Source organism: Herpailurus yagouaroundi, unplaced genomic scaffold, assembly GCF_014898765.1.
Source record: "Herpailurus yagouaroundi ecotype Mexico unplaced genomic scaffold, PumYag 140, whole genome shotgun sequence".
Taxonomy (NCBI): domain Eukaryota; kingdom Metazoa; phylum Chordata; class Mammalia; order Carnivora; family Felidae; genus Herpailurus; species Herpailurus yagouaroundi.
Genome location: NW_024412395.1, coordinates 86,092,294 through 86,163,533, shown reverse-complemented (window position 1 = coordinate 86,163,533; position 71,240 = coordinate 86,092,294). Strand labels below are relative to the sequence as shown.

General features: G+C 46.0%; 2 protein-coding genes and 2 long non-coding RNA genes across 4 annotated transcripts in view; 1 reads left to right on the top strand and 3 right to left on the bottom strand.

Moving 5' to 3' along the window:
* Positions 1 to 14,135: 14,135 nt before the first annotated feature.
* Positions 14,136 to 42,566, bottom strand: LOC121030982 (uncharacterized). The gene is made up of 3 exons (XR_005790494.1): positions 42,250 to 42,566; positions 25,663 to 25,763; positions 14,136 to 14,705 (listed from the first exon to the last, which is right to left on the bottom strand). It is a non-coding gene; the product is annotated as an uncharacterized LOC121030982 (long non-coding RNA).
* Positions 42,567 to 42,735: 169 nt separating this feature from the next.
* FZD5 (frizzled class receptor 5) lies at positions 42,736 to 50,516 on the top strand. Its single transcript, XM_040476028.1, has 2 exons — positions 42,736 to 43,372; positions 43,651 to 50,516. Exon 2 carries the CDS (start codon positions 43,915 to 43,917, stop codon positions 45,685 to 45,687), a length of 1,773 nt encoding a protein of 590 aa, XP_040331962.1. The 5' UTR covers positions 42,736 to 43,372; positions 43,651 to 43,914; the 3' UTR covers positions 45,688 to 50,516.
* Positions 50,517 to 51,922: 1,406 nt separating this feature from the next.
* Positions 51,923 to 53,966, bottom strand: LOC121030980 (uncharacterized). The gene is made up of 2 exons (XR_005790493.1): positions 53,407 to 53,966; positions 51,923 to 52,229 (listed from the first exon to the last, which is right to left on the bottom strand). It is a non-coding gene; the product is annotated as an uncharacterized LOC121030980 (long non-coding RNA).
* A 3,157-nt stretch (positions 53,967 to 57,123) lies between these two features.
* CCNYL1 (cyclin Y like 1) overlaps positions 57,124 to 71,240 on the bottom strand; it is a 36,023-nt gene continuing 21,906 nt past the window's right edge. The window contains exons 7-12 of the mRNA XM_040474681.1: positions 69,960 to 69,995; positions 67,416 to 67,467; positions 66,456 to 66,575; positions 62,582 to 62,748; positions 59,180 to 59,342; positions 57,124 to 58,001 (exon numbers count right to left, since the gene is read on the bottom strand). Coding sequence (XP_040330615.1) covers positions 57,885 to 58,001; positions 59,180 to 59,342; positions 62,582 to 62,748; positions 66,456 to 66,575; positions 67,416 to 67,467; positions 69,960 to 69,995 — 655 coding nt within the window. The 3' untranslated portion in view covers positions 57,124 to 57,884. The remainder of the gene's footprint in view (positions 58,002 to 59,179; positions 59,343 to 62,581; positions 62,749 to 66,455; positions 66,576 to 67,415; positions 67,468 to 69,959; positions 69,996 to 71,240) is intronic.

Sequence of the window (71,240 nt, the reverse complement as noted above, 5' to 3'; positions counted from 1 at the left end):
CCTGTCTACAATCCTGCCCAGCTCCACTTATGGACCAGCGTAAAGGTGGTCCTTCTACAGCTCCTGGACTTTGTGAGAGTCTGCTGCACCCCACGGCAAGGGATTCAGCCTTCTCCCTTTCCGGCTGCACCCCCCCCCCCCCGGCCTCACTGAGAAACGTGGTGGAAATGGGGACACCACCACGCACCAGCCTCAGCGCCCGCCTTTCCACCCTCCTGTGGAGAGTTTTCCTCAGAGCCTTTCCTCACCAGGGTCTCCCACTTTTCTATCAATTAGCAGAAACACCAGAAGGGTGGATGTAGAGGTCAGCGGGCGTCACTCAGGTTCCCGTCCCACAGGGTCAACCGGAGGGGCCCTCACCTCCTCCCACCCCCCGCCACTGCCACCATCACCAGGACCCTGAAGTTGTCTGAGGCAAAGTCAGCTTTTTTTTTTTTTCCCAAAACTATTTTTTTTTCTCCTTCATTTTTATTATTAATTTAGAAAGCCCCACACAAGCCCCAGTCCTGTGCCCCCTCTGCGGATCTGTCCCCCTCTCCTCAGGAACCTGGGCCTCCCATCCTCCTCCTCCTCCTCCTCCTCCTCCTCTCCTTTTATTCCGGTGGCCGGTGATTGGAACAGAGCGCCCCCCTCTTCCTCCCAACCCCACAATTGTCACCACCAATTAGTGCATTGTTAGGACACACAATGGCGTTACTGTAGCCAGTGGAATTGGAGGTCTTTGTGCTTCCCCAGTCGGCCGTGGGGGCAGTCAAGTCTCATTTAGAGACTTAAAACACAACGCCAGAAGAAAAATGCTATCAGAAAAGCAAAAAGAAAAAAAAAGGGGGGGGGGGCTGAAGAAAGGGAGAAAAGCACCAAAGAGATAAAAGAAAAAGAAAGAATGAGAAACAAGAGGAAAAGAAGAAGGTGAAGTTGAAGATGAAGGGAAAGAAGGACGGGAAGCAAGCAAGTGTTGAAAAGAGAAGGAGGGAAAAAAAGTGCTATTCAGGAGTTGGCCCGAACTCATGAAAAGACCCGAGTGGTTGCTACATACTGAAGTCCCCCTCAGAACACAAAAAGGGGCTCGGGCTTAACAGTAATTAGTGGCCTGATTGTGCTTAGAACACTGTGCGTCTTTAGAGGGTTTTTCCAACTTTCCTATTTTTTTTTTTTTTTTCAGTTCTCACAAATAAAGGGGGTGGGAAGAGAAAAGTAGGGGCTGGGGGAGGGGAGGGCCTGCAGGCCACGCTCTCCCCCCCCCCACCCCACCCCCAGCCTGGGGGTGGGGGTAGCTCAGCCTTTCTCTTTGACAGGTAAATTGGATTTTATTCTCTGAAGCTTGTAACTAATTACAGAGGGTATTTTTCTGTAAGAACGCGACATATGGGTACGTTTTAGAGTCACTATTTTGTTTGTTTCAAGTACCTTTCGAGCAGCCTGGCCCTTTTCGCAGCCCGCAAGATGCCCCCAGAGGCCCGGCCCTTCTTCCATCCAGGACCCACCGGTGGTGGACTTTTCCTATCAGCCAGACTTTTACGTCCAGAGCCTTTTCTGCTCGTGAAATTCATGTCCCAGTTTAAACACAGGACCAATCTGAGGAAGCAGCCTCACTCCTGAGGACTTGTCCAACAGCTCTTGGGCTGATAACAGGACCTCCCCTGTGTCTTTCCTCTCTCTTCCTCCTCGCTGATCCCTAAAACAATCGGAAATGCTCCGTGCCTCTTAGAGCTAAGGCACAAGGAAAGTTCTTTGAGGGAAAGAAGCCACCCTGAACTTAGGCTGGTCTCTTGGATGCCCAAGTTCATTCTCCATATTCATATTCCCTCTCTCCCTCCCTCTTCCCTCCCACCTGGCCCACACCACACTTTCTAGAAAGTGCAAAGACGCACCAAGTCCAGTTTGCCACAGAACAAAGGTATTCTCGGGGTGCCTGGGTGGCTGAGTCAGTTAAGCATCTGACTTCAGCTCAGGCCATGATCTCATGGTTCGTGAGCTTGAGCCCTTCTCTCTCTCTCTCTCCGTCGCTCTCATGGACTCTCCCTCTCTTTCTCTGCCTCTCACTCACTTGCTCCCTCTCTCTCTCTCAAATTAAAAAAAAAAAAAATCTACCTACAATAAAGCAAGAATATTCTTGTGTTGCTATTTTTTAACAGTTTTCTTGGAACAATGTAGCCCAATGCAGTCAATTCCTAACTTGTACCAGTTTTTTATTTCCCTTCAAGGGCACAAAACACGCCTCCCCTTTTCCTCTGTCTAGCTCAGACCAGACTCCTATTAATGTGTTTCACAGATAAGCTAATGGAGGCATCATCTGCTCCTTGCAAGGTTTCCATAAAATCGCTGCCGCCCCCCCCCCGCCCCCTCCGTCTTAGAAACAAAGCCGTCAGAATTTGCCTGGGACTGTCTAACCATTGTGTCTCTTTTTGCTTTTCCATGTGTGAAGTGGAAGCGAAAAAAATGGGGGTGGGGGGCTGTTCCCAAGCATTTACTTGGGAGGGAGGGATATAGGGGGACACCCAGGAAGGCACAGACCAGAGTTCTCCTCTCCATCCCCAACCGGCGGCCAAGGCAGGTGGCTCTACACTTGGGTGAGCTCACTGCAGTCACTATGCTCACTCCAAGGCCCAGGAGGAGGATGAGAAGAGAGATCGGATCGGAAGGGAGGAGTCCTGGCGCACAGCTGTGCTGGCACTGCGCACGCCCGCTTCTCTCCCTGCCGGCCGCCCGCTCTTTTCATCCCTCCTTGTGTGTTGGGGGGACTGTTCCAGGCTCCCTCACCCCCACTCCACCTCAGGGTCACTCAGTCAGGAAATGAAAAGTGAAGCTCTCTGATGGTGGCCATGCCATGTCACCAGTACCCAAGTCGGGAGATGCTGGAAACAAGGATGACCGAGCCTCCTAGGGGCGGCGCCTCCAGGGCACAGACGGGTTGGCTCGGTTGCCCCAGATCCGGCGTAGGGCAAACAGAGTGAGGTGCGCCCTGAAAGGGTCCTTGGCGAGTGGCCTGTGGCACCGACTCAGCACCTCCCACTTGCCCCCCACCCGCCCTCGGCCTCTTGCTCTGGGAGGGGTAACGGGAGCCCCAGGACGCCGGGACCTGCAGGCGACGTGGGTGGAGGTCAGCCAACTAGGACGTGGAGCCTGAAGACCCCGAGTCCGGCAGTTCAGGTGCGCAGCGCACGCCCCAAGGGCTGTTCGAGGAGTGTCCGTCCCCAAGTTACCACGGCCGCCGCCTACGCATCCCTCGGGCCCGGTCCCCTCACTGTACCGCTCGCCCTGCTCCTGTCCTGATCCTCTGTCCAGGCCGCCTCAGTCAAGTTCTGAATGACGAGCTCCAAGGCAACGGAAGTGCGTCAGGGCTCCCGGTGCTTCTTTGAGTGACACTTAATGAAGTGCTACGTTAAGGAAACACATGCTACGTTAAGGTCACTCCAGCGGCCGTTCTGGCGCCGTGCGTGCAGGTTTATTGTGACTGTCCTCGCTTGGGGCCATCAGGGCCACAGCGCAGGTCACCACTGTGTGGGGCCGCTGAAGCAGCCTCTGTCCAGTGGCGCGTGCCTTAGAGTACGGTCCGAAAGAACTTTCTGCGGTGAGGGAAGCGTCCCCGGGGCTGGGCTGTCCAGTATGGAAGCCACCGGCCCCATGTGTGTAAAGCACTTGAAATGTCAGGGGCGCCTGGGTGGCTCGGTCGGTTGAGCGTCCAGCTTCGGCTCAGGTCACGATCTCGCGGCTCGTGAGTTCGAGCCCCGCGTCGGGCTCTGGGCTGATGGCTCAGAGCCTGGAGCCTGCTCCCGATTCTGTGTCTCCCTCTCTCTCTGCTCCTCCCCCGTTCATGCTCTGTCTCTCTCTGTCCCAAAAATAAATAAACGTTAAAAAAAAAATTTTTTAAGACATGTCATAGCTAGTGCAACTACGAATATGAACGCTCAATTTTATTGCATTTTAAATAGCATAAATCAGCCCCTTATGGCTAGGAGCTCCCACATTGGACAGCACAGCCTTCTGTGACGTTACTGAACCCTGCTACAGCCAGGGAGCAAGTCGGCTCCCAAATCTTTTTGCTTCAGAAAGACAACTGCCCAAATCACAAGCCCTTGAGCACCTCCTGAGGAGAAAAAATTTTAATTAAAGGCAAAAACAGTCTTTTCTGTCTCCCTTGACTGACACCAGCAACTTCTCTCTACTCACATTCTGCTGACAACCACAATTTGGGGCTCCCCGGTGTAGACACACATGGCCTTACCTTGAAGTGAGAAAAAGAAGCCTTCCACACCTAGGTGTCGGGGTGGCGGGGGCGGGGGGGGGGGGTATACCCCGGGGAGTCAAGGGATTCTGTTATGGTTTCCAAGGGCAATAAGTCTAGTCTACATTCCTTTCCTCCAAAGTTGTCAAAGGATTCCCATTAACCTTAGTGATGGCTCTCCACAGGGCCTGCGAGGCCGGGGCCACAGTTCTGGGTGCGAACCAGTGGAGGGTCATCTGGCTGCTGGCTCGTTAAAGACTTTGAGTGAAGCAGAGAGAGAAAGAGAATGAGAGAGAGAGAGGTTTCCATTTTCAAGGTACATTGTTTCTTTCAGTGAAGACTTCTGTAACTGATACAGGTAACCATAGATCACCTGGGGACGATTTCAAAGACGAGAGGCTGGGTGAGTAAAAATCACAGCGGATCTCGATGGCCAGGAACCAGGACGGCACAGGCACATCACAGACAAGCCCCTGAGCTTCTTGGTATTTAAAATGATCCACACGCTTGCAGAAAAGACAAAACCCCTAAAGGATTTGAATTATAATTCCAAGTGCTATTTTAAATTATCATCAAAAGGACAGATTAATTTTTTCATACCTCCCAGTAAAATGGGGGTCCGTTTCTCACCTTTGCTGCCACCCCCCCCCCCCAAAGCTACCCCCACCAGGTTCCTTAGGGGCCTTTCCTATTTAATAGGCCCTGCAGCAGGCAATTCTAGAAAATGAGTTACACTAAAGACTGGAAGTTAGGATGGGCACGGGGCAAATGAGAGCTGGAACTTGGGGGAGGGGGGTCTCCCTTTAAAGTTCTGCTGATCGCATTTAAAAACAGGCACATGGCATGCTTTCCAGAAATACAAAATTCAATTTAAAGAGTTCTTCCTCATCTTTCTTCTCTGAGGATAGGTGTTCATACTACTTATCGTCAGCTGACTCTGAGGTTTCAGAGGCTCTGAAATGATTGTCCACTGCAAATAGACTTTATCAGTCAATGCCTGGGTCCACTATTTAAGAAGAGCTGTGTACAAAAAAATAAATGTACCGCAAGCCTCTGGCCCTGGAGACGTCACTGTTTATCTGGCGTGACAAGAAACAAAGTTCAGAGAGCAATACAGGAACAAATATGAGCCCGTATTAAGCTGTGAGTTGCAAACCCCCTGTGTGGTCAGGGTTCAAAAGGCAGAGATCTCTGTGGGCTCTAGTCAGAAGACCAGCAGAGCCATTCCCGAGGGGGGACAGGTTGGAGTGTTCGTGCTGGACCTTGGAGGCCCCTCCAGCGCCTCAGGGAAGCGGTCCCAGGAGGAGGCGGGGCTTGGCCACTGAAGCTGTGGGCCTGTGAGGCTCATGGGGTCGCTCAAACCTGCGTCCCGCACCCAGCCACGGGGCAGGAGCAGACCTTCCTGCCCCCCTTCCATGCACATACCCAAAGTCAGCCACTCTCGGCCACGGTTCCGGGTAGTAACCTCGATCCAATACTGGGGTACCAGGGACACGGATGAGAAAATAGTTTAAAGCTCAGTGTCTGCCACCAAAGTGACAGGGACGAATTCCCAGCCCTACTATCTACCATGAGTCGTGTCAACTTATGAATTCCAGCCAGTGACCTAGCCTTCCGGAGCCCCCCACATCTGTCAAAGGTGGATGATAATGGTTCCCCTGCAGGACTGCTGTGAGGACTAAGTAAGATTAAATAACAAATGTACAATGTCCAGCAAATCATTTATATAATTTATATTTATGATATGAACCCTATACCAATGTTTTGTAGAAGAGGCAGGAAGGCTAAGTGAAGAACTACTCTCTTTTCTGCGCTTTTCTTTTCTAATTTGTGGGTTGTTTGATCACAAACTATTCTCATTTTGACCAAGCTCACTGCAGTACGGTTTCCCTGCAGTGCCTTTCAAAGGACAGAAACTTGAATGATCTACTATTTTCATAGCAATTTGGCTTAATTTTTTTTCCCCCTGAGACTGGCAGAATAGGTTAAACTTAAGGAAAACGGTGCTGTGAGGCTAGCAAGAAAAATTTACTTTAGTTTCTGGATCGGACTGACCACGGTGAATCCTAAACAAGAAACTAAAGAAACCATGTGCTGTCGAAAAGCACTTCGGTCACTGAGAGAGCACCTACCAGGAGGCAGGCCCTATGCTGCATCCAGATGGCCGCCTGTGCCCTCGTAAGTAAAAGTTCTCATCAATAAATATTTCTTAAATACTCAAAGAGATAAGGACAAGTGCTTAGATCTGGAATGATGGAGAAACCGGTTTTGAAATGTGAATTGTGTGCAACCGATAAAAGAATGAACATCCAGATTGGATGAAGATTGTCTAAAACCCCATTAAAAAATCATACCAGACAACGGGCAATTTACAGAAAAGAGAACTTAAATGGCCACTGAGCCCATAAAAGATATAATGGGAGATGATTAAAAGGCACGAGTTAGCATAGGATTACATATGATCCCGCAAAGAAATGATAGCAATGACTCGAATAAATCTCTGCATACCCTGTTCATAGCAGCATTAGTGTCCATAGTCAAAAGGTAGACACAATTGATGGAATGGATAAACACAACATGGTACATATATACAAGGGATTATTACTCAGCCTTAAAAAGGAAGGAAATTCTGACACAGGCTATAACATGGATGAACCTTGAAGGCACAACGCTAAGTGCAATAAGTCAGATATAGGAAGATAAATGCCGTATGATTCCACTTTTATGAGGACCCATAGGGGTCAGACTCATGAGGACAAAGTAGAAGAGACAAAAAAGGGGGTGGGGCAGAGGGGGAAAGGGGGAGCTGGTGTTTTGTGAGCACAGAGTTCAGGGAGGGAAAATGAAAATGTTCTGGAGATGGAGGGGTGGTGATTGAATGTGAATGTGCTTAATGTCACTGAACTGTACCCCTAAAGATGGTTAAAATGGTCCATTTTATGTTATGACTATTTAACCACAATTTAAAACATGTATTTCCAAACTTGGATTCAAAAACGCTGTTATCCTAGGGGCACCTGGCTGGCTCAGTCAGTGGAGTATGTGACTCCTGATCTCAGGTTTGTAGGTTCAAATCCCATGTTGGGTATAGAGATTACTTAAAACATAAAACAAAATCTTAAAAAAAAATCACTATCACCCTTTCAAAAAAAAATCCCTTAAATATATCCTTCTTTCTTCTCCCATCATTGAACTTCTTTAGTGTGCCTTTACTATTAAAAATGCAAAAACTGGGGTGGCTGGGTGGTTCAGTCGGTTAAGTGGCCAACTGCTGATTTTGGCTCAGGTCACGATCTCACGGTTCGTGAGCTCGAGCCTTGCATCCGGCTCTGCACTGACAGCATAGAGCCTGCTTGGGATTCTCTCTCTCTACCTCTCTCTCTGTCTTTCTCTACCCACCCCACCCCCCATGTGCATGCTCTCTCTCTCTCTCTTTCAATAAATAAACTTAAAGAAATGAAAAAAAAATTTTTTAAGAATGAGGTAGGCAATGAAAGAAGTCTAAGGCAAACCATAATGTGAAAAAGCTGATATACACAATACTTTCCATTTATGTTAAGAAAAAGAAATACATTGTATGTGTACAACACAGAGGAAGGTCTCCCAGGAAACACCCCAAACTGGTCACAAAACTTGCTTCTGAGGAGAACGGGGTGGGGGGAGTAAATGGAAACTTGGATTTACTTTTACTGTGGAATAATTTTTTTTTATTTTTTTTTCAACGTTTATTTATTTTTGGGACAGAGAGAGACAGAGCATGAACGGGGGAGGGGCAGAGAGAGAGGGACACACAGAATCGGAAACAGGCTCCAGGCTCCGAGCCATCAGCCCAGAGCCTGACGCGGGGCTCGAACTCACGGACCGCGAGATCATGACCTGAGCCGAGGTCGGCCGCTCAACCGACTGAGCCACCCAGGCGCCCCTGGAATAATTTTAAAAGAGATCCATAATTCCCCAGTATCAGGGGAGGAAGGCTGGAGTCTCCTGCCCAGTGGGCTTGGCAAACTGGGTCCAGGACTGCCATCTCTGACTCGGACAACCTACTACAAAGTGGAAAACAGGCTAACGCATGTGGAGGGGGAAGGAGACCTTTCGGACTGCGAATATTATGAACAGTTGTCTGTAAAAATAAAACGTATCTGTGAAATCACGAGTTTCAGTTTTCAGTGTGGAAAATATGGCCAGCGCATTTCTGCTTGGGAGGGAACAGCTCCGCCTTGAGCCAGAAATAGAGGAGTCTAGATACACCACATGTTATTGGTGCGAGGTAGACAGACTATTTAACTCCTTCCAGGATCTGTTTTCCCATCTGCAAAATAGGTATAACAAGAATACAGATGGTGGGGGGCGGTTATGAGGATTATAAAGCATCTGGCATGTACCAAATGCACAGGAAATACCATTAACATACACATCAAAGTCTCATTTTTTAACAGGGTGCATGGAGTCTCAAAAGCCAAAGCCAAAGCCAGTTCTCTCCCTTGTGCAGAACCCAGCATCTAAAGAAGCATTCAGTAAATAGGACCCTGGGCCTTACCCACCGGATCCGCGGTCCTCCAACCTCAGCCAACATCCAAATGGTCTGAGGGGCTTGTTAGAAATACAGATTCCCAGAGTCCATCCCAGCAACTGTGACTCAGTGGGGCTGGCGTGTGGCCCTGGAACCTGCTGTCTACCTCCAGTGCTGGACAGAGTGCACTTAAGAACTCCTGTTCTACGAGAACTATTTGGAAAAGATGAGGCAGAGCTCAAATGCCCTCCTTTGCCCCCGCCAAGTCTGCTTTCCCCTATTCTGCTTCCTCTTCCCTCTCTGCAAGAAAATGACCCCTCTTTTTCTTCTTCCTTCTCCAGGGTTTTGGGAAGTGCAGTTTCTAGAAAAAAAATGTGCTTGCTGTTTCTTGACAAAGCCTCCACAGGACTGTTTTTAAAAACAGAAAGCGGTGGCGGGGTGGGGGTGGGGGGGCACCTGGGTGACTCAGTGGGTTAAGCACACGACCCTCCATTTTGGCCCAGGTCATGATCTCCCGGTTTCCTGGGTTCGAGCCCCGTGACAGGCTCTACACTGACATGTCAGAGCCTGCTTGGGATTCTCTCTCTCTCCCTCTCTCTCTGTCCCTCCCCCGCTCACTCTGTTTCTCTCTCAAAATAAATAAACTTAAAAAGAAGAAGAAGAAGAAGAAGAAGAAGAGAGGGGGGGGAAGGGAAGTGGGGAAGGAAGGAAGAAAGAAACGGCGGCTTCCTGGAGGTGGGCAGGAGAATGCCAGGAAGCAGGGGGCTCTGAGGAAGCCCTTCACATTTGTCCCAGAAAGACGAAAAATCCTTCGAGATCCCATCTCATGGACAGACAGACCTTTTCCATCCCCTGTGACAACATCCAAAGAGTCTGTCTTCCAGTTGGAGAAGTAGCAGAAATCAGAGACAGAGTAAAAACTGGGCTGGAGGAAAAAGAGGGGTGCAGAGCGGGCACGGGGCGGGCTGCAAACGGACAAGCGCCGGACATAACAACGTGACGTGGATGTACGTTCAGGCCAAGTCTAAGTGTCCCTTTCTCAGTACCTTGTAAACAAAAAAATATATAAAAATAAAGACTCACCTAAAATGCTGCTTGCTTGCTTTGTGCGTGTGTGTGTGTGTGTGTGTGTGTTTCTTGCAGCTTTGCAAACACCAACTAATGAATCCGTCTGGCCAGGACAGCCGCTCCGGAGGGAGGTAAACAGTCACAGGCTCTCAGAGCCTATCTGCTAAGTAAACCACAACCACAATGGGCGAGAAGTTAAGCAGCTCGTGCGGTGAGAGGCTGCCTAAAGTTAATTAATTGCCTCACGTCTGTTGCTGATAAAGCAGGTCTTAAAGGGTGGCTGTTTTCAAGTTGTGCAGCCTTAGGTGGAAGTTGAAAACTAAAAGAGTTGCTCCTCTAAGAGATTCGTGACTTCAGGATCAAACCTTATTAACTTTAGTGGCGCGGGGTGGATGGGAGAGATTTGAGGAGGAAGAGTGGCCCCGTTCAAGTCAGGAGCCCACGCTGCCATTACCCTGGAGTTTTACTTCAAAAGACAGTAGAGACGCGTTTCCCAGTTCGGGGTGGTGACGGGCATCCAAGAGGGTCCATCCGTCTCGTCCAGCCGTGACCCCTCCCTGTCATACCTGCACTCCCTTTGTCTAGTGTGTTATTACTTCCGTAAACTTTCTATGATAGAACATTCCACCGTAAACCCGAAGCTCCACCCCAGCCACGCGTTGCCCAGCCTCAATGACCATCAGCTCAAGGTGAATCTCATTTCATCTAAACCAGCTGTTCTCAGACTTGAGTTTGAATCGGAATCACCTCAGTGGGGGCTGGGGCGGGGAGGGCTTGTTTCAAGAAGTCTGAAGGGAGACCTGAGAATTTGCATTTTCCCAGGGGCTGCTGGTGCTGCTGGTTAGGAAATCACATTCTGAGAACCACTGATCGATATTCTCACTCCCTTTTTTTTTATTATTATAAAACCAATCTCCCATAGCTTGTCACTTCACTTGAAATATTCAGTGCTCTAAAAAATAATGCCATTATCACACCTGAAAAATACGGATAATTCATGAATGTCATCAAACACCTCGTAAGGGCTCAAATTTCCAAATGCCTCATAAATGTCATCATTTTTTTTTTTACAGTGTATTCTAATCAGAATCCAAATAAGGTCCATATTAGGATTATGTGATGTGTCTTAATGTCTTTTCGTCTTGAACCATTAATCCTCCTTTAACTCTTATTTCCTTGCAATTAACTTGTTGAAGAATGTTTATGGCTTTTTAAGAGGTAGAATAGCATAGTGGTGAGCTCCCTGGGGTCCAGCTGCGAGCTCGTGACCTTGCTTAGTTAGTCACCCTCTCTTAGCACCGGGCTACTGGTAAATGTTTAACAAGCAGCTCTCAAGGGAGGAGGGGAAGTGGGGGAAATCCAAGCCCCGATTTGTACTTTTGCCAATGTCTCTGGTGTCTGCACCGTACCATGGCCGATTTCAAGTTACCAACATGCTGTCACAAAACACAGAGCCTGGAGGTGTGTGGGGTGGCACATTGTCACACAAAATGTCCACGGTCCCGACACGAGAGACCTGCATACTCCCAAGCGCAGACACGAACAACTCATAAGAAAATAATTGGAAAGTGATGACTTTTGAGTACTTATCACCTTTGTTTTTAATATGATTTATGTGTTATGGGTCTATTTAATTTTTATTAATGGCCATGTTTAACCACTAGCTTGCCAAATTCCTGTAAGTTTAATGGTCAGTGCCGGCTGCCGTATACAGCTGTCCCTCCGTCTCGCAGCCATGAATGGGAGGCATCACAGCTCTAACGCTTAGCCGCGAGGCTGAAGGAAGACCGTGCACTGGGGCGTGCGGTGGGACCCACTGCGTGCACTTGACCTAGAGGACATCAGATAGAGTTACTTGCTCCCGGGGCTGGGCTGGGAAGGCGGCCATGTGGGGGCTTGTGTCAGATCACCACCTACAGGGGGAGCCACTTTCAGAGTTCCAGGGGAAGAAGCAACCAAAAGGGCGAGAGCGGCAGAGGTGGCCCTTGGGCCTGGCTCGATCACCACACAAATTCCAACCCGCCAGAAGAAATGCTGTGTAGAAGAACTGACTCAGGCCTGTGCCCCTCCCCTCCACTTCACGAGGCCACTTGATCTGTTTGCTAAAACCGAGACCCTTCTTTTGAGGTAGATCAGGTTACTGGCAAGGTGATTATTGTTTCTAATGGTCTGCAAACAGGTTCTCAGCTGTTAACCCCTCCAGCCTCCGGGGACACAGGGACAAGCCAGACTGGGCAGAGGCAAACCTCCCTGGGAGCCCAGGGGGTTGAGGGATGCTAAAAGAAGGAGTCTGAGCAGGGGTGGGGGAGGGTGCGCAGCGCCTGGGTGGCTCAGGTCATGATCTCTCCGTTTGTGAGTTCAAGCCCCACATCTGGCTCTGTGCTGACAACTCAGAGCCTGGAGCCTGGTTTGGATTCTGTGTCTGCCTCTCTCTCTGTCCCTCCCCCCATGGGCACTCTGTCTCTCTCTGTCTCAAAAATAAACATTAAAAAGAAAAAAAAAAAACGAGGCTGGGTTTAGAAGGGTCCTGTGCTAGTGAACAAATGAAGTTCAACTGCAGGCTGAGCACTGACACCTGCATTAGTTCCCCGCATAGCCTGTGACTCTGTCCTGACTCCCTCCGCTCCCAGGAGCACCCCCCTCCCACCCCCGCCTGAGCGTGACCCAGTGGGGCTGGAGAATGCATTGTCCACAGAATATGTAAATAAAGGAGGCAAGGTCAAGTGACACTAAACCCTGCCTGCCGGTCACCCTAAGCTCTCTGGGCTGCTACTTCCCAGCAGTGTGAGCTCAGGCAAGTTATTTAACTTCTCTGAGGCTCGGTTTCCTCATCCATTCGATGGGGATAACAACGATTTCCACTTGTGGGGTTGTGGGGCGAATTATAAGTAATGCATGTAGGGTACTTAGCAAAGTTCCTGGCACATAATAAGTACACAAGAAAGACTAGCTGCTATTATCATCGTAATGCACGTGGATACTGTCATCGTTGATAACAAATCTATTAATAGTTATTCCTTTCCATGTATTTTCTCATTCAGTAAATATTAAAAATAGCATAGGGCACGTCTTTGGGGCAGTTAGACTTTAATTTTTTTTTTCATGTTTATTTTTGAGAGAGTGGGACAGAGTGCAAGTGGGGGAGGGGCAGAGACAGAGGGGACACAGAATGCGAAGCGGGCTCCAGGCTCTGAGCTGTCAGCACAGAGCACGATGAGGTGCTCGAACCCATGAACCATGAGATCATGACCTGAGCCGAAGTCAGATGCTCAACAGACTGAGCCACCCAGGCGCCCCAGGACGACTACCCTTTAAGAAGGGTCTTCACTCTCCAGAAAGCACTCATCTAGATTCTGGGAGCATTTTCTCCATGCCCCTCAGGGGGGCTCAAGCCCATGAAAGATGACAGTGTTGTGCACACTTGAAATGGCAAAAAGGCAACAGGGATTATTAAAGAGCGCCACCGGAGAGGACAAGAAGAGAGCGAAGCAAGCATGAGGTGTGGGAGTCTGAGGCAAGCAGAGGGAGGACGAGGCCCCCTTAAGACAGATGCCATTTGGGGCGCCTGGGTGGCGCAGTCAGTTAAGTGGCTGACTTCAGCTCAGGTCATGATCTCGCGGGCCCGTGAGTCAAACCCTACGTCAGGCTCTGTGCTGACAGCTCGGAGCCTGGAGCCTGTTTCAGATTCTGTGTCTCCCTCTCTCTCTGCCCCTCCTCTGCTTGTGCTCTCTCTCTCTCTCTGTCTCTCAAAAATAAATAAATATTAAAAAAAAAAAAGACAGACACCATTTAGAAAAATATGATGTCGCCAAGGCATTCTTCTACCCCGCCGTGGTACCTACAAACTCTTTCTAAGCATGCTGACACGGAAAAGCGGTGACTCTTTAACATGAAAACTGGAAATTGTTGACACTCAGAAATGGCCATTTCAACCTTGTTGCACGAAGGCTTTCCTTCAGCTGGACGTGTAGTCATGGAGCAGATTACGGCACAGTGGGCAGGCTGAGCCCGCTTATGTGCCCCAAAAGGTCACTGCATGAAGTCATGAACAGCAGTCAGCTCAGAAGTGTGAAATCTGGATGTAGGAAAAAGGCTTTTGCTTACTTCATTACTTCTTTATAAAGTTTTGTGACGATCACATACCACTTCTTTCCCTATTTTTGAAATTTAGATATAATTCATCTTTCTGAAGTGCGCAGATCGTAAGTATACTGATTGATCGGTTCTGGCAAATGTACATACCCACGTAGTCCCCACCCCTGCCAAGATCTAGAACATTCTCCTCATCCCCAAAAGTTCCCCCGTGTCCCTTCCCCAGTTAATCTCCTCCCCTGGTCCCTCTGTTTCCAGTCCTTGCAAACAAACACTGATCTAATTTCTAGTTCAGCCTGTTCTAGAACTTCATATGAGCTGAATCATACAGTACATACTCGTATCTGGCTTCTTTCACTCAACACGTCAGTGAGATTCATCCATGTAGTCACATTCCTCAGCAATTTGCTCCTTTTTATTGATGAGCAATATTCCATTGCATGGACCCACACCAGTTCGTGTTGTCGTCTGTCAACCGTCACCTGCTTTCAGTTTTTTTATTATTAGGAGGAAAGATGCAGAGAAATTCATCTCCAAGCCTGTAGGAGGGCACATGTGTTCTCTCCCATAGGCAAATATCTGGGAGCAGGGTCGCTGGATTGAAGTTGACGGTGTTACACATTCTCACTGGGGACCTCGTGATCAGGACGAAATGGAGCCAGAGAGGTGGGGGGGTGGGTGGGAGAGGAAGGCTGGAGTGAGGAGGATGTGGCGTTCTAGGGCAGAAGATGCCATGGACGGTGATTTGGAAGGCCCCAGCCTCAAACCGGGTCTTCGTCTTTGGACAAGTCGGGGGTCCAGTTTCCTCATCTGGAAAAGAACAGCCACCGTGTTAAAGAAGATGGAAGGTGGGAGCACGTGGTTTCAGGCAGACCCACCAAGAACATGGGCGGGTCCCTATCAGACCTCTCGCCCTGACTTGGAGGTGGGAAAGCATGGCCAGCGTCCCTATCACTGGGCATAAGTGAGGAGAAGGTCACGCTCTTCTTGGCTTTCTAGGTAGCTAGGGAAGAATGGATGAGTGACTAGCTTCAGAAAGTCAGTTCTGTATGGTCTCTAGCTCATAGCTTCCCAGGGCCAACTTCTTGTCTTCTGCACCTCTTCCTCCGTAATCCAGCAGAGCAGGGGGGCCAGGCCCGGATTCGCATGCTGGTAGCCAGTTGTCCGCTGGGAGAGGAGGGAGCCACGTGAAGGACCAGGGAAGGTACAGGGATGCCCTTCGGTGCTTGTAGAGGGGAGCTCTTCGATGAGACCTCAGCTGTTGTCCCCGGGGAAGGAAGCACAGCAGAAGGCTGAGAGCTGGTCCTTGGGCGACCGCGTCACCAGCCACCCTGCCCCCGTGGCTGCTACTCCACACGCTTGTCCTCCTGCTGTTCTGTGATCCGATGGAGTCCCGGAGAGCCGTGTTCTCACTCCTTGTCTCCCCCAGTTCCCTGCAAATAGTAAGCGCCCATTGGACAAATGAACACACCATGCTTCTTGTGCCTTCACGTTGGGAAGAGGCTGAGGCGACCCTTTGAAGGCCGCGCAGGATGGCTGCGTTGCCCGAGTGACCTAATGCCGGGATCGTTATTTCCAGAGCGTTACATTTTCCCACTGCCAAGCCCAAGTTAAGTCTCAAAATTCTCAGTCCCTCGCATGAGACTTTCCCTTTTGTTTATAGGCAGGAATATTTCCCCTCTGTGTTCCTGCCTCTGGCAAGGCTTTAAACATCGTCAGGATGTTTAAAAAGCACACCGCTCAAAGTAGAGCTTCGGGGAGGGGGGAGAAAAAGAGGATAATGTGAGCATTATTTTGGATTTTTTTCCCCCTCCTGGCCAGGGCCATGGCTGTGGCTCTGATTACAATAATTTTGCCTGGATCTATTAGGTCTTGTTTTATCAAAGTGACTTACTCTTGTTTTTCTTTCCTCGCTCCTGCAGGCATGGCCTTGGGAGGGAGACAGTCTGGCAGCGGTGAGAAGCATAAGGAGCAGGAGGGGAGCCGGGGGCACCGGGCCTGGATGTGGAGCGGATGCCTCTCCTCTGGACGCGCACACAGCGCCCTCTGATTCTAGCGCCCAAGGAGCAGCATCGCCACGGACTTTGACTTCGCTTTACGAAATAAAAATCAACACAACGTGTAAAGTAAGCTGAGGTTCTTCGGGCTCTAGTCCTGGCACAGCTCCAACTGACTGGGAGGAGCCACTGGGCAGCTGGGCCCCTCAGGGAGCTTCCATTCAGAAACTCCAGTAAAAGAGTAAGGTAACAAAGACAAAGGATGTCCTTAGAGGTTACGGTGAGTGCTGAGCACCAAGGCTTGGGGATGAGAAGAAAAGCAATTCAAGGAACTGCCATCTCACCGCCTGTCTCTCACTTTCCTTCTTCCCGGTGTCCCGGCCAAATACAACCGCCCCTCAGCCACCCCCCCATCCCCACGCCCCACCCCCACACAACGATTTCCCTCTGGGCTCCAGGTGTTTACTTGGTCTGGAATGCTCTTCCCTCAGCCCCTTAAGGGTCAACTGCTTCCTTCCCAGGGTGTGGGCCCTGGGTGTGGGACAGTGACCCCATGTACTCCTGGGCACAGGAGCATTTGGGTGAATCACTGGATCGTATTCTCCCTGTTGTGTCCAATGGGCCAGTGTTAGCTTCCTGGGAGGATTCTTGTGAAGGCTAAATTAGAGAGTATGTATTCAGCATAGTGCCGGAACATAATAGGTGCTCAAACAAATACGGGAGGGAATAATAATACAGAATAATGCATGAGTGTTCGGGGAGTCGTGGAGCGTCAGATACAATCAGAAAGGGATCCAAGATCCTGAGCTCTGACTGCTTGAAACGCTATCTTCCTTGTCACAGTGCATGGCATACAGTCAGCACGTGACCAACACTCACCCAATGAGTTATTCCATATGGAAAACCATGGATGGTAAACTAAAAAGTCTAGTGTTTATTTTGTCTTTTTATTCAACTAACATTAAGTGCTAACTGTGTGCCAGGCACTATGGCAGCCTCTGGGGAGACAAAGAAACTGGGCCCTGTCCTCCAGATGGCTACAGAAGTCAGATTTTAGGAGGGATTTGGGGATGGGGGTGGAGAGGAGGGTTGGATGAACAGAACCCTGGGGAGGGTAGGGGGGAAGCCGAGAGAAGCTAGCGTGGCCTGCCAGGCCAGGCAGAGCTGAGGGTGGCCAGAGGGCTGGTTTGGGAGACAGGCCAGAGGAGAATTCTCAGCAGGTAGAAGGACAAGGTGGCATGAGAGATTTCCACAGAGGGGACTCCAGAATCCCAGGAATTTGTCTGATCCCTGAAGAGCAGGGGTTTTCCCAGCACCCCTGGGAGGAGGTAGCACCTCTAACCACATCTCACCTTCCACCCCCGGCCCTTCACTAGAAACTCTGTCCGGTCCACAACAGGGCATACTGGGGCTCACACTGACCTTCAAATGTAGGGAGCAATTTCCCAGTGCAACCCACAATACAGAGCCCAAGACCCGTGGCTCAGAGACTTTCCAAGAGGGAAGGAACTGGACTGAGCTCAGAGGAGCTTAACTGAACATTAAGCAAACACCTTTCATTATAGCAACTCAGGGTCTTTCCATTCGTCTCCTTAATGTGCAATTAACTGTTCCCACTTTATGCCATATTATTTCTCTTCCTCTGCTCTCTTGCTCCCTACCTCTCTCCATGGGGTGAGATTTTAATTTATCCATTCATGTAACAATTATCCATTGAGTACCAACATGCCAGAGATACAAAGAAAAACAAGACAGAACCCCAGCTTTCCACCTTGGCAACAGTTATTGAAAGTTAAATGTCATCACAGCCTTTGACTCAGCAGGTTCAACTCCCAAGAATTTATTCTAAAGATACACTCCCACAGGTGCCAACACTATTACATAAAAGGACAATTCTTGAACTATTTTAAATACCAATTCAATATTGGGAATAATACAAAGGTTCACCAATAGGGAACCGATAAAATTGATTATGATAAATGTAAGCAATAGGATACGCTAATGGTCAAGAAAAGGGTTGATCTTTTATGAGTATGTGTGCCTCCATGCTGATTTCGCTTTATTTCTTATTGAAGCGTACTTGATACAATATTATATTAGTTTCGGGTGTACCACAAAGTGATTCAACATTTATATACATCGAGAGGTGATGACCACTGATAAATCCAGCTGCCATCCATCACCATAGACAGTTGTTACATATTAATAACTATATTCCCGATGCTGTACATTGTATCACTGGGTCTTCTTTATTTTACAACTAGAAATTTGTACCTTTTAAGCCCTTTCCTTTCTTTTACCAGACTCTACCTGCATGCAGCCCCTCGTCAACCACCAAATTGTTCTTTGTATCTATGAGTCCCTTTTTTGTTTTTTAGAGTCCACATGTAAGTGAAATCATGCAGTATTTGTCTTTCTCTGAGTTATTTCACTTAGTGTTATGCCCTCCAAGTCTTTCCATGTGGTCACAAATGGCAAGATTCCATTCTTTTTCGTGGCTAATATCCTATTGTATGTACCCAGCACATCTTCGTTATCCATTCATTGCTGACAGACACTTAGGCTGCTTCCGCAGCTTGGCTATTGTAAATAACACTGCAATGAACGTAGGGCTGCACATATCTTTTCAAATTAGTGTTTTCCTTTTCTTTTTTAATAAATCCCAGAAATGAAATTGCTGGATCTTATAATGGTTCTGTAAAAATATTGATCTTTAGGGGCGCCTAGGTGGCTCAGTTGGTTGAGCGTCTGACTTTGGCTCAGGTCACGATCTCGCAGTATGTGAGTTCGAGCCCCGCGTCGGACTCTGTGCTGACTGCTCAGAGCCTGGAGCCTGTTTCAGATTCTGTGTCTCCCTCTCTCTCTGAGCCTCCCCCGTTCATGCTCTGTCTCTCTCTGTCTCAAAAATAAATAAATGTTAAAAAAAATTAAAAAAAAGATTGATCTTTATGGAAGATAAGGAAAGATCATTAAGAAAGATGATTCAGTGCAAAGACCATGTATATCACTTTTTTTTAATGTATGCAATTATATACATACGAGGTCTATCTAGAATCTACAGCTGAGCTGTCCAACATGGTAGCCATGAAACTTGAAATGTGGCTGGCTGGAATTGAGATATGCTGGAAGTACAAAATGCACAGCAAATTTCAGAGACTTAGTACGAAAAAAAGGAATGTAAAATATTTCAATTGTTCTTTATTTTGATTACCTGTTGAAATGACAACATTTTGGATACAGTGGGTTAAATAAAACATACTACTGAAATTGATTCTACTTTTTTAAAAAGTGCTTTTGAGTATATCCACAAGAAAGTGTATAATTATGTATGTGGCTCATATTATATTTCTATTAGACAGCAAGCACTATTCTAGCTCGGAGCCAGCAAACGATTGTCCCGGGGCCAAATCAGGCTGAAGCCCACTTTTATAAATTAAGTGTTATTGGAATACACCCACGCCCATTTGTTTAGGTACTGTCTGTGGCTACTTCCCGGCTATAAGGATAAGACTGAGTAGTTGTGACAGAGACAGTGTGTCCACAAAGCCAAAAATATTTACTATCTGGCCCTTTATAGAAATGGGGCCTCAGTGTTGCCCCAACCCCCATTCTAGAAGAATCTATAGGAACCACCGTCTATAATGGCTACCTTTAGGGTGGACATGAAGGCAGATTTTTAGTTGCCCCCACGCCCCACCCCACAATAAGATATTATTTTTTTTTTTAATTTTTTTTCAACGTTTATTTATTTTTGGGACAGAGAGAGACAGAGCATGAACGGGGGAGGGGCAGAGAGAGAGGGAGACACAGAATCAGAAACAGGCTCCAGGCTCTGAGCCATCAGCCCAGAGCCCGACGCGGGGCTCGAACTCCCGGACCACGAGATCGTGACCTGGCTGAAGTCGGACGCTCAACCGACTGCGCCACCCAGGCGCCCCAATAAGATATTATTTTTGTCAGCAGGGAAGAAAAACAATTAAAAGAACTTTTAATTAAGAACCTGCCCTCAAGGAGTGCGCATTCTAGTAGGGGGTCAAGCAAGCAAGGAACTGAAGAGTCAAGGAGAAGTACAAGGTCATTGTTAGATGTTTGAAATGCCAAGTAGAGTAATAACCAGTGACTGCTGACAGCTTAGAGATGGCCACAGTGTGCCAAGTAATGCTTGATAGATCTTATTTTGTTTTATCACAACATCCTCATTTTACCTTTGAGGAAATTGAAGCCTAGGGACAAATAACTTGCTTAATGAAACACACCAGTCTCTACTGGGGAGTTACCCTGGAGAAGCGATCCGTCAGATCAAGGAAGACTTTTACTAACTATAGCTCTCCCTGACTCTATCTCCCTAACTAGCATTTTTGTCTGTTTTTCTATAATCAGATTGAGCAGGTGGGGGCTATGCTTCTCTGGGATGTACTAAACGTCTTTAAGAATCTTTTCATTATAAGCAATGACCTGTTTGTAAATTACTAAAACTACTCAGAAGCAAAAAAGTGACTGTGCCACTCTGCACCCTCCCCCCCGCCACATCCCCAGTGCTCCCACTGGAGGGTGGCCTCCCAGACTTCATACTTAAAACATACACAGTGAGGGGCGTCTGGGTGGCTCAGTCAGTTAAGTGTCTGACTTCAGTTCAGGTCATAATCTCACGGTTTGTGAGTTCCAGCCCCATGTCGGGCTCTGCGCTGACAGCTCAGAGCCTGGAGCCTGCTTCGGATTCTGTCTCCCCCTCTCTCTGCCACTCCCCCACTCGTGCGCTCTCGCTCTCTCTCTCATAAATAAACATTAAACACACACACACACACACACACACACACACAGTGCTTTTAGCAGAAGCAGTGTGTGATGATACTGTCAGGAGACTGGCTTTTATCACCTAACAATAAAGCATGGACTTTTTTTTACATGATAGCACTCCTGATCTACTTAATTTTTTTTAATAGCTACACGTGCTTTTAATAATCCTCTTTTTAAATGAAAACATCGGTTAAAGTTCTGATGGAATACTGGAAAAATACCTCTTAAGAACGACTTTTACCCTTTAGTCTTTGCTTTCAGGAAGTGGATTTATGTTTACGGCTTCTCCCAGCAGCAAGCCAGGGGCAGCTCTGGCTGTGTTGGAAAACGTGTTGCTCATTAGTTTTCAATCCCTAACAGTCTGCAGACAAACAGCCAGAGATGCAACTGAACGCAGCGTCTTTACCCCTCAGGTGCTTACACAATCTGCTGCGTTATACACCTGTAAAACCCAAGATAATAACTGTCCCAGTAACTACGACTTGCCAGGGGAATGTCAAAGTCATGTCCAGGCAGGGTAGGTGGAAGAATAACACCGTAGTGTCTGCCTCTCTTTTTCTACTTTTCCAGCCACCAACCTCCCTTGAGCCTTTTCGCCTCGTCCCTGGACTCCTGTTGAGGTCTCCAGGAGCCTCCTAACCTCAGACACGCTCTGGTACAATCCACTTGGCATGGGGTGGCCAGATTACACTCCCCCGAACACTGTTTTGTGCATGTTGCCCTTGGATCAAATCCCTAAACAAGATTCCAGATCTTTATCTTGGCATCCAAGGTCGTCCTCAGTGTTGTCCCAACCCATCATTCTGGTCTTACCACCGAGTCACTCTCTAAGCTCATCTTCCCATCTCCACCAAAGAGATCCTCTTCGCCCCCAGTTCGTCTTGCTCATTCCAGACCCTGCCTCTGCTAAGAGAGCTTCTGTCTGGCTCTCACAGTCAGCTCCCACAATCCTCTTGTTCTTTCTAAACCCTTCCCTAACTCAAATGAAATTTTCCTAAAGACTTCTGAGTCCCTCAAGCCCAAACCTTTCTCTGATCTTACCATGTTTCGATTGTTAGTTACCTTTTATATATAGAGATTGTGTACACCCCAACTAGGCTGTACCATTCTCACATATCACTTTATATCTTCTGTAAAATATGTGTGAGCACCTTCCATATAATACATGCTACAGATAAATATTGGTACAGATTCATTAGGAGTATTTAGGCACCCAAGTGCCTGGGTGGCTCAGTTGTTTCATGATCTCATGGTTCACGAGTCTGAGTCCTGTGGCCAGCTCTGTGCTGACAGCTCAGAGCCTGGAGCCTGCTTTGGATTCTGTGTCTCCCTCTCTCTCTCTCTGCCCCTCCCCAGCTCACGCTTTGGTCCTCTCTCCCTCAAAAATAAATTTTAAAAACATTAACGAAAAAAAAAGAGGATTTAGGTTACTTCCAGTATTTTACTAGAAAAGAAATGCTGTTTGAATAATTTTGTACCTCTGTGAATATTCCTGTAGAACAACTTCCTCCGGTGAGAATTGTTAGAACAAAAAGCATATCCATTTTTAGTTTTGAAATATATTTTCACATTGTCCTCTTTGAGGAACTGTAATAATTCACACTCTTAACCATAAAGTTTGAGGCACAGCCATCATATTGAGTGTTTTTAAAGGAATCCATTGAGCAGAAGAACCACACTTGATTAAACGATTTCCTTATTTTTGTACATTTAAGCTTTGTCCCTATTCAATACAGAAATCTACGTTCATGGTCCCAGAAAGTGAGAGAACGTGATCCTTTGACTTATAAATCACGTAGCTTCTCCACAGAACAACAAAAATCCAAGCACCAACTATTTCACATACACAGATGTACTCCTAAAACAGTGTGTAAAACTGATATTTTTGTAAATAAAGTCAAACAACCAACCGGAGGATTCAGCATAGTTCCGTAGAAACAACACAGATTGAAGGTCAAAGGTATAATTTTTCATCTTTTTCTTACAAGTTGTAAGACTTTGGACAAGCCGCTTAATCTCTCTGAGCTATAATTTTCCCCTCTGAAAAGGGACCTAGTATTTTATGTTTTGATATGAATGCCAATGTTTAAAAAAAAAAAAAAAATCCATCTAGCTTGAGCTGCTAGCCAGCTCAGGAACCATGCCTCAGTCACTGTTTCATCCCCAGTGTCCACAGCAGTTCCTGGAATGTAGCATATAATCAATATGTAACAAATAAATGACCAGTATTTTATCTACTTGTCCATAGGATGAGTGCCTCGTCAAAGGTCAGATAATAAACGACCAAGAAAAGTTAGAGGTGGTCAAGGAAGGAGCTCACACGGGCACATCTACCTACTAGTCTGGCCCATTACCTCTCCATTTGAATTTGACCAAAGACTCCATAATTGTCCCCAGCTTTGCTCTATTCCAAGTGAAGAGCTGTCAGGAAGGCGCCTTCTATAACCCATTTTCAGGGTCATTCCCCTTCCTTGCTTATGTATCCCACACTCTTAAGACATTGTCTCTGGTCTCTGGGGAAATGAGACTTTACATCTGGGCTCCAAGTCTACCTCCCAGCCCTTAGACCCAACACATTCTCGGGGTCTCTGGGTGGCTCAGTCTGTCAAGCGCCCGACTCTTGATTTCAGCTCAGGTCACGCTCTCATGGTTGGTGAGATGGAACCTCGAAGAGGGCTCTGTGTTGGGCTCTACCCTAGGTGTGGAGCCTGCTGAAGATTCTCTTCACTTCTCACTCCCCCACTCTCACTCTCTGTCTCTCAAAAACAAAAACACCCACATATTCTCCAAAATCATCCGATTTCCAACTTAATGGATCTCTCCCTTTTATTTGGGTAAAATGTTTTATCTAGACGAAATTAAAATACCCCTGGAACCTCTCTCCCACCTTCCCCAACCCTTCCTTAACTCTCTCCCAATGGAGTTCTAGGACCCATATTACTTTTCCAATATCTTCTCAAGCTCTCACGGTTTTGTGTCTGCAAGCCAGCTCTGTAATTTATGGAAAGACCCAGAGAAGTTAAACGATCTACCCAAGTTTACAGAGCGAACTGGGCAGGGGAGTGGATTTTACCTCTGATCTTCAGGTTCTGGGTCCAGAGCTGGTTCAACAGCCCTCCTCTTCCCTCTGCTCACTCCCCATGGCTTCACATTTGTAAAGTGCTTTTGTTTGTCATATAGTCATAACAGTCTCAGGGGGCATGGCCCCATCGCTATTGCTAGGTACCAACCATCTCAAAGTTCAGAGGCTTAAAATAACCATCACTTCCTACTCCAGCTCCCGCGTCTGCGGTTCGTGGGGACGCCGGGTAGGCAGAGCAGCTGATCTTGGCTGGGTTTGCACACGCATCTCAGGGGCAGCTGGACAGCTCTGTTCTGGGCGGGGCTGAGCTGGACTGGGGCAGCTTCCTTGGGGGCCCCCTGCCCCACATGTCTCTCAACTTCCCCCTGGGACCAGTGGCCTAGCCCAGGCAGGCTCCTCTCATGGGAATAGCAGAGACGCAGGAGAGCAAGCCCAACCACACAAGCATGCCTTCAAGCCTCTGCTTGTATCCCACCTGCTAGCATCCTATTGGCCAAAGCAGGGGTCATGGGCAGAATCAGTGGGTCAGAGGATACCCTCAACTCTTGATGATGGGAAGAGCCACAGAATCACATGGCAGAGGGTAGTGATAGAGGGCAGGATAAAGCTGGAGGTCCTAATGCAATCTACCATGGCTGTCAAATATCAAGCCATCCTAGTGAAGCTAAGTTTTCTTCTTGCCTAAGAGTGTAGACCCGTTCTCCAAACCACGGCCCCCCTTCACATAGGCCCACGGAGTACAGGGTGTAGCAGGAGCAGACACTGAAGGCACTCCCGTCGCTGGCGACTTGAGTGCAAGGAGGCACTTCGGCGGCTGCCGCGGGTAAACAGAGAATGAGGGTGACAAGCCGGCACTGGCTCCAACCTCCCGGCTGTGTCTCCGGCTGTTCCCACCCTAACAACTCCTCGCACGTGATTCACTGCTCCAGGAAGAGAGAAGTAATTGAGGGTATAATTTATATTGGAAGACTTGCTCTGAAGGAAATTAGACAGCGACAGAGCCAGCACTGTGGCTCCAAGGGAGTTTCCTGCCAAAGACCAGAGCAACCCAACCAACCAGTGTCCAGGGATGTGGGAAGCAGGGAGAGGAGAAAGACCCCTGGGGGTGGGGGCTGGGGAGAGATCTCAAACAAACAGTAGTGGGGCGCCTGGGTGGCTCAGTCGGTTGAGCATCCGACTTCGGCTCAGATCGAGATCTCACCGTTCACGCATCCAAGCCCCGCGTCGAGCTCTGTGCTGACAGCTCAGAGCCTGGAGCCTGCTTCGGATGGATTCTGTGTGTGTGTCTTTCTCTCTGCCCCTCCCCAACTCACGCTCTGTCGCTCTGTCTCTGTTTCTCAAAAACGAATAAACATTAAAGACATAAAATAAAAGGGACAGTTGCAAGAAACCCCAAAGCAGTCTTAGAGCAGAAATAGAAAGAGGCAACAAACCCCACAGTTTCTGAGATGTGTTTTGCTTTCTGGAAGCGTTTACGAAATAAGGCTTACACGTGTGACACCAAGTTTTCCATGAAAACTTCTCGACACGATCCCTCTCACGCTCTACCCCTTCCGTTGCCAGGATAAACATGCTAGGAGGGCAATCGCATACGTCACGAAATGCAAACAAACTGAACAAACTCGGCGAAACGGAGAGCCTCCAGCTCCCAACTCCGATAGCTCGGTGGTGATCCGTTCCAAGTCTCGTTCAGGTTGGAAGCTAGCTGCACAGAGACTTTTGTAGTTACGCAAAGAACAACACTCACACGTGACTCGCTACGAATGTTCGATTAAATAGTCATAGCAACATCACCTCACCAGCCACAGAGTGGTAATGACAAAGGTCACAAACCTGTGCGTCTGTGGCTTAGAGGAAAAGTCAAAGCCCTGCAGCCCAGTGATGCCCCTACCTGCGCTTCCCCCCCCCCCCCCCCCCAGGGGTTCAGGCCGTCTCCAATTTTCTCTCGTTGAGTGTAAGGCCTCCAAAACCTTTCTTGGCCGGTCTCCTCACCTGAAAAAGAAAGTGGTCAAACTACATGCTCATCAACGTCCATGCCAGCACACACAGTACTTCGGTGATTCCCCCCACCCGCCTCCTCCAACCGCGCCTTGAAAGAGTCAAATCAGAGTGCCAGGAATCTTTGCCCAGGTATTTAGTAACAGAGGTTGCTTGGCACAGATATATAAAATCAAAACCACAGCGGAGATAACAGCAAGAAGAAATGCTCCAAGTGAAGCTACGCCAAACTGTGTGCCCTCGAGCAACTTACTTCATCCTTCGTGCCTCAGTTTGCTCAGTCTGTAAAATGGGGGAAATAAAATAACCTACTATTATTGAGAGTTCCGAGGACTGAGTGAGACAGCGCGTGAAGCATTCAGTGAGGGACTTGGGCACATAGAAAGCACGCCATGCGTTTTTTTAAAGTATTAGCTGCACATGTGACTTCGGCAACCCTCGGGACGGCAGGTATTTCTTTCCTGAGAAGGAAATGCTGAGAAAATTGGTTTATAAATGAAGGATTTTGTTTAAAAAAAAAAAACCCAACTTTTTCAATTCTTATTGACTTGCTGATGTGCAATAGGACTTATACACGTAACGCAAGAGGTGACAGCCTGGCTCAAGGCAGAGGGGAGTTTGAGTTTCTTATTTGCTCTAATTTTCTTTCACCTGTATCTGTGCGTTTGGTTTTCTTGCATCCCGTTTCCCTACCCTCAACCAGTAAGACGTGGTTCTCCATCGTGGCTGCACGTTAGCGTCATCTGAGGGAGCTTTAAAAATCTCTGCACCCAAACTCTGCTGTCGGAAGTGAGGATAGAGGTAGGGGTGGGGTTCGATGGAGGGCAAGCATCTGCATGCTTCTAGAGTGCTTGTCACATTCTGATTCGTGAGCTGGGCCCAGGGGACACCGGTACCTTCCGTTTGTAAAAATTCGCTGTGCTGCATACTTAGGACGGCGCACGTTGCTACATGCATAATATACTTCAATAAAAAGTTACACAGGAATCTCTATGCTGAAATTGCACTGAAGAGCAATTAAGTCAAAATCTTCAGGAGTGGGACCCTGGCATCAACGTTTTTGTAGAGCCTCCCTGGTGGTTGCAATGTAGAGCCTAAGTTGAGAACATGCTGCGGACGTTCTTGAGGCCACAGGGGACCCGGGTCTCAGAACTGGCATTCAAGCCGACAAGTAGAAAGGCCCTTGGAGCATCTAGGTGGCAGTGTTCCTACCACTCACCATTTCGTACTAGACCTATAAGGAAGGAAGAGGCACGGATGCGAGCTTCTGTTGCAATCAGTGATTTGCTCATTGCACATGAATCCATAAATGCAAGCCTCAAGAGCACGTGGATGGGAACCGGCAGTCCTGTGGCTGTCCCTGTCTCCAGCACCTGCACGGGGCTTACCGAAGTCACCCCAGCTTTGCGTCTCTTAAGAGGAGGCTCTGGGCTGTGCTTTCTGCTTACCTCCCCCAAGTTTCCAAGAATCTTAAAATCAAAAAAAGGTGTTCCTTACGTGCTTCCCGAATCTCCCTTTCATTTATTGCAATTGCACCTACATCTTCTTCTCAGAGTCTGGGGGGAAAGGAAGAACGATATAGTTGAACATATAGTTGAACATCATTAACACACTTTTTTCTCTCTCCTTTGCTCTATATTTCAACATTGCAGGAATATTTTGGATTTTTTTCCTGAGTGCTATTCACTTAAAACAATTTTTCATAGGGGCGCCTGGGTGGCTCAGTTGGTTAAGCGTCTGACTCTTGTCTTCGGCTCAAGTCACGATCTCACAGTTCGTGGGTTCGAGCCCCCGTGTCAGGCTCTGTGCTGACAGTGCAGAGCCTGCTTGGCATTCTTGTTCTCCCTCTCTCTCTCTGCCCCTCCCCACCCCCCACCCACGCACTCGCACACTGTCAATAAATAAATGAATTAAAAAAATTTTTTTTTAAATTGGCATCATCCTTATATTTTATTTTTGATAGAGAGAGAGACAGAGCACAAGTGGGGGAGGGGCAGAGAGACAGGGAGACACAGAATCCGAAGCAGGCTCCAGGCTCTGAGCTGTCAGCACACAGCCCGACACGGGGCTCGAACTCACAAACTGCGAGATCATGACCTGAGCCGAAGTCGGACGCTCAGCCGACTGAGCCACCCAGGTGCCCCTAAAAATTTTTTTTATAAATGTGTCTCCTCAAAACTATAATTCTCTTGAACACTTAGTGTTACTGGATAAAGATTTAACAAGTTAATTCAATAGGCACTTACAGGGGCTTGCTACATAGAAGATTCTGGGCTGGGGGTACATGGGTGGCTCAGACGGTTAAGTGTCCGGCTCTTGATTTCAGCTCAGGTCATGATCTCGCCGTCATGGGATCAAGCCCAGCAACAGGCTCTGCACTGAGCATGGAGCCTGGTTGGGATTCTCTCCCTCCCTCTTTGCACCCGCGCCCCCCCCAAAAATAAACATTTAAAAAAAAGAAGAAGTGGGGCTCCTGGGTGGCGCAGTCAGTTAAGCATCCGACTTCAGCCAGGTCACGATCTCGCGGTCCGTGAGTTCGAGCCCCGCGTCAGGCTCTGGGCTGATGGCTCAGAGCCTGGAGCCTGTTTCCGATTCTGTGTCTCCCTCTCTCTCTGCCCCTCCCCCGTTCACGCTCTGTCTCTCTCTGTCCCAAAAATAAATTAAAAAAACGTTGAAAAAAAATAAAAAAATAAAAAAATAAAAAAATAAAAAAAAGAAGAAGATTCTGGGCTGGGCTGTGAACGCCATTGATTCCCACCTTAAAGGAGCCCACATTGAGGTAGAATAAGACATAATACTAACACAAGATGGGCTGTCAGACATTCTGCAATATAGTTTACAAATAAGCAAACCACAGTAGTATGAAGTCAAAAGATAAATTCTATAAGTGACAATCACCAAAGTTGCTTTATATAAAAGAGCTGGGTCTATGGTTGAACAAGGATACTTGGAAAATTGCTGATCATCTAAAGGTCCATAAAGTGTTATATTTATTTTTGTATTATTTTCCCTCACAATGTCACTTCCAATTTGAAGTTTCATGCTTATGCTAGAGTCAGAAGTTTTTTCTTTAGGAAGAGTAACTTACCATCTTTTAAAAATAAGTGAGAGTTGTTTGCTTCTGTGTTAGATGAGATCGACTGCATAATTTTGCTAAAAAGACTTGAATACTTTGCTAGCCTCAGAAAAATCACTTAATTAATAAACCATCAAGGATTCAGGAGCAGTGGTGTTCCCCAAAACTAAACCTAAATATGTCCTCATAAAATTCAAACCGATGAGGTCCACATTCTGCCAAAGGATGTAAGCAATGGCGTGGTCAGTACAAGAGCGCTGACGGAGAGGCGAGAATGGTCTGGAGACAGTGGTGCTACCGGTTCAGGCTGATGCAGAGCCCGAAGTCCCTCTAAATGTTAGAAGGACCGCTCATGATGTCTCTTCCAAGATTCTTCAAGCTGCTTCCTGGAGTCCAGCGATCTCTTCATGGCTTGTTTCCTAGCCATTTAAACACCTTTGTAGATACAACACTATGATCCATGAAAGGAAAATTGATGCTGGACTTCATTAAAATGAAAAACTTCTACTCTGTGAAAGACACTGTTAAGAATAAGACAAGCCACAGACTTGGAGAAGATAATTTGCAAAACATGTATTTGATAGAGGAGTTACATCCAAATATACAAAGAACTCTTAGAACTCAGCAATAAAAAAACAAACAACGACACGCACTTTAAAAAGTGGTCAAAAACGCTGGACAGACACCTCACCAAAGAAGATACACATATGGGAAACAAACATATGAGAAGATGCTCCATACCATATTAGGGAATTGCAAATTAAAACGATGAGTAACTACTACACGTCTATCAGAATGGCCCACATCCAAAACACTGACGACACCACATGTTGACTATGATGTGGGTCAATAGGAACTCTCATTCATTGCTGGTGGGAATGCAAAATGGTACAACTACTTTGGAAGACAGTCCGGGAGTGTCTTACGAAACTAAACATCCCCTCACACACATACAGTCCAGCAAGCCTCATGCCTTGGTATTTACCCAAAGGAGTCGAAAACTTACGTCCACACAAAAACCTGAACACAGATGTTTAGAGCAGCTTTATTCATACTTACCAAAACTTGGAAGAAACCAAGATGTCCTTCAGCAGGTGAATGAATAAACCGTGGTACATATAGACGCTGGAATATTATTCACCACCAGAAAGAAAAGAGCTATCAAACAATGAAAAGACATGGAGAAACCATAAAATACACACTACTAAGTGAAAGAAGCAATCTGAAAAGGCTAAATACTGTTATGTTTCCAACTGTATGACATTCTGAAAAAAAAGGCCAAACTATGGTTGCCAGGGGTTGGAGAGAAGGACAGATGAATAGGTAGAGCACAGAGGATCTTTAGGGCGATGAAACTATTCCTTATGGTACCATAATGGGAGATACTTATTATTATACATGTGTCAAAATCCATAGAATGTACAAAACCAGCAGTGAGCCCAAATGTAATCTGTGGTCTTTGGGTGATAATGATGTGCCAATGGAGGTTCATCTATTGTGACAATGTACCACTCTGGTGTGGGATGTTGATAATTGGTACAGCTGTGTGTTTGCGGGGGAGGAGGTATATGGGAACTCTTTGTACTTTCTGCTCATTTTTGCTGTTAACCTACAACTGTTCTAAAAAAAAAAAACAAAACAACAAACCACCCCAAAAGTGTTTATAAAAAAAAAAGAAAAGAAATAAGCTATCAAGCCATATCAAAGCCATGAAGGAAACTTAACTGCATATTACTAAGTGAAAGAAGCCAGTCTTAAAAGGCTATATACTGTATGATTCCAACTATATGACCTTCTAGAAAAGGCAAAAGTGTAAAGAGAGTAAAAAGATCAGTGACTGTCAGGGGTTGGGGTGGGGGGTAGGCAAGTGATGATTAGGTGAAACACAGGTGGGTTTTAGGGCAGGATGCTATTCTGCATGATACTGTAACAGTGGATACATGATAGTATTTGTCAAAACCCATAGAACTATACAATATAAACAATGAGTGCTTTTTTTTCAGTTTTAGGTGTAGAATGTAATGATGCATCACTTATACACAACACCTAGTGCTCAGCACAAGGGCCCTCCTTAATCCCCATCACCTATTTAACCCATCCCCCCACCGACCTCCGCTCTGATAATCTTCAGTATGTCCTCTACAGTTAAGAGTCTGTTCCTTGGTTTGCCTCTCTTTTTCCCCCCTCTGTGTTTGTTTCTTAAATTCCGCATACGAGTGAAATCATACGGTACTTGTCTTTCTCTGACTTATTTCTCTTAGAATGACACTACACTCTAGTTCTACCCATGCTGTTACAAATGGCAAGATTTCATCCTTTTTGATGGCTGAATAATATTCCATTGTATATACATACCACATCTTCTTTATCCACTCATTGTTTGATGGACATTTGGGCTCTGTCCTAATTTTGCTACTGTTCACAATGCTGCTATAAACATCAGGATGCATGTTTCCCTTTGAATTAGTCTTTTTGTATCCTTTGGATAAATACCCAGTAGTGCTGGGTCATAGAGTAGTTCTATTTTTAACTTTTTGAGGAATCTCCATACTGTTTTCCAGAGTGGCTGCACCAGTTTGCATCCCCACCAACAGTGCAACTTTCTCCACATCCTCACCAACATCTGTTGTTTCCTCTGTTGTTAATTTTAGCCATTCTGCCTGGTGTGATGTGGTATTTAATGGTGGTTTTGATTTGTATTTCCTTGATGAGTGATGTCAAGCATCTTTTCGTGTGTCTGTTAGTCATCTAAATGTCTTCTCTGGAAAAGTGTCTATCTGTGTCTTCTGCCCAATTTTTGACTAGATTATTTGTTTTTCGGTGTTGAGTTTTATAAGTTCTTTATAGATTTTGGACACCGACCTTTATCAGATAGGTCATTGCAAGTATCTTGTCCCGTTCAGTAGGTTGCCTTTTAGTTTTGTTGATAAGAATGAATTCCTAATGTCAACTATGGGCCTTGGTTAATAATAATATATAAATACTGGCTCACCAGTGTAACAAATGTGCCACACTAAGACAAGATATTAATAACAGGGGGAGAGGGGTGCCTGGGTGGCTCAGTCAGTTGAGCGTCCAGCTTTGGCTCAGGTCATGATCTCGCCATCTGTGAGTTCGAGCCCCGCATCGGGCTCTGTGCTGACAGCTCAGAGCCTAGAGCCTGTTTCGGATTCTGTGTCCCCACCTCTCTCTGCCCCTCCCCCACTCATGCTATGTCTCTGTCTCAGAAATGAATAAACATTTTAAAAAATTAAAAAAATAATAACAGGGGGAGATGTGAGTGGGAGGAGGGCATATTGGGAATCCCCAGTATCTGCTCAATTTTCTGTAAACCCACAACTGCTCTAAAGTCTATTAGTTTAAAAAAAAAAAAAAGTGCAGCCCATTGCTTGACCAGTTCTGTATGTACCACTTATTTAAATGGTAAGTCATTTTTGCAGTGTGCCCCTGGGCAACAAGCAATGACACAGCACAGCCCATATGGGCTGAAGGGTTTCGAAGCCAGCAAGTCCTTCAGAGCCATCCCCTCACTACAGCATGAGTAGGAAGGCAGAAGGGGGACCAGACTGTGGTGTATGGTACACGAGCTTCCTTTTTTTAGCTACAACCGAGGAGTCACCGAGCACACACGAAGGCAGCCCAGCAGGGGTGGCAGCATCCTGAAGAAGAGCTACACTTGCGATTGGTTTAACCAAATAATCTAAATAAGCAGATAACAGCCAAATAATTCACCCTCCGTGATCTTCAGTTTCCCCGCTGGTACAAGTGAGGGTGTTGCTACGGATGTTGCCGTGATGTTTTCAAGCCTTCCCTGACGTTCTTAACAAACACACGGGAACATTCTTACGTCTTATGTCTTATGATGATGATAAGGAAGGGGATATGCGTGACCGTTTAGGACACGAGATACATTATTAAGGAAGATAGAGGAGGGCTCTTCTTGAGGATTCCTGTTTTTAAAAAAGCTTTTCTAGGGATTAGAGATTTTGTTACTTTCATTGCTGTTATTCACCCACTTGTCACTTGACATCTAAGAGTCTAAGACTCTATACCTTAAAGCTAAGAGTCATACCCTCCACCCATGATAAAGACCTCAGAAGTTATATTAGCCCTGAAAATAGGTTTCTGTCAAGCAGGGCCTTCTATTGATAAATTTGCTAACCCAAAAGCGAGAAGCAATCTATCCCTCCAACCCGATAGCTCTTCAAGAGTGGTGGTTCTGCAATGAATTTAAAAATCAGAGACAAGAAGCACTTCCCCCTACTTGAGATTGGAAAGTGAGCATTCAGTAAGAGAAAACCAGATCCAGAACTGAAGAAGCAGGTTCAAGCCTGTGAAATTCTAAGTATCACAACTGCTGAAGAAATATTTAGCAGACCAGAAAATAAGCACAGTGAGTCCAGGCTCAGTGAGACTGAGGCTTTCCCTAAGCTCCAGCCAGTGACTACTTTCTCCCTCTATATGGAAAAGAGGATTGCAAAGAGACTTCAGATTGAGATTCACTTGAATAGTTCCTACTGCATTGCTCACTGGACAGTATTCTTTTTCCTCCCCAAGGTGGTCATACAGCAAGGTGGTCGCCTCAACCACTCATTCTCATCACTTGGCATGAAGTTGTCTCAGCACAGATATCCAGCATGCAGTGGTGAGAAGGGTAGGTTCCTGGAAGCAAGACAGAAGGGAGTTCTAGGGGCGCACCCCCAAACCAAAAGGACTCAGGCTACAGGAGCTCTCACAGTGAGAGCCACAGTGAGAACCTATTTTCGGTCATTGAAGCCTAGTTTGGATTCTGGTTTTGGAAAAAGATAACATTTGTTCTAAAAAAAAACTAGGGGACTTTTTCAGGGGGAGAAAGGGTTCTCTCCAGCCCTGCTTTAGAGCTAAAAAGGAAAAAGTGTTGAGAATAACAAACTTTTTCTTTCCATGAATTCATGTAGTAGATGTCTCAAAATGACTGGCAAATATTTATAATTCCTAGAATGTTAGAGGCAAAAGGGTGCCACAGGGCCCTCTGGTCTCCTCATTCTATAGTTGAGAAAAATGAGGTCCAGAGAGGTTAAGTGTTATGTCCAAGGACACACAGCTCACTCACAAGATAAGACTTGAATCCAGGGGTGCCCGGGTGTCTGAGTTGGTCAAGCACCCTACTCTTGGTTTTGGCTCAGGTCATGATCTCATGGTTTGTTAGTTCAGGCCCCACATCAGGCTCTGCGCTGATAGTCCGGGGCCTGCTTGGGATTCTCTGTCTCCCTCTCTGCTTCTCTCTCTCTCTCTCAAAAATAAATAAATGAAAAAAAAAAAAAAGACTTGAATCTAGATTGTGCATGTACTAGCCAATGCTCTTCCCACTATATTGTGTTCCGTTTACCAGCCCCACAAGAAGATACCCATAGACATTAGTTTTTAAAAGCTTGGCACTAAACCTGTGACTAATTAGAAGAGTGTCCCACCACCTTGAAGCCACCAGCTAAGATCCACTGTGCCGTGTCTCAGCACACCTGAGGCCTTGTGGGTAACCGGCTCAAAGCAAGATTATTGTCTCAACTCAGCTCCCTGTGTCCAGGTAGCCACAAAATGGAAATTGCTTTACTTGGGGAAGAACGGGATGGGATGAAAAGACAGCATGTTTAAAATGGATAAAAGAAGGTACTTTTTTCCCCCACTCTACACAATTGACCTGGGGAACTCACTGCAGCGGGATATTAAGATCAATGGTGAAGATTTGTGTTTTAAAAGATTAGACATTTCACATGCATATCATCGTGAGCGAGGTTCAACAGGATGAAAGTCCTCGAGCTTCAGTGCCTAAGCTGATCGCCAGCTGCGTCCGGTAAAAAGAAAAAAAGTTGTCTACTTGGTCATCTAAGGTCTCACAGGAAGGCAGGTTTGGGGTTTTCCACTCCAAACTAGTGGTGTAAACCCAGTGTGCATTTTATTATGCTCAGGGATGCTGTCGGCCACGAGTTAGCAGGACAAACAGTAAGGGATGGCTTGGTTTTGCTTCCTGATACCCGGGGCCTCAGTTGGGAAAACTTGAGGCTGGGGGCTGGAATCATCTGGAAGCTCCTTTTGCATACGTCCAACTCCTGGCCTGGGATGACCTGTCCGCTCATTCAGCTGGAAACGTCACCTGGAGCACCTACATACAGGTTTCGAGAGGGAGTGCCCCATAGAAGAAACATTTCCAAAGACCAGTGCTCCAAGAGAAGCAGGTAGAAGCTGCATGACCTTTTATGACCTATCCACGGAAGTCCCGTTGCATCACTTCCGGCATAATCTGTTGGTCAAAGTCATCACAAGCCCACTGAGATTCAAAGGGAGGGGACACTTAGGACCTCCCACTTCCCTCCTCTATGGGGAATGGCAAGTTTACATTGCAGAACACCTCGGATGGGAGAAGTTTTTGCAGCCACCTTTGGAAAATCCGATTTCTTAGGCAGGCGGTGAGGGATGTGAGGTTGCAGGAACATACAACCGATTGGAAACAATTGATACATAGATAATCACAGCACAGTAAAATAAACTCAAGGTAGTTATTTCCTCCTCTTTTATTTTTTTAAATTTTTTTTTTCAACGTTTATTTTATTTTTGGGACAGAGAGAAACAGAGCATGAACGGGCGAGGGGCAGAGAGAGAGGGAGACACAGAATCAGAAACAGGCTCCAGGCTCTGAGCCATCAGCCCAGAGCCCGACGCGGGGCTTGAACTCACGGACCGCGAGATCGTGACCTGGCTGAAGTCAGACGCTTAACCGACTGCGCCACCCAGGCGCCCCATATTTCCTCCTCTTTTAAAGGCTGCCATAAGAATTCTTTCCCCGCCCCCCCCCCCTTTGATAAGAGTCATCACATTTAAGTGTTTTCCATCATTTTCTGTCTTGCCACTAGACTGGAATCTCCATGCATTTAGTTCCCTGCTGCAACTCCTCTGCCTAAAAGATTACCAAACCCATAATAGGCACTCCATAAATATTTGTTGAAAGAGAAGGAGTAAAACTCTGTAACAGAGGAGTGAGGGAAGGGTTGTGGGAATACAGTCTACAACAAACAGCTCAGCCAGACAGGAATGACATTTGAGTGGGTCTTGAATACTTTTGAAGGATGAATAACAGTTTTTCTGGTTAAAAAAAAAAAAGAGGGGGGGGGAAGAGGATAAATGTTTGTCCTTAAATTTCTTCAGAGACTTCTATTACCCAAGTTTAAGTGGGCAGATCGTCATCCTGAATCTACAGACTGCACGTAGTAGTCACGATGTTCTCAGTTGCAAGTGACAGAAAACAGTGACTCAGTTGGCTTAAGAAACTAGCAGTGTGTTGCATCACATAAGAAGTCTGGAGGCAGGCGGTTCAGGCAGCCTCAATGTCATCCCTCCTCATGTGTCAGCTGAGCCCTTTCACGGTTGCAAGACGGTGCCCACAATGGTAGGCGCTGCACGCAGACAAAATAATATCCAGCAACAAGAGAGAGGGCTGCTTCTCCTCTGGAGTAAAATCTCTCCCATCAGCACGCCTCCTTATTGGCCAGAACTGTGCCCTGTGCACCTGTGTAACCTATATGCTAATAAGAGGAAATGGGGGAGCACGATGGGTTGCACCAAATACATGTTACTTGAGGCTTGGACTGAGTCCCCTTGGAGCACATGGCCGTGCAGAAAAGTGTAGACTCAAAATAAAACAAAACCAAAAACTGGGGTTCTGTTAGGAAAGAGAAGAGATGAGTCTTGAGTGTCAATAGTGTTTGCAACATTATGCTTGGCGAAGGTTAAGGTTCTGTTTTCTCACTTAATACTTCCATTTATTTCTTTGTTGTGCTTTTTGCTCATTTCCTTTCTCCTTCTGCATTAGTAGTCAGTTGAATAAGTCCAGCACCGTATCAGTAAAAGCATGTTATTTGTAGAGTATATGTATGGATCTAAATTTAAAGATAACATTAATTAGACATGAATGTGATTTCAGGTAAAAACGTTGATTCAGATGCTTCTGTTACTCCCTGAGAGCCACTTGTCCTGTGCTCTTCTGTGGCCTTATGCCCTTTACTTGTGCAGATTCCTCTGTCTAGGAAGTTCTCAGTTTTTTCACCTGTAGTAGATACTAGGATTGTTTCTGTTATATCCTTCTAGAAATCTTGTTGGAGAAACTGGACACTTGAAAATGACATTTCCCAGACTCTCTTGCAGCTAGGGTCTGGATACAATATATGTTTGGTCAACCAGGTGCATTCCTCGGAGATCCAGCAGGTGCAAAGGGAAGGCACCAGGCTGCTTCAGCTGAGGCTGGCAAGCGCAGTCTCAGAGGTAATGCAAAGAGGCCTCAGTGCTGGACTCCATCCTGTCTCAGTGTCTAGTCGCCAGGTTCATGGGCGTGAAGGCAGCTGCGGCAGCAACACCACTGATTTCTGGGACTCGGCTACTGTGGTGGTCCCTTGAACTCAACAGTCCAGGTAGCCTCCTGACTTCTGCCCCTCCAGCCTTTCCAACAATTTTGCGAGGCCCTGCTTGATTCTCAGTATTAAGTCTTCCTCTGCTTGAAATACCTGGGGTGGTTTCTCTTTCCTGTACTAAACTCTGACTGATAAATTGCCTAACTCCTATTCGGCCTTCTGGGCAGAGCCCAGGTCTTCCTTGAGCCACCAGGTTGAGATAGGTGCATCTGCTATGCTCCCACCATGCCCTGCCTGGAAAGTCCCTGCCTCATCATCTTTGCACCCCAGCACCAGTGCTTGGCCCACAGCATGCGTGACATCAATATTTACTGACCTGGACCTGCCGAGATGCCAGGGAGGTTCTAAGTCTAAGGGGCGTCCCACCTCATGCCTGGTCTGCAAAGCTCAGAGAACAAATTGGCTCTAGTCTCACACTGGATTCCAGGTGAATCCAGAGTCTTCAGCTTCCTCACACATTAGCCCCTCCTCCACAAGAGGCCACACCAGAATTGAAGATTCAACCTGGTCCCTAGGAAAGTGATGCAAAGGAACAAGGAGAGTTGCTTCTCTCAAGATTTACCATCTGGTGGTTCTCAGGACCCTCTCTGCTGGGCTTAACTTGAGGTCTGCAGTCGATGGCCGCATAGGCTTTGGAGTCAGGAAAATCTAAGTTGGAAGCTATGTAACCCTGTATAACAAGTTACTTAACTTGTCTGAACCTCCGTTTCTTAATCTATAACATGGAAATAATAATATCGCCCTTACAAGATTCCAGAGGCAAAAGAGATGATATACATAAAGTGTTATTATTGTCTCCACTGCTGTTAACCATATCATCACCATACCACAGTTCTGTTGCTTTACACCATTTTTCCTTCAGTCCAAACAGACTCACATGCAATTAGGCTGCGCTTCTCTATACTTTCTCCCGAGGTGCCCCATTTGCACACTGATGTGATTAACCCCTTTTGCAGAAGATCCAGCTGGGCCCAAGCTTGGGGCTGGACTGAGAAAATGACAAAATCATCCGTGTCAGTTATTCTTGAGCCTAGCTAAAAATCAGGATCACCTGGAGAGTTAAAACAAAACAGCAATACAAGCAGGCAAACAAACAAGCAAAACCAAAAAATGAGATCTCAATGGTCCCTGAACTAGAGATTTTGATTTAATAGGGCCCAAGCATCAGTGTTTCTTAAGGCTCCCCCAGGTGATCATAATGTGCCGCTAAGAGGCACAGTTTAATGTGGGAAAGATTAGTACTTCCATTACCTTTGGGGGAAGAAAAAGCTTTTGCTTTTCTATAATCTCCACCATACCACCATGGTGGAGCAGAAAGGACTAAAGATTATCGTTGAATTATTCCTCTTATAATGTGAACAAGGCATTCTCATTATGCACATGGGTAAATGACTCCTCTTGTCAATTCTCTGATTAGGGTCTTGGTTTCTCATGTAGAGGTGTGTGATCTGGTAAGAGAAGAGATCAGAAACGCTCTAGGACATGGAAGGAGCCAGTCTGGAAACACCTGCGAGGGATTCATGTCGGCTGGCAGTGTCTCTTCTGGGCCAGCACTGTGTACGTTTGCATAGTGACTGGCTGGTTGCACTTGCATTCAGGGCAAGTGAAATGATCTCTGCTTTGGCATAAAATGTATCTAATATCTAACTACCAGAGATGGCTGGTGACGGCTGAGAGTGTGCTCCACAGAAAGTGCATCTAAAAAGTGTAACTTTCCCCCATTATTAAAGTAATACGCAAAAGAGAATATAAAACGTTGGGAAAACAGACAAGTAGAATGAACCATAGTGGAAACTAATAATAATGACTAAGACTATATAGACTTCCCAGGCACTAAATGAGGTTCTAAGCCCTTTACCGTATAAATTCATTTATCCCCTCACTACAACACTATGAAGGAGCTAACTATCTGTAACTCCATTTTGCAGGCAAGCAGAGAGCCCCTGGAGCTGTTAGGTGGTTGAGCTGCTAGGCAGGGACAAGGCTTGGACTCATGCTGCATTTGTATATCGTCAACCTCAGAGATGTAAGAGAAGCTGCATGCAAGGATTCAATGCCAGCTGCTAAAGTTTAGGAAGGTAATCTCATTCATGTTGTCAATCATTCATCCACTTATTTCACAAATATTTACTGAAGGTGTTTGTGTGCAGCATACGGTTCCAGGCTTGATTATGAAGACACTGAAGATTATACAAAGTTAACCTGTCCAGTCATTCCTATAGCACGGAACTCTCAAGTGTGTCAACAGAATAATGCATAGATAAGGAACACAAGTCTAGTGAGATTCAAAATGCTCCAACTATTCCCTGGTGACAAAATCCAAAGCCAGTGCCTCAACACTTTTGGAATATCACACACTTACTTGATAAAATGTTTAATTTTTTTTTTAACATTTATTTATTTTTGAGACAGAGAGACACAGAGCATGTACAGGGGAAGGTCAGAAAGAGGGAGACACAGAATCTGAAACAGGCTCCAGGCTCTGAGCTGTCAGCACAGAGCCCGACCTGGGGCTTGAACTCACGGACCGCAAGATCATGACCTGAGCCAAAGTCGGCCGCTTAACCGACTGAGCCACCCAGGCGCCCCAAATGTTTAATTTTTTTTAAATGTTTATTTATTTTTGAGAGAGAGAGAGAGACAGAGTGTGAGTGGGGGAGGAGCAGAGAGAGAGGGAGACACAGAATCAGAAACAGGCTCCAGGCTCTGAGCTGTCAGCACAGAGCCCAATGCAAGTCTCAAACCCACAAACTGTGAGATCATGACCTGAGCCAAAGTCGGATGCTCAACCGACTGAGCCACCCAGATGCCCCCCTTGATGGAATACTTAGCATCGTTCTCTGTATTTTCATCAATTCATAAACACGCAGGACAATAATTTACGTTGAATTTCATGAATTTCACTTTGCAGAAACATGTTTAACATAGTTGTGTCTTCAACTCAGAAACTGATGTTTCTTGGATGAATGGATGGATGGATGGACGGATGGATGGACGGACGGACAGACGGACGGACGAATGGCTACGAGTGGAAGTACAGATGAGCGAATTCATTGACAAGAATGCTTCCAAATTGCACCTTTAAAAAATCACGTAGTGTTTTCTAGTTTGTTAAATAATAAATTATGAGTCGGGAGACCAATTTGGTTTCTATCCTTCTGATGGACTAAATTGGTCACCTCAAGCAAGCCATTATGGTACCCATTTCATCTGATTGTTGCAACGATCAAATGAGCTCTAAATGAATTATTTAGCAGCCTGCCTAAATACATGTTAAAGAGTGTATTTTAAACTGCCTTTAAACTGAAGTAGTATGTGTAAAAAAAGCAAAATTTTAAATGATACAAAAACTATACAATGCAAAATAAGTCTCTCTTGGCAAAGTTTCCTGCTGTTGTTACTACTATTATTAGAGATCTCCAAGCAAAAATAACATTTCGCTCTTGATTAAGAGGGGAGAGGTTTACAGACCAGTAGATAACATCGTTTGAATCAGAACCAAGTGAAATAACACAAGTATTCTGGCTAAATTCCAGTGTGAGTGATTAACATTCTCCAACTTCAAATAATTTTTATTATTAGCCAACACTTGTCCATCCCCAATAATACACACGTTGCATAAAGGGCACAGAATGAGACAGCCCTTGCTTGGCATTTTCACAGTCTGCACATACTTTCCACTGAGGGTTTCCCTTTCTTTCTGATTGCTATTCCATAGCTTTTCAACTCCCACTACTTTCAACCCTGGGATGTTTGCCGACCCAGAGTGCCAAGTGTTTCCAAAACACAAAAGAGGTTAAATATGAACACCTGTAGAATTTCAGGGCATGAAAGGTGGAAGGTACATTCTAAATATATCTATTAATAGTTTTGATGCTTGTGAAACAACTGTATTTATTCACTTTAAACTCTGAGTCTGGGATTAATGCACGTATCTCCATAATTTTCCACAAAGCCTTGGTGATGAGCCGGAGGGAGACGGCTCTTGGGCAATCCAGTCTCCCAGTCTGTACAAACGGGATCCAGGACAGAAGAACGACGATAACTGCAGTCTATATGTCTCAACCCTTTAGTCCAGTCCTGACTCCTTGAAGTACCCAGGCCCTCCTGTTCCTGCCACCCCCCCCCCCCGCGCCTTCTTCCCAGAAGAAGGAAGGGGTGGGGGGAGCAGGAAACAATGCAAACCCTTTTGTAAGCGTGTGAATGAATTTCAAGAATGCTAAACACCTCAGTCTCCCAACCTAATTAGAACACGTAGAAAAGAGGCATTTTTAAGACATTTAAAACTTGCAGCATAATAACCTATCTGGAGAGCGCCACTGTGTGTCCCAGCAGTCGGGGCACCCAGCTGGTCCTCCCTCCTGCCGGGCCTGCTCCCAGCGCCCCCGCTCCCCAGAGGCGAGCCAGTGCACGGCTCTTACAGCTCGAAGCCCCGGGGGGCCAGGCGCCCTACCCGCAACAGATCCGCGAGCTGGCGCGGCTTCTCTCCGCAGGCGATTTCGGAACTGCTTGGGCTTTTAAACTTCGACAGATAGAGGACTAACATCTCTCCAGTCTTCCAAAGACAGGAAGAAAATCACTTTATGGCGACAATAAGAGTTTGTTAAGTGCAACAGTAAAGGTTGAAGACTAGGAGATACAGGTAGTAGACGGGTGGGGACAGTGGTTAAAACGGGGATGCAGATACGTGGGTTCGAATCCTGAGTTAGCATTTGAGCGCCTACTATGTGCCAGGCGCTCGGAATACTGGGGTGAAGGCTGCCTATGTTGCGGCTTTCTTTGGGAAGTATTAGCTCTGTTGCCTTGGTCAAGCTTCTCAACCTTTGTTCCTTCACCTGTAAGGAGTACCTGTCTCACAGGATTGTAAACATCTGAGATCTTGTATTAAGGTATAAACGATTAACGCGCTGTCTGGCACGCAGTAGGGACTCAATACACCTTCGCTCTTCTCTCAGTGTGAGCTCACCTGGTAGGAAGACAGCGCAGAGCGGAGGCAGGTGCCACGGTTAAGAATGATTCTTCGAGCGGTTCTTTTAAACAAGCGCTGGACTGTGAAGATTTTTAGCTGCAGAGAGACCTGGTAGGGGCCCTGGAAGCAAGGGTTCATAAGCCAGCCTATTACAGGAAAGTGAGCCGGGGACCGCTGTGCGCCCGCAGCGAACTCCGGAGGGACTTCTGGCAAGGGTTTCCCGCCGGGGGTCTCTAGAAGGAGCGATCAGCATTCGCCCCGCCCCCATCGCTCTCCGGCCAGCTATTGGCCGGCGCTCTTCGGCGGCCGGCTCCGGGCGGGGCCGGAGGGCGCAGGGGGAGAGGCCGAGCCCGCGGGGCAGTGGGCGGGGACGCGCGGAGAACGTGGCGGGGCGGCCCACCAACCGAGCCCCGGCGCGAGGGGGCGGGGAAGGGGCGGGGCCTCCCGGCGGGCATTAGAGGCAGGTGACCCGGGCGGGGCGGGAGAGGCCAGTCAGCCCGCGGCCGTGACTCCGCCGTCGTCGCCGCCGCGCGCGCCGTTCGGTGCCCGCTGGAGGTGGGCAAAAGAGTGAGAGAGTGCGGGGGAGGAGCCGAGCCGGGCGCGTCCCGGGAGCGCCGCCACCGCCCCCAGGAGTCCGCTGGAGCGCGGAGCCCCCTGCAGGGGAGGAGGCGAGCGGCCGGCGGGACGCGGCGGCGGGCGAGCACCATGCAGTCCCGGCGGGGCCAGCGCCAGCTGCTCGCGGTGCAGTGAGGCGGCGGGATCCCCAGGCTGCCGCACACCGCCTTCCTCTCGCCCAGGTGCTGCCAGGCGCGCTCGCCCTTCGTCCGGCTCCCGGACCCCGGCAGAACGCACGGTCGGCTCCTGCTCTGCCCCGCTCGGATCATGCGGGGGGCCCCGGAGGAGGAGAGGGCGAGTGACCGGCCTGCGGCGACCGCGTTCAGGGTGCGACCCCCTCTCTGAGAAGCCCCCACCTGCTGCCATGTGCCTCGCCTCGGGTACCCAGCCTATCGCCAAACTTTCCGGGTGCCAGCCCGTCTCTGAGTCGCATTTCTGAGAGACTGCCCCAGGAACAGGAGACCCAGGCTGGCTGACGACTATCTGCTTTTCAGGATCCGCGAAGGTGAGAGCCCGCGCCTAACCCCTTTCTTTCCGTTCGTTTCCCGGTTCCTCCGCGCTTTTCCTGGCGGCTGAGCTTTCTGACCCCGGGGTACAGCCTAGAAGGCCCAGCGTTAAGGGAGGAGGGGCGTGGGGGTGGGCCGGGAGTCAGTAGTTTGGTTCCCGGAGGTGGAGGGGAGGGAAGGAAGAGACATTAACTTGGAGATTTGGAGAGCGCTTGCGGGGACTGAGCGGTTGACTCCCTTCTAACTGGGAGTGGTTGCAATTTTTCTTCTCCCTCAGCTTCCTTTTTAAAGAGTACTTCTTCTGGAATCGGAGCCCTAACCGTCCCTCCCCAGCCCTATCTGGCGAAGAGCAGAGCGCTGCCTGCGGAGGCAGCGCCTTCCCGAAACAGTTTATCTTTGGACGGATTTGAGAGAAAAAGAAACCAACAGGTTGCCAGCCCCGGCGCCACACACGAGTCGGCGGAAAGGCCAGCCCGGTTTCCCCCGGCTGCGTGGGCCCCGCGCGGGCTGCGGCGGGCGCGGCGAGGGGAGGGAGGGGGCTATGGCTCGGCCTGACCCGTCCGCACCGCCCTCCCTGCTGCTGCTGCTCCTGGCGCAGCTGGCGGGCCGGGCGGCGGCTGCCTCCAAGGCCCCAGTGTGCCAGGAAATCACAGTGCCCATGTGCCGCGGCATCGGCTACAACCTGACGCACATGCCCAACCAGTTCAACCACGACACGCAGGACGAGGCGGGCCTGGAGGTGCACCAGTTCTGGCCGCTGGTGGAGATCCACTGCTCGCCGGACCTGCGCTTCTTCCTGTGCTCCATGTACACGCCCATCTGCCTGCCCGACTACCACAAGCCGCTGCCGCCCTGCCGCTCCGTGTGCGAGCGCGCCAAGGCCGGCTGCTCGCCGCTCATGCGCCAGTACGGCTTCGCCTGGCCGGAGCGCATGAGCTGCGACCGCCTCCCGGTGCTGGGCCGCGACGCCGAGGTCCTGTGCATGGATTACAACCGCAGCGAGGCCACCACGGCGCCCCCCAGGCCCTTCCCGGCCAAACCCACCCTCCTGGGCCCCGCGGGCGCACCGGCCTCAGGGGGCGAGTGCGCCGCCGGGGGCCCGTCGGTGTGCAAGTGCCGCGAGCCCTTCGTCCCCATCTTGAAGGAGTCTCACCCGCTCTACAACAAGGTGCGCACGGGCCAGGTGCCCAACTGCGCCGTGCCCTGCTACCAGCCCTCCTTCAGCCCCGACGAGCGCACGTTCGCCACCTTCTGGATTGGGCTGTGGTCTGTGCTGTGCTTCATCTCCACCTCCACCACGGTAGCCACCTTCCTAATAGACATGGAACGCTTCCGCTACCCGGAGCGTCCCATCATCTTCCTGTCTGCCTGCTACTTGTGCGTGTCGCTGGGCTTCCTGGTGCGCCTGGTGGTGGGCCACGCCAGCGTCGCCTGCAGCCGCGAGCACAGCCACATTCACTACGAGACGACGGGCCCTGCGCTGTGCACTGTCGTCTTCCTGCTGGTCTACTTCTTTGGGATGGCCAGCTCCATCTGGTGGGTCATCCTGTCGCTCACCTGGTTCTTGGCAGCTGGCATGAAGTGGGGCAACGAGGCCATCGCGGGCTATGCACAGTACTTCCACCTGGCCGCGTGGCTCATCCCCAGCGTCAAGTCCATCACGGCGCTGGCACTGAGCTCCGTGGATGGGGACCCGGTGGCCGGCATCTGCTACGTGGGCAACCAGAACCTGAACTCGCTGCGCGGCTTCGTGCTGGGCCCGCTGGTGCTCTACCTGCTGGTGGGCACCCTCTTCCTCCTGGCGGGGTTCGTGTCGCTCTTCCGCATCCGAAGCGTCATCAAGCAGGGCGGCACCAAGACGGACAAGCTGGAGAAGCTCATGATCCGCATCGGTATCTTCACTCTCCTGTACACCGTGCCCGCCAGCATCGTGGTGGCCTGCTACCTGTACGAGCAGCACTATCGCGAGAGCTGGGAGGCCGCGCTCACCTGCGCGTGCCCGGGCCCCGACGCCGGCCAGCCGCGCGCCAAGCCCGAGTACTGGGTGCTCATGCTCAAGTACTTCATGTGCCTCGTGGTGGGCATCACGTCGGGCGTCTGGATTTGGTCCGGCAAGACTGTGGAGTCGTGGCGGCGCTTCACCAGCCGATGCTGCTGCCGCCCGCGGCGGGGCCACAAGAGCGGCGGCGCCACGGCCGCGGGGGACTATGAGGCGAGCGCCTCGCTCACGGGCAGGACCGGGCCGCCGGGCCCCCCCGCCGCCACCGCCGCCGCCGCCGCCTACCACAAGCAGGTGTCCCTGTCGCACGTGTAGGACGCCGAGGCCCAGAGGGGCCGGGAGTGGAGGGAGGGGGGTTGTTTTGTTTGGTAGTTTTGCCAAGTTCACTTCCGTTTACCTTCATGGTGCTGATGCCCCCTCCTGGGGCAACTTGGAGAGAGGGGAAAGGGGCCTTTGGCCCTTTCAAAGGCCGTCCCGGTCCCAGGACTTCTCGAAGGGGCTCAGCCCACGTGTATTCTATTTTGTGTTTCTTACTACCTTTTGTTTTTGTTTTTGTTTTTGTTTTAGGGGAAGCCTGTTGTTAATTTATATGTAGTTTTCTTAATTTTTAACTTTGTTGCATTTTGGCAACAAAATTTACCTTTGCTTTGGGGGCTTTACAATCCTAAGGTTGGCATTATAATGAAGTTCCGCTTAGTTCAGGTTTCTTTGAACTGTGTGGTCTAAATTGGGAAAATATATTTCCTATACTTGTGTCTTTAAAACAAATGTGAACAGTGAAAGTTTAGGTTGCTATGAATGCCTGGGAGGTTGTCAGGTGTGATTTTTCAGCTTGTTTTCTTTCACTGCTTAAAGTGTCCCAGACGCTTTAAGGCTGAGCTGCTGGTCGCTGTTTATAGTCCCTAAGTTAGAGGAAACCCCAATTCATGTCGAGGAGGGGAAGCATAATGGGGCTAGGGCCTCCCCAAAGTGACAAGGTTAGAGAGGACAGCGTTTAACGATTTTGTGTGCCATACTAGTTTTGTTTATTTATCGACCTTCGGTTTCTTTTCTGTAGTTCTGGTAATCATTCTTATTCCTAACAGCACCCAGCATGGTCTTGAATAAGTTAGAGGTAGCATCATAGAGTGCCGGTATAAATATTTGGAAAAGTGAAAATCTCGAGGATGGGGATTGGTTGAGCTTGAATTCTAGACTGGTAAAATGGCAGCTTTGTGCCAGAGAAGGAGTGGGTGGTTAACAGGCGTCAGTGATTCCATTTTTTTTTTTTTTTTTTTTTTTTAAGAACTCGTGTTCTGATTTTGGTAAAGGTAAACCCACTCCCTTCTTCTGGAAGTACTTAGAGATGGTTGTTAAAGGAGCTGCTTTTTAGATTTAAGGACTAAAATGGATATACCTCCAGTAATTAGGTAAATTTCTAACACTTCTCTTATCTGCTCCACCCCATCCCACCTTTATCATGTTAAACAGTCTTTTTGCTTTTCTTAGTCCTCCTCTCCTGGAGAGCTGTGATTAAGAAACCCCACCCACCCTTGAACGGGGTGCTTGAGCTGGGGGCAGGGAGGCTGGCTACCTGTGAACAAACATTGGCAGCAATGAGGGAAAATAAGTGTCCCTGGACTTTGGACTCATTTATTAGGCAGATATTCCAAAAGCAGCCAAACATTGCTCTCTGCAGTCTCCCCAAACAAATGACACCCATAATGCACGTGCAGAAGCTTTTAAAATATGGCTCAGGGGACTGGTGCAGGAGGAAAGCTGTCCTCTCTCCCCCACCTCAATATGTTTTTCTTTTTGCCGAGCACACACTTGCATGCACCCACATGCACGTACACATGCACTTTGCTATTAGAGAATTCTGTTTGCTTTCCGACATGCTTAACCATTCATTAATATATGAAAGCCTATATACGAACACACACACACACACACACACACACACACACACACACACACAGGTTTCTTTACTATTTAAGAATTCTGTTTGCTTTTCTAATCTGTTTAACTGTTCCTTCATGAAGAGTGTGAGGCCATGACTTGGAGAAGGAGGTGACAGTGCAATGACCAGCAAAATACCAATGACCAGGGTTGAGTGGGGACCGAATTTAGGAAGCTCAAGTGACAAAAACAATTAAAATTTTAGACTGACTCCCTAGGAAAATGACGAGTCTAGGCATTTGTGCTTTATTTATACCAAAGTTGGGAATGTAAGATTTAAACCCAGGCCAGTTTTCGCTTCATGGAGATTAAGGAAACAAATGCACAGTTCCCATAGCGAACTTAAACACTTTGCTTCAGGGAGAAGCCTGGTATTGTAGTTTTGGGGACTCTCAAAAGCTGCTCGCTTTTATAAAAACGCACTGCTCTTACACACTCATACTCTGAATCAAAGTTAAAATTTCAGCGGATTCGACAAAACCTAGTACATAGAGCTACAGAACTTTTTGCACATCTTCTTGTCCTTACTCAGAAGCTGCTTCTTAGGACCTTCGAATAGATCCCCTGTCTGAGGGCCAATTCTTGTGTTTTTCAAATGCGGACCTTTCCCGATCACCTTGACCTCTTCCCTCTTTTAGTATGTCTTCCCAGAAAGTACACAGATGGTCATGACGCCTCCGGTCATTGTGCTTAATTTGGGTTGACCCCTTGACTTTTTTCTTTGTGGAGGAATCTAGAAAATGATGCACAGTGCATCTAAAAGTTGTGGGATGAAATGGATGAAAGTGGGTTAATTCTTCATTTTTTAAAAAAATTAGTGTTTCATTTGGGCAACATGCCAAGCCTCACAAAAACAACCAATTTACTGTGAAGGAAAAGAAAGAAAAGCAGTTGAAAAAGGACAGTGAGCCAAGGAGGGGCAATATAAGTAATGCCTTCTGGGGTCTAGTTGCACACCACTTTTCAGAGATGCCTCTTTGTTTTCAGTCTGTGTTCTTGCCCCCGCTCTTCCTCTCCCATCCCTCAAAGATGAAGCCTACCTGCTTCCCTAGAGTCTTCCTAATGTCAACTACCCCATCCCCCACCCAGGGGAGAGAAGCCAGATCTATTTATGGCCACCCTCTCTTTCCATCCCACATGCTATTTCCCCCTGATTTGCATTTTTATTATGCAGACAGTTCATACTCATGAAAACAATTATAAAATGAAAGGTTGTGGGCGGTGGGGTCTAGCAACTTCTTCACAGATAGCTTTGTGGAGTTGGAAAGGATTTATGGTTCAGTTTAATGTCACATGTACAGCTTCCAGGTTGTCCCTTTCACAGGTCGGTTTTAAGCATTGTCTCGCTTCATGAGTTGGGGGTGAAGATTTAGAAAGTTGTCTAAAGGAACTAATGTGACCCGTCCGCAGATCCATTGGCCAGACTTTTAGGAAGTCTCTTTAATTTATATGATTTCCCTCCTTACATTTTGATGTTGTCTAAATTGGCTGAGAATAATTTTTCTTGGTGCCTTATTGGTTTATCTTTGCAAACCTTTGTCATCTTTTCACATGACCGTTTCCAATGACGGGCCTGTGTGTGTGTGTGTGTGTGTAATTGTGTGCATGTACAGGCTTAAATAATGTGCCGACAGCACTGTTTCCAAGTTGGTATTCATTAGGCTGTTTCCTCCTGGGCCAGGGCTGCACTAATCCTGACACCGGCTGCCAGGAGAAAACCTCATGGATCCCACACCGAACCTTAATAACAGCATCCGTGACCTGCACTCTCAAGTACAGAATGGAAACCCCAGAGCTAGGAAACGTAGTTGTATATTTTAATGAACTGCTACCCCTGCTAAAGGGGCTTCTTTCACTTTTGTGCTCTACAGAAAGACCAAGGGGGGTAGGAGGGACAAAGCTTTGAATAACTGCTTTCTAACACCAAATGTGGCAAACAGGACAGAGAACGTCACACATCTAGGCAGGTGTGAGGTACAGTGGCTGAGAATTGCCTGCTCCCTCTGCGTGCCCTTTCTTGCCTCCAAAGTCCAAGCAAGTGATCCCAGGGGGGAAAATATGCCTGGAGGGGGGAGGGTGGTTCTGAGGGGAAGGAAAAAAAAAAAAAGCTACCAAGACATTAAAGCAGGGCAAAGGGTGGGCAGGATGTGAGGGACTAAGTAACCTGACTCAACTCTCAAAAGCTTCTAGCAGCTCACTGACAATTGCAGGATTCATTTCAGCCAGGACACTGTCTGGTACACCATTGTGAGACAATATTACTTTGTGTTGTTACAAACTGTATGTATAGTATGTATGTGTTGTGGGTGTGTATATACATATAATATATATTATATATATGAGAGATTTAGTGACTTTGATACGGGTTTGGTGCAGGTGAACTTATTACTGAGCCACATGAGGCACATACCGAGTCAGTAGGTGGCGTCCAGGGCATTCAGTACTTTTTTTTTTATTTTCACCCGTGTATAGTGCCTATCACTGCAGCATCCTCGCCGTCGCGTCCGACCCAGAATTCCCCAGTCAGAGCCAGCGATATTTTCTTTGTAGACAATCAACTTGAATCTATAAATTATTATTGGCAGAGGATTATAATTTTGACTCCGTAACATTAACAAAAGGAAACCCAGACATTCTCGATAGGTAGTTTTCGGTTTGGTTTTGTTCCTGGAAGTCCGTAGAGCAGCAGTTGTACGTGGTTATGTTAGTCTCAAGATGCTTAATTTGCTGACCTTATCATTGCAGAAAAGATTTTGTATGTATTATATTTGTGGGGAGGTAAAGTAATGGTTTGAGATTTTTATCAAATATGGAGAGTAGTTATTTATGAAAAACAAAGAAATGTCTATTTTTGTTTCTTTGTTCCCAATTAATGTAGATAAATTTTAAAGTGCATTAAAACAATGGTAAAGAAAATAAAAAAGATGCTGTACAAGTCTTTTTCTCCTCATGCTTTTATGAAGACACACACTGCTTTCTAAGAGTGCTTGAGGAGATATGTGGATTCTAACTTCATAATCAGATTTCTCAGATGTACTTAAAGAGGCGATGCTTTTATTAGTATGAAAATCAAGCCAATTCCAGTCACCAGCAGCAAAACTAATGAAAACATGTTTTACTTGAATGTACTCAGGTTTCTCCTGCCGATCCTGATTGTTTCATGAATCCCTTGAAGAAATGAAGGGAAATACACGTAAGACCAGCGACCTTGCCTGAGATCGTTTTCTATTTTATCAGCCCTCCATCTGTACTTGATACTGAACCTCTTTGAATAGAGGTGATGCCTGTTGTGTGTCTGGTGGGGGGGGGGGGGCCGGGACTCTCAAAACTGTTTGTCATTCAGCAGTTAGATCCACAACTTGGTATTAAGCCCTGAATACAAGTCAGGGAGCCCAGAGAACAGGCTAGAAATTGATTTAGAGTTGGCACCTCCCTATCATCTGCTGCCTGATAAACCTGAGATACTATTGTCAGAGTCCTTTCTCCTGGCTGCCTGTTGGCCAAACGCAGAGTAGTCCCCAGTCCACGGACCATCGCCTGTTAATGCGTGGGATGTCCGTGTTCTCCAGCATCGCTCTGAGGTGTAAGTATGTCGAAGACGGGTAATTAGGGTCTTCACATTTTGTTGGAGGGAGATAAGACAAATCTAAGAGGTGGACAATGATATGAGCGTATGTAATTTAATGTCAGAGTGAGTGCTGTGAACATTGTCAGATTCATATAGAAGTGAGGACGGTTGGGAGAAGCAGAATGGAAGACCCCATTGTTGAGCTGAATCCTGACGGAAGAACAGAGCTGCACCTTCCATGTGCAGGACTCTGGCGGTGGCACACCCTCCCAGGGCTTCCTCATTGCTCATTTCTCCCCAGTGGAAAAGGGGGTAGGAGTAAAGCCACAGGCCGGGGCAAAGGGACTGTAGGGACTTAGCAGGTTGGAGAAAAAGGTGGGGTCCAGAGTATTATTGGTAATAATTCTTTTTAAATGTTTATTTTTGAGCAAGTGAGAGGGGGGAAGGGCAGACACACACACACACACACACACACACACACACACACACACACACAGAATCCGAAGCAGGTTCCAGGCTCTGATCCGTCAGCACAGAGCCCTACACGGGGCTCGAACCCACAAACTTTGAGATCATGACCTGAGCTGAAGTCCGGCACCTAACTGACTGAGCCACCCAGGCGCCCCGATAATAATTCTTTTAGTATTTAGAGCTTTTTAGTTTGTCACCAATGGAAATGGGATTGAGAGGCAGTAGAATGGATGCCAAGTCTTTAAAGACTTGGCAGCTAGACAGCAAGGGATTCAAGTTCCTGCTCCTCCATTTATGGGTTGTGTGACCCTGGACATATTAATCTCTGAGTTTTTCAGCTTTCTCATCTGTGAAAGAGGCAGAAGAGCACTGATCTTAGGGCTGAGGGGAGCTAAAGGATGAGATCAGGTTAAGGTAAAGCAAGGAAGAAGCAACGGTTTAGGCATGGAACGGAAAGTGAATGGATAGAATCTTCTGGACTTCCTACTAAAAATGTAGATTCCCAGGCTTAAGCTCCAGGAATTGAGATTCAGTAGGTCTGGGGCCCATAAAGCTGTTTTGTTTTTTTTTTTTAAGAAAAGTTTATTTTGGACTTACTTTATGTTTATAGAAAATTTGCAAAGATAATCCAGTTCCTGTATACCCCTTAATCATTGTGCCCTAATGCTAACATGTCATCAAAGGTCACTGTCAAAACGAAGAAGTCAACGCTGGCATGTTACCATTAACTCCAGACTTCATTTGGATCTCACCAGATTTTCCACTAATGTTCTTTATCTATTCCAGGATCCAATACAGGATTCCACATTGCATTTAGAGAAGCTTCGTTTTTCATGGGCACTTTCAGCTGATGAGAGGTAGGTGGTCTGGGGACTGTATCCTGAGAAATAATAGGGCAAGTAAAGGACCGAGTAATCGCCCCATCCTCACACTGGGAAGACGAAGCAGTTTTGAAGAACAAGGGGGGGATGTAGACGGCTGGTGTTAAAAAGGTGGAATGGAATCCCCTCCATGAGACGAGAGGGGTTACGTCAGGAAGTGAGGGGCCCGTTCCTAATGCCAGCTGAAATGAGTCTTGGACCTGGAAGGTGGGGATGCTACCTGGAGTGAGGAGATCCATCTTGGGTTAGGGGCAGGTCAGGGGAGTCAACAAAGGCAGTGTGTGGGGAGCTGCTTTGGGGAACCCGGGGAGGGCTCCAGTAGGTGACTGTAGGAGCTTACAAGGGGCCGGTTCAGCCTGGGAGCCCCACAGTCCTGTATTTATTTTCTGGAACCTGATGAAAATGCTTTAGAAATAGGTCACAGTGGTAACTGACATCACACACTACCACACTGGGCACTAGCAGAGGTGGAGCGGGGAGATGGTCTTGTTGAGGGAGGACCCTCACCAGTGGCGGGAGGTGCACACACTGAAGCTCTGCCTTGGAAGACTCTCCCCCCACAGTGAGATCAGGGGGGCCCCGTCTGGGTGCCAGAAGACAAGCTTAGTAGAACTGAGAAGGGTAAGAGGAGGAAGGAATAGATGTCTTAAGGAAAAGCTAGCAGAGTGACTTTCGGTCTTGAAGTAGACGCTATGGAAACCTTCCTGAGGACTTTAGGTCCGGAGGCAATCACTGAATTTCTCTACTCCCCTCAGAGGACGTGGTTCCCTCCGCAGCAGTTTCCATCATTACCACCTAACCTGTTGCCTCTTAAAAGAACGTTAACCTTTCATTTGATTTGAGATTCCTCATTTCTGTACTATTTCACTTAGTTCTTTCTGCACCCTATAAATGCTAAACCACAGATATTCTTAAAATTTGTACCCTATTAAGTACGTGTTGGCTCATGTGCCAAACCCATTAAAGACAGGGTAGTGGAAACTGCCTCAGAAACCAAACCGACCGCACCCGTGTACCTCAGGAACAGGCCTTGCCGAAGGGTTCCCAGATCTGCTTTCTTGCCGGCACAGTGTCTGGCCAACCAGGTCAGTACGTGGCTAAGACTTCAGGCAATCAGGTCCTTAACTTGCTAGATGCTGCGTGTAATCTAGATTCTGCATAGAAACGAGCGCTTACCTGGGAGTGGCTGCCGGCTGCCGAGCGCTTTTCCAAGCAGCTCCACACTCCAGGATGCAGCCTCTCGTTGAGGGAACAGCTGTAGTCGTTTTACGTGTGACTAGAGAGAAGTTTCGGTGATGAAAGACCAATTTAGCTAACTTCTATGCTGTAGCTAAACTTTTCCAAAAAACATTGTATAACCTGAATACAGAGGGAATTATTTTTCTGTGAATACTGGCTTCAGCATGTTTTTCCTTTAAATCAAGTAGTATTTATACACACAGGAAAACTAAACCAAGAGATGAACCTCACACTGTTACAAAACCAAGATTAAGTGGTGTTGGATTTCAGTAATGTATGAGCATATGGGGCACATTCAGCGTAAATGTCAAAGAAAAGGTCGTGATGGAATCCGATACAGCAGGGAGAGTTTCTCTTTAACCAGAAGCACTGGGCCCGAAGAATCTTAGAATGAATCATATGAAACTGCTGATAGGCAAGCATTTTTCTTTTTACCTCCAGATATGGCAGTTTCATTTGGTTCAAACATAGATTTCAAACCTTTGTCTTTTCCTTGTAAAGGATATATCAGAGTTAAAATTTCACTGAGAAAAACTAAAATTGAAGATAAATGAGATGAGATGGTTCGATATAACCCTTCCCAGGTATAAAACCCTGAGAAAACTGCCATAGGTACTACCCCATTAGCAACTGGTTTCCAGACCCTGCAACATTTGTCAGAGAACCTTACCAGCTTTCAGTGATGTTTATTATCTTTACCCTAAGTTGACTTGACTTCTCCTTTATCACAATGGCTATATTGCCACCTGGAATTAAAACCAAAGGGGAAAGAGTAATTTGTGGTTCTGCTACCAGCTTGTTCTTGAAGCTAGTCTTACAGTGTTCCTCCCCCCGCCAGACTTTAACATCTGACCCCTTGTGTCAGCATTTCTGCTTAGTGGCTGGCATAGTAAAGGGGAGACAGTCTTAACAGTGTTTTGAGACAGAATTCACTTTTAAATGAAATCAGATCATTTATCCTCACCAGCAGTTTCTCAAGAACAAAGTGATTAGCTGATGATGTGACCTTCGGTAATGAATGAAGGTGGAAGAGAATACGGCCAGGCTCTCAGTTTACTGAGCATTGCTCGAGTGGACAGGGTCTTAGTTTTTTTTTTTTTTGTTTTTTTTTTTTTAATTGAGAGACAGAGCATGAGCATGGGGCAGAGAGAGGGGGAGACACAGAATCCGAAGCAGGCTCCAGGCTCTGAGCTGTCAGCACAGAGCCCCACGCGGGGCTCGAACTCAAACCGTGAGATCATGACCTAAGCCGAAGTTGGAGGCTTAACCGACTGAGCCACCCAGGTGCCGCAGGGTCTTAGTTTTACAGACACCTTATGGAGATTTGGCATATTTCTCACTGAAATGTTAAGTTTGAAGATAGCATATTGAAGTCAAAATATGTGGGTGGTTCTTCTTTTTATAGCAATGTTCCTGTGCTTCCATTTTCTTTGGTTTTTTGAAGTTTTTGAGAGAAAGAGCACGTGAGTGGGGGAGGGACAGAGAGAAAGGGAGAGAGAGAATCCCAAGATTCTGCTGATAGTACAGAGCCTGACAGGGGGCTCAATCTCATGAACTGTGAGATTGTGACCGGAGCTGAAACCACGAGTAGGACACTCGACCAACTGAGGCACCCAGGCTCCCCTTTCCAACCAGCCTCCAGGTTTTCAAAACTGCTGGAGATCCTCATATAGCTCACATTCCGATTCTACAGTATTCCTGTAATTCCTTTCTCTCTGGTATATTCTACCGAATCTCTCAGTGTGCTTTTTTTCCCTCTTGGCACAATAATGAACCGTTGAAAGATGCCATCTACTGCACTGTGCCTCCGAGCACAATGGCCAGCGGTTTTAAATGTACCAAACTACCTGCAGGTCCAAAAGGGCAGAAGCCAAAGAAATACATGACTACATTGGAACCAGAGGCAAGGATCAAACCCATCACGAATGGTCAGTTTGAAAATGCTTTAAGACCCTACTATTAGAGCTGACTGAAAGCATTTCAGTTAGAATACTATGTAAACTGAATGTTACACACTAGCCATATTTTAATTAAAATAGAGTTTATTAGCTTTTCTTTTAATATAAACATGAGGAAGAAAAACCACATACGTTGTAGCATTCTTTTCAAAATAAGACTGTAATCAATACTTGAATCTCCAAGCTCCGAACTCCACAAAACATTTTTTTGAGGTGGTAGATTGTAATATTTTATATACTGTTATTTATCACTTATGTCTCTGTCCTTTAAAAATGATGGAACCTGCAGCACTCAATAGAATATGAAGCCTTGCTATACTGAGAGAAAGTGTTCCTGGCCCAGAAATGCTGTGTTTACAGGCAAAATTCCTAGGATTACATTTGAGAAGGTAGGAGAAAGATCTCACGTGGTTAAGAACACGAATCTTTTTTTTTTTTTTTCCTTTTTTTTTTTTTAACATTTCAAGTTTAGGTGACATCATTACCAATGTCCTAGAAGATTGATTTCTTAACTCCCTGCCCTTTAAAGCCTGAGGTGAGGGTTCCTCTTAAATAGCAGGACTTGAAACGAGACATCTCCAGCCAGGTTAACACATAGGATAGAAAAGGGGTTTCCTATCCCCTACTTTCATATCACTACTATTAGAGTCCAATTCCTTTCAGTTTATTACATGTGAATTACCATTGCTCTTCATAATCCTTACCAAATCTAGAAAAAAGCAACTCAGGTGATCAAAGCAGGTAAACGGCACAGCCCTGCAAAGGACTACTTTCAAAGGGGAGGGCATGTCTATGAAGGTACAAGGTATCTTTAAAGTCTTAGTGCAACTTTAAGCTTTGATACCTGTGGAAGTATAAATGCTACAAACTGACAAAACATCATTTAAAAGTTTAGGTATTTCTTGTAAACTTAACTAGTTTTGTAAATTTTATAAATTTTTTTTTTCAACGTTTATTTATTTTTGGGACAGAGAGAGGGCATGAACGGGGGAGGGGCAGAGAGAGAGAGGGAGACACAGAATGGGAAACAGGCTCCAGGCTCTGAGCCATCAGCCCAGAGCCCGACGCGGGGCTCGAACTCCCGGACCGCGAGATCGTGACCTGGCTGAAGTCGGACGCTTAACCGACTGCGCCACCCAGGCGCCCCTAAATTTTAAATATTAAACTTCTAATTTTAATTTTTTGCTTCAGCCAATGTTTGCCATCTTCAAGAGGGGCTGAAACAAAAAATTAAAATTAAAAGCTTAATATTTAAAATTTACAAAACTTGGGGCGCCTGGGTGGCACAGTCAGTTAAGCGTCCGACTTCAGCCAGGTCACGATCTCGCGGTCCGGGAGTTTGAGCCCCGCGTCAGGCTCTGGGCTGATGGCTCGGAGCCTGGAGGCTGTTTCCGATTCTGTGTCTCCCTCTCTCTCTGCCCCTCCCCTGTTCATGCTCTGTCTCTCTCTGTCCCAAAAATAAACAAAAACTTTGAAAAACAAATTTTTTTTAAAAAAATAAAATTTACAAAACTACAGAAGTTTACTAGAAATGTAATTAAACTTTCAAGTGATATTTTGTAAGTCTGTGGCATTTATACTTCAGCAGGGCCCTGGAGGGCCCAAGCACACCATATTTAAGCTGAAAGTTGCAATAAGATTTTCAGGACACCTTCTATTTCACTACCTGCTTGTTACCACTGGACCACCATGTTGGTTGGAATTATGAAAATATATTTTAATACACGCATTTAACAAAGAGGACAATCGTCAGAAAATGAGAAGCACCATTATAGTTCACAAGAAATGCAGCGTGGACCCAATAGAAGTAGATAATCGATAACGTACTTTCTCTTGTTTATGATCCCAAACATACTAATAATGCTAATAAGTAGTGCTTGCAAAGAATTTGAACGACAGGTGTTATTCGGCAGCTTTTTGGTTTAAACTGATTGCCAATAACGACCAGCAGCTTCAATGGGAAAGTAGGGGGGAAGAACCCTTCGATACCTCACAACGCTACAGTCTGTTCCTAAGTGGCTTTATGAGTTGTTAGGAGTCCCATGTTTTAATGGTAATACTGCATTGATTCTAAAGAAATATGCAGCAGTGTGAGGGAGGGGCAAGAAAAATAGAAAAACATAAAAGTTATGTAGTTAGTGTCGTGTCTAAAAATTTTAAAACCTCACTTAGCTCACACAGCTATAAGCCTACATAGTAAGCAAATATCTGTGTGTGGGTTGGAGCTTTTGCTTTGGAGTGGTTTTTGTAACTCTGTTTACATTAAAAAGGACAAATGAGTGTGTTGCATTGACAAGTTCCATTCTTTCCTATGAGCATAATCCTTGCGGTCCACGAGTCTCTTGACCTTCTTTTAGATGAAAATACTAACTTTGCTGGTTTTTGAGCAGGAGAGGTGGTATTTCTCCAGTCCTTGTAGGTGAGGGGTTCGTGATGTTACAACCCCTCCTTCCTCCCTTAAGAGAGGATGGCATTAGAGCGCTGAATACCAATGAAATTATCAGCGCTGAAAGACCTTCTCATAGCAGCTCTGCACAAGTCTTTGTATTTGTCTTCACACAATCTGGAAATGGCCTGGAAAGTCAAACAGAACACAAGAACAATTTAAAAACAAAAAACCTTAAAAAAAAAAAAGCATCATTGGTAAGCCACACAGCCACACTCCTTCAGATACTTCACAGTTACTGCTACCTTGGAGAGCTGGGGTCTATGCTCCCAGATTCTGGGGATGCTCCTTCCTGTCAATTCACTAAGGTAAAATCCTTAAGAGGCTATGATTGATCCTCGGGGCAAAGAAGAATTTAAAAACTGGGTTCCAAAGATGTGAAACGTATTGTGACAGGCTCCTAACAGCACCACACTTGCTCCTTCAACATAATGAACATGGACCTGGGCAAAAATCAGCATTTTCTCAGCTAGTCAACGTCTTTCCAGTCTGCAGTGATTATCACATACTCTCAGCAAATTCTCCCAGGGCAGACACATGCTGGACTTGATTGGAAGGTAGGAGGTCTAACGCCTGAAGTGCCGAAGAGGGCTGTTTCACTTGCATATCAACCAGGGCAGAAAATATCTGATTGCAAAGTGCCACCCAAGGTACCCCCCAAAGTGTCCATTGTAAATGTGTTTGAAATTTCAGTTGTGACTACTACTGCTGTACGCTCACCAACAGTCATAAGGCATACGTGCTACTTTGTCTCCGGTATGTTACCGTTTCCATTAAAAGCCCTACACCAGTACTGGAAACACGCGATATACAGTCTAAGTACAGGTCTCTCAGGTGAGCCACTAATGCTATGCTTAATAAACTCATGGGATTGAACTGTGCTATCTATAGAAAACACCAGCATGAATTTGCAAACCGAGTAAAAGACAGTTAAGAGCAGTGAGTCGATTATGTATGTAGACATGATTAGGGATACAACCATACATTATTCACGAATGGTTATATGGAAGGGTAGAGGTTCAAATGGATCAAGTGGAAAACCATTAAGAACAGGTTAAATCTGATTTAAGATATTCTGAATTATGGTCACAGAAGAGATACCTATATACTTCTTTAAAATGATGTGAGGTCTTTATATAAATCATAAAAGACACCGGAAAAATGCTGCCAAAGGGTTAATAAGCTCTTTGATGTGTTTATTGAAAAGCTTTCCGTTTTGTGAATCACTGCTGAATGAGATTTAGCCACAGACGTGGGTTTTTTGGTGGCTGACAGAAAAGCCTGACTGATGACTTCACAGCCTTACCTCTAGGTTCTGTGCTCTTTCTTTGCTAAGAGGAGCAAACAGAAAATTCAAATTGTTGTCATCTGCTAAGGAGCGAAGGTCAAAGTAGTATTTGGCATAAACACTGGCAGGAACATTGATATTAAACTGAAGTAGCTCCAAAAAATGCCTTTCCATCTCATTCCTGGGGGAAGAGACAAAACCAACACAGGACAATTTTAGTCAACTGGGCTATCTTCAAAACTATCATTCTGAGCTACTAGGAGAGCTCTAAATTCTGTTTTGAAACAAAAAAAGGCTCCCTGGCTGGATTAATACACTAATGCTCTAACAAGGTACAGCTATTTGTGGTCCTTTCTGCATCCCAGCACTTTGAGTTTGGGACAAGGGGGAAGAGGTTATGGCCCTCTTATGCACTCCTGCTGCTGACTCAGGGGCTCATTCTTCAGAGTTCCATTAGTGCAGCTGTACGATTCATGCTCCACGCTCACTCACAAGGCCCCACTATAGTGATCAGATGAAAGGAGTGATGTGTGCTGTTTATTAGCTCTGAAGAACTTGCAGACATTTTCACCAGGCCGATAACAGGAAGGGGCTTATTGAAGTAGAGACGCGCCAACAAAAGGAGTGGGCACATCACCACGGCAACAAATGGATCCATCGAGAGCCACTGCTATTATCTCTGAGGGGGAAAAACTCTTGAAGCAACAAGGATTCATCTCAAATAAATAAATAAATAAATAAGCTACATTCGATGGAAAAGGGAATCCCCTCCCCCAGTGCATGGGACTATACCAAAGGGCATTCATAAATGTAAGTTTCTGTTCACCTTAGTCTTACTAGGGCAAGAGATTGTCACTATGACAGGACAGGATGTACTTTTTAAACTCTGACAGGCAGAACGATCAAAGAGATGTCATGGCTAGACAACTCACTTTACGATAGGGCCTCTGATAGAGTACTGGACTCCAACAGCATGTCTCATGTTGGGAATGCAACCCCAAGATGTGTCACCACCCCCTGTCAGAACAGAGTGTGAACACAGCCGCCTGGGGCGAGTTCAATAAAACAGGAAAGGAAACTGTTGGAAGCAGTCCTCTGCTACACGTGACTTTACAGCTTCCTTGCCAAATATTTAATAAATTAAAAATTTACCACGTTCACAGTAATCCTTTTAGGGAAATACATAAAAATGGCAAATACCTGAAAAAACGCAAGAGGCTAATTTTATAACCTATTTGGTTTCTCGGTTTTAATATTTTAATCCACTGGACAGATCAACAAATGCCTGATGCTCTCCTGTATGGAGAACATTCAGAATATGAACAGAAGAGATGAGGTGCTCGTTTGTTGAATTTTAAACCCAATCGAACCTACTTCCAAATTTAATTTCCTGTTCATATGGCTGCAAGTCTATAGAAATGTAAATCAGATAATGTTTTGATAATGAGCTAATCAGGACTTAATTTACCACAGGAATAAATGCACTTCACTATCCCTTTTATATTTCCTCCACTAATACATTTTAATTGTGTAGAAATACAGTACTTCATAGGATTAACATGTCTATAATCAAGGTTTAATCACCGAAGAAAAGCATTATGCCTATAGGATATGCGTCTTCTGGGTTGTGTTTTAAATAGCTAGATGGCTGAATAGCACACCATTTACGGGCACAGCAAATTTTCTGAAGAGCAGCTGCTCAGTTTAACTTACTCTTTTGAAGGGAATATATTCTAAAGCGTGGATGCTAGAAAGTGCGAAGAAAAAGTGGATAGCGATTTTTCAATTGAGACTCAAAATGAGACCATTACACATTGAAGGCAACAGCAGGGGGACAACACAAATGTGTATTAAACACTTCGTTGTGATACTTTCCAGTTTCCAAAGACCGTAAACAAAACAACCTATTATAAACATGGCTCCTGGTGCTTCTCTGATCGTGTAAAAAACTTGTTTACAACGAGTCTTCCTGTGGCTAGACACTGCCACCACTGCTCCTGGAACTCGCTCTTACGAGCTTCCACACTTCCCAGCGGGCTCTGATGTTCTCATTGGAATCAGAGGCCCAGCCAGCTTCAACACGGGTTCTCAGCTGCCGCCACGGCAGGGCTAGTGTTCAGGACTACACGTTTTTCTTCCTTTAAGGGACCAGAGCTTGAAGACTGACAACAGTGGTGATCAAAGTCTCTTTAGCTTCTGCAATTTCCCAAACCACTTTTATTCATTTCAAATCCATTATTTGCCATTACACCATTTTCTACTGGGGCCGCAAGCAGTATGTCCACACCCACTCCGTCCACGCTGTTCTCAAAAGCCATTCTGACTGCTACCGACAGTGACTGGTCCCTTCTCCTAGTCAGAAGTACCCTCACTTCAGCTGTAAATATGCACTTTGGTAATTCTGAATGACGATCTTATCTAGAACAACAGGGAAAGGTAACAAAAACAAACTTGCCACTGCCTGCCAAGATCTTAATCTTCCTATGCTGTTCTGTATAATCAAGACATGTTCTTCCACATCTTCTCCAATGCCACCCACAAAGACATGTTCACTCTCAGGGGGGCACTCTGAGAGTCTACTGCGAATCCCTCTCTGGCTCATTCTGCCTACCATCCTCGGGGCCCTTCACAAAAGCCAGGGTGGCCAAATCGAAAGCCCTCGTTGAGTTTGGCGCTTCACTCCCATGTTCACATGTCATCTGTGGGGGGCACCCTCAGGATTAATCGAAAGCCCCACGAGGCACTACTGTGGTTGCCGAGTGCCCCGGAGACTCTTCAATGGGATGGGCAGCGGGTGATGTCCCAGGGATGCCAGAGAAACAGGAGCTCCCTAACTTCTCAGAGCTATTTTTAAACAGGAGCAATACACCTAGGAGGGGAGGAGGCAGAAGAAGAGGGATCTGAAACCTTCATACATGTGGCTACTTTTGTACCATGGTTTCTGTAACAACAGAACTTGAGATAAAAAGGAAAGACCAGCAAAAGCTGAGTCAGGGTGAGGTATAACCTCTCTATAGTCTAGAGGCCCTAAGGCCTTAACAGTGGCCAAACATTTATCTCAAAGGCCAGACATATGCCTCTTAAAGATGGGCTGGGACGCGTAGGCAGGTTGAAGAAAGCCATGAAGATATGTATTGTACTGTGTTGACAGTAAGCCTGTAAAATGTATGCCAAAAACCACCAGAAAAATACACTTCAATTTACCAAGGAGATTATTACAAGTAACACATCAAGACCTATCAATTAATGATGGGGAAATATGAATTGTTATACCATAGCCGGATAGTATGTAATTTTAATGCCTATTGCAGTTGTCTGCACAACGTAACCTTTAAAAATATTCTTAAAATGTAAACTTTACCGGAGCAAAGGAGGCACTGAAAAATGGTTAGAAAGTTCACCAAAACCTTACAAACTCACATGTCCTCAACTGTAATGTCCTTGAGGATCTGGCAGTAGTCCACATTCCATACAGCCTGATCGTCCCAAACCTTGGAGGCAAGAAGAATGGCTCCCAAAACAATTCTTTTCCAGTTAGTGGGACAAATGTCGATCTCAGCATAAGTTAAAAGCCTTTCTAAGTAAACCTGCAAAAGTAGAGCACTGGTCTTTCATTTTAGTTCAGTTTAAGTGCTGTGATAAGAACTGTTAGGAATGACAGATTTCATCTGTTTTTGACATGCCTTTTAGTCTTAGGTTCTACAAAGACTTTGCTCCGCCAGCCAAAGCCAGAGGCCAGGTCACAGTTGTAGATCGGATACTTGTTGCCTACTCTGCCCTTGCGGATTTCCAGCCCAGTTTTGGTCACAGGAATGACTGGACGCCTCAGCAAAGGGCATCCTGAAGACAGGCACTGGGCTATTAACCTTCCCATTCATAAAGGGAAAAGATTCAGTACAACCGATTGTAGATTCAAGCCGTTCAATAAACCTGATGGCCTACCATGTGCTGTGTACCAAAGCTGGCTGGTGCTTACATGGTAATGTACAAATACTTGAATATGTAAAACCCTGGTGATACTGAGCACATGTTTGCCTTCCCCTTTTCACAAGCAGTCCTTTGGCGGCATGAGCCTGGAGATAAAAACTGGTGGTCAAGAGAGCCTCCCAGTGGCTGCTGCGTGGCACAGCAGGACAGGAAGTAGCAACAGGTGTGCCTGGGCCAGTCTTTCCAACTGTCGAGTAATCCCCTATTTAGTGTCTGTTACGGGAACATAGGCACATACAAAGGACAGTCCTCCTGGCCCCTCTCCTTCACATCCCTATTATCCCTTTGTGATAATTCACCCTGTCTTACACAACCTACAGCGTACTCAATTCTGTTGGTTTTAAAGGGCTCACAGCTGCCAGGTTCTAGATCACTGGGGCGTCTCTAAAGCCGCCTATGAGGTGATTTCATGATTTCTTTTACTGTGTATCAAATGCCCAGTCTGCAAAGACCGGGGTGGAGTGAGCAGCTGAGTAGAGATTACAGAGCTAAGCTAGGATTTGTTACTTCAAAGGGTGCTCTGAAGAAGAAGGGTGCCATCTGACAAGAAGAAAAGTCCAATTTTAGAGTTCTGTTTACTGTCTGAAGGTTGTCAGACTGCCAGCTCAGATTTGCAATATTGTCCAAACTCAACTGTGTTTTCAAAAACAAGTGGTTCTTGAACACTACATGTTCTTAGTGAAATCCTGCTCCCGACCCCCAAAACCCAGCATTCTCAGGTGTCCTAAGAACGACCCTTGCTTACAACAAGGTTCACTCTCTACTTTACAGGAATAATGAGAGGCATGTGTAGGACACTGGCAATGTCTTGATTTCCTATCACCTTCCCTGGCAAACTTGGAACCTGCCCAATCATTCATGCCCCCGGCTCTACAGTGTCAGTGGAAGGGAGGTTTCTTCTCACTCAAGTGAACTCTTTTTTCCGTGATCCCATCTCACAATTCCCTCTTCTTGAAGAATGTTTCCCTCTTTGCCAGAGATTTCCCCCAATGTGAATGTATTTACATTGCCCCCAGCCTAACCTGCCCTTCCCCGCCCCCCAGCACAAAGCTTCCTTCAGTTTTGCTCATGGGAAAATGCCCCCTGCTGGCTTCTCATCTCCCATTGTCTTAACCCTGGGCAGTATGCCGCCCTGCCCCTGTCACTCAGGAGGTTACTGGTGCTTTCACACATAGAAACCAGAGCTCTTCACCCCAACTGTCTACTCCCTCAGCCTTGCCCAGTAACCCAAAGGGTACTGCCATTCACCTACTTGCTGGGGCCCAAACCTCCCTTAAGTTAATCCTGCTCCAATCCATTGGCAATTTTTGTTATCTCTACCCTCATTGGTAATCTGGCTGATTTCTATTCTATTTGTCACTCCTCAGCTGTATCACTGTCACAGCCTCCTGACCTCTCTGCCTCCACGCTGACTATCGCTACAGTCTATTCTCCCCAGAGCAGCCAGGACAGCCTCTTAAATTCAGAGCACTTCATACCCCTGGGGGAAGATCTGCTAAAGGCTTCCCACCAAACAAATAACAATTTACCTTCTTCCCACAGCCTGTAAGCCTTAAGACCCCATGAGATACGGCACTGCCCTTCTGTGACCTCATCTCCCATGTTCTTCCCCTCACTCCTCACTCTGACCAGTGGACACTTGCTGTTCCCTGAACACGCAAGATGTGTTCCCATCTCAGAGTCTTGCTCATCATCTTCCCCAGTTTAGTTTGGTCACGGTTCAAGTGCTACTTCTTTAAAGAGGCTGTTCCGAGCAGTCTAATATGGCAACCCCTCCAATCACTGTACCCTGCTTTCTCTTGGTATTTACCACTGCCTGAAATGTTTAGGTTAACGCTCACTTGAAAAAAACACACACACTTCTCTCTTCCTCACTGGAATATAAGCCATATAAAAGGCAAGACCTTTATTCAACCTGTTGTCTCCTCTACCTCCAACACTGGGAATAGTGATGAGGTATCCAGTGGGTATGGAATGAGCAACTGATTGGCAGCATTTGGCATCTGGACCACGCTCTCCTTGAACTGAACCTCTCATCTTGGCATCTCTTTTATTATTCTCTCCTGGTCCTACCACTATTATTCTCTCTCCTATCACTCTAGCCGCTCCTCTGAGGACCTGTCCCTCATATGTTGTTAGTCCTTCCAGGTCTAGCTTCTATCCACTTTTTAGTCTATACTTTTCTCTACTACTCTTAATTCCCTACCTCTAGAGCTCAGGTTTATGCTTGATTCCATCTATTCCAGTGATGACCAGACAAGATCACTCTGCTGTCTCACGGTAATGTCACACTTAACCTAACACAGAATTCCCCTTCTTCCATTCCAGATATTCTCCTTCCTGCATCACCTGGCTCTTCAGAGGCAAGTACCACTGCTGCCCCTCTCCAGCATGGGCTAAGCACTCCAAATGGTTTATAGTTCACTGAAAAGGCCTGTCTGATTGAATGCCCACAGAGGGGTCTCTCTTCAAAAGCATAAGCCTCCTCTCCTGAATTCTAACTGGATAGGAAGGGAGTGCAGGCATTGACCTAAGTATTCTTTCCCTACAGACTATGCGGGTAAGCCTCTACTATAGGTCTGCTGTAGGGAGGAGTAAAAATAATCCCAACCACCTCTCACTTAAATAGAGTTTATTTTTCAAATGATAAAATCTTATCACAGGAATCTGTATGAAGAACACAAAGGTCCCTTACACAGCTGTAGCTTAGCAGGCTGACTAACAAAGCCTTTCTGAGTCCTTCTGGCACTATAACCCTGGGCAACTTCACAGGCAGGCACGAGAGGACACCAGGGATGGATTAACACCCATCGTCCAAGGAACAGAGAACTGAAGGCGATAGTTCTCGATCAGGACCCACGTCAGAACTGTCTGGGGAATACTGAAATAATCTGGGACTCAGCTGAGACCTACACTGAATGAGTGCCTGCCTGCGGGCCAGATGGTTTTGTGACTGCCCCCATCCTACCCACGCCCACCAGCACACCCTCTGTGTGTGAACATGTGTGCGCTGTGTGTGCATCTGTGTCCTGAGGTATGGAGGGAGAAACCAGAAATCGCTCCTGCTGCCTTTAATAGCAATTGTTTTGTGATGAGAAAAGCAATGGCAACATTTTAAAGAATAATGATTATTCTCAAACTCAAATTATATTAAACTCGAATGTGTGTATGTGACTTTCAATAGGTTTCTCCTAATAAATTTCTGATGATCATTTCAGGAACCTACTTTTATGTGAAAACCAGGACCATACCCTGTGCGCAAGATAGAAATTTCTAAAGATGCTTTAGGAAAGAAGAAATAGCTTACCAAAGTTACTATTGCACATTCGGCTGTTAGCTGTGCAGCACTGAAAAGAGTACGAACAAATCTGTAAATAAATTTGTGTTCAGGATCATGCTTAAAGTACTCCTCTGGAACTTTTTCTCGCTGAAAGAAGAAGAAAATGCAGTGTAAATATCTGTCAAAGAAAAATACCTAAGTGCCCGTAATATAGCAGTCTTTACTTGTGCCCATGTGCCCCTTAGAGTAACTTTGATTGCGTGACATGTCTTTCAGTCTTTTGAATATAAACAATGGGATCTTAAAATACCACAGTGCTTCAATACTCACCACCATTCATTAAAGAAAAATACAGGCACGACCTCAGAAAATCTGTTATGTGTTCCTTCCTAATTTCCCCCCACAGCAATCTAACCAAATGCAAACCAGGCTCAAGAGTCTGATTGTTCAGACAAGTCATACTTCTCTGTAGTCAACTTTGAAACACCATTTTCAGTCTGTAACCACAAGGCACTAAGTGTGTGCTGACCTATGCAACAGTCACCAGCCACCTGTGGCCGTAGAGCACCTGAGAAAGTGACTTTTAAAACTGTTATTTTAAGTGATTTAAAATTTAAGTAGTCTTCTAATTTTCTTCACAGAGATCATAACATACTCATTAGGTTTATTTATAAATATATACAGTCTGATGTTACCGAAGATTAGCTTTTAAAAAGGTCTATTTTCTGTTATTTGGGTACGTTTACTCACTTTGGCTCACTAATTAGACAAAGCAGCAAATCCGTTCTTACTCTTTCATATCCCTTCTACAACATTCCTTTTGGAAAATGATGACACAACATGGGGTAGGGAAGAAGACTAAAGATGAGTCTGACTTCAAGCTGGAGCGAGTAATTTTCTTTTAGCAATTAATATCAAATCAAATCAGCAGGAAATAAACACAACTGCATGAGAGAAAAATACAACTTGAATAAAACTGACACTTACTGTGAGTGGATGTGATCTCTCATCAAAAATATCCAAGGATCTATTTGCATCTCTATAAAATAAGAATGCATTTAAAAAATTAATTCAGGAATTAATATCTTAGTAATATATCTGCTGGGAGTAGAGAGGGGAGTGGAAGAAGCTTAACCTTCAACAAAGCAAACAGTTTTATAAACTCTTTTGTATTCTGGCCTTAAGAGGGTTTCCTGACCTCTTTTTACTCAACACATCAAGTTCTGTGAAATCTTTCCTACAATGACCAGCCCAAGCCAGAGTTGCCTTTAACACTGACTTTCCCTAGCCGGCAACGCTACTGAAGCCAATGTATTTTCACTTCTCTAACCACACACTGGAACACAGAAAAACATTTCATAAAGCCATAGTGGTGGGCAATAAAGTCTTCAGAATTTTAATAAATGTGAATATGAAATTCATGGTTTTCCCTGTTTTTTCCCTCTCTGTAGTTCTCTATATTACACATTCTTATCACGTATTTCTTCTTGTCTCTCTTAAATAGTTTGAGTTAAAAATGTAACCTTCTTCTTAATTTTCAAAGTCTTTTTGTTTAAAAGTTCACCACATTAATACATTGCGCTCATTTAAACAGTGGTTCTCCAAGTGTGGTCTACAGGTCTCTAGGGTTCCCCTTTTCAGAGACCCAGGAAGTCAGAACCGAGGGAAATATTAAAGACATTACTCGCTCATACACTTTTGACATCTGCAGTGATTGTATAAAAAAATAAAAGGGAGTAAAACTGCTGGGTTCTGAACATGAATCAAGGCAGTGGTACCCAACTGTACCTAGTCATTCTAGTCTTCACTGCCACTTGCAGTTGAAAAAAAATTCTGCTGTACTTAAGAACATCTTTGGTAAAGCAGGCAAATTTAACAGTTATTAAGCCTTGACCCTTCTAATATTCTGAATAAGCAGAAAGTATATATGAAACACTTCCGCACACTGGAAGATAGTTAAGGAAAAGCACTTGCGACTTAGTTGTGAGCCGAACAAGCCGCTTTTTTCATAGAGCACCATCTTTATTTGAAAGCGCAACTGATAGTCATTCTCTTAAAAATGAACAAAATGAGGGGGCCTGGGTGGCGCAGTCGGTTAAGCATCCGACTTCAGCCAGGTCACGATCTCGTGGTCCGTGAGTTCAAGCCCCGCGCCAGGCTCTGGGCTGATGGCTCAGAGCCTGGAGCCTGTTTCCGATTCTGTGTCTCCCTCTCTCTCTACCCCTCCCCCGTTCATGCTCTGTCTCTCTCTGTCCCAAAAATAAATAAAAGACGTTGAAACAAAAATTAAAAAAAAAAAATGAACAAAATGAGGGGCGCCTGGCTGACTCAGTCGGTAGAGCGCGTGACTCTTGATCGCAGGGTCGTGAACTCAAGTCTCATGTTGGGCATAGAGTTTACTTTAAAATAAAAATTTTTAAAATTTTTTTAAATTAAAGTCAGCCTGAAACTTCAAGGAAATAACTAAAGTATTTGTTGCCAATGATAAAATTCAGGCTATCAAGCTAAAAAAAATCAGGATTTTGGAAAACTTGTACCTTTCAATGGGAGCTTCAGCTACTGTGAGCTTGATAGCTTCTCAATACCTAAAACACTTTTCTGGTTAAGACTGCTGGTCTTTTTTTTTGTTAGTATCACTAACAAAAGTGAGATTTTGATACTGTATAAGGAAATGTGAACTAGTACTTTCCAACTGATCAGTGCATATTATTATAAAATCACATACACGTAAAAGATCCATTCAGTGTGCAAGATAGATAGATCAATGTATTAACAGAGTACAAATTCACGGACGGGATTTAAAATTCTGTTACAATTTAAGAAACTAGCCCTTGTGGACTTTTGGTGCAGCATCACAGAACATCCACGGTTATCTGAAGGCTTTAAAAGCACACCTTTGTCCAACTATGTATCTGAAAGAGGCCAGCTCTTCTTCATAGTGTTTCTTCAAAACAAATCACTGAAGACAGACAGGGTATGAGAATGAGCTGTCTTCTATTAAAATAGATATTAAAGAGATTTGCAAAACTGTAAATCAATGACATACTTTTCACTCTCTTGTTGTGGATAATAGCTACTTTTTAATAAAAGATATGATTTCTGTTAACACTGGGCTTCCCAATCGGGGATGATTTTGTTCTCCAGGGGACATGTGGCCAGGTCTGGAGACACAATGTGGAGGGAGGGAGAGGGTGCTACTGGCATCTAGTGAGCTGAGGCCAGGGATACTGCTAAACATCCTATAATATGCAGGCCAATCCCCCCAAACAAAGAATTGTCTAGCTCAAAATTCCAATAGTGCCATAAAAACCATGTTTTAACATACAGTGGATTTAATTTTTTAATTCTCAAATTTAATTTCTAATACAGTAAATCTAACAACCCACAGGAACAAATACTCTTTGGGTCTCAATATTGTAATAAAAGCACTCTGTAAGTTTACTCTAATGATATCTATAGTTGTTACCTAACACTAAACTTGATATCTAGCAAATTAGCTGGAATAACAAGACAGGTTTGAAAAGAGCTCACCTGTTCTTTATGTGGTAGTATATTGCTAAGGTCACACTGTGGAGGGAAAAAGAAAACTGTAACAATTGATTTTACCATGTTAGGCATGAAGACATTTTCTTAAGAGGGGTTGGGAGGGAGAGAGGATCTTCCCAGAGGCCTAGTGGCCCTGAAATCCTCTAATTCAGAGCAGTTTATATGGGCACTTGCCCCCCTTGTTTTAGTTCGTTGGCTTTGGCAAAAATAGGAGGACCAAACTGCTAGGTAATATGCTGTTAGAAGACAAGTTTTGGCTGATAATTACAAATTATAAATTTATTACATATTTTCCCTGTCATTTGTCCTTCTACCCACAGAATCTTTCCTCCTGTACAAGTTTTATCGTTTGTACACATGCTTAAATTTAAGCCATAAGGTAGTTTTTGTATTAAAAAAAAAAAAAAAAAAAGGTTAGGCCCTGCATTTCAGTTGATTTAGTTCACTATCCACCAACCCACCCATTTTCCATTATTTCCCTAAGAGTAAATTAAAGTGTTCTGTACCAAATAAAATCATTTAAAATCACTTTTGCATAATTAGAAAATTTAACGGTAAGTACCCACAAAATCGATGATAGGTCTAGCTATCCCGAAATAAGCGGTATTAACAATGCAGCATCATACTACACAGTATAGTATTTAATGACAGGTATATCCAAATTAGTTTGAATAAAATATTAACGAACAGATAGACAGAAGTCTCTCAGACACTCTTTAAATCACTAGTCCTAAGTTATTCAGATGTTTTGTATTAGGCAACCAAGGGGTTCTCCGGGTTAAGTTATATGCTTCCCTTTACCCTCAAAGTATCTAAAATGAAGCTCAAAGCAATTGAGGGAAGGCAAATCTGAATTTTAACTAGGTCTGTTGGGTGAGCACTTGTAAAAAGGCCTATAACGTTATTAGCATCAAAGATGGATACTTCTATAGTGCTTCAAACAGATTTTGAATTTGATCTTAAGATCACAGAATTCAAAGTTCTATGATGAAAAGGACCACTAAACCTTACGTAGCATTTAATGAAACAACCCATCTTACCAATAAGGAACCAAGGCTTAAAACTGACTTGCCCAAAGCCCCACAGATGGTCAGAAGCAGTTCTCATTCTCCTACACTCTAACCAGGCAGTGGTTCCCCAAGCTTGCTGCACACTAGGATCACCTGAGGAGCTTTAAAAACTGCCTGGCTTCCACCTCAAGATGTTCTGATTTAATTGGCATTGGGTAGGACTTGGGCATCAGAAGGGTGTTTAAAGGTCCCTAGG

Coding starts and splice junctions, on each gene's coding strand:
- FZD5 (XM_040476028.1), top strand. CDS start 43,915: ATGGCTCGGCCTGACCCGTCCGCACCGCCCTCCCTGCTGCTGCTGCTC.